The sequence below is a fragment of the Leopardus geoffroyi genome, chromosome C3 (genome assembly GCF_018350155.1).
Source record: "Leopardus geoffroyi isolate Oge1 chromosome C3, O.geoffroyi_Oge1_pat1.0, whole genome shotgun sequence".
In the NCBI taxonomy this organism is placed as follows: Eukaryota; Metazoa; Chordata; class Mammalia; order Carnivora; family Felidae; genus Leopardus; species Leopardus geoffroyi.
The window spans coordinates 78,580,312-78,652,400 of NC_059338.1; positions in this window are offsets into that span (position 1 = coordinate 78,580,312).

Consider the following 72,089-nt stretch of genomic DNA (forward strand, 5'->3'; position numbering starts at 1 on the left):
TAACATAGTTAACAGAGAGTAGAATAACATTCTATATGCCAAATATATGCAATCCCTTTTATTTTGTTTATTACATCACTACCCGGGAAGCATTAGGAAACCTATTTACAGAGACTCAGGAAGTTAATTTGAGACTCATTTGCCTGAAGCCTGACAACTGGTCGTGACACTAAGACTTGAACCTGGGTCTGTGAAGCCCATGTTCCTCCAACTATCCATGATGCCTTTTAAAGAGAGAGCTACATGAGGAGATCTACCATTAACTGATGTGTTATGGTGCCTGTTTATGGCTAACGGAACCGACTACCCCAGATGCTAAGTTCTATTTTGCCCAAGTCACCTGGCACATAGCCCTGCCTCCAGAAGTTGAGCCAAGGCCATCTTATTCCCAGCTCCTCACTATAATCACTCACAGCGCCTCCCACTACAGATTTCTGAAAAACTTCCAACCTTATTACCTCTTAGAGAGCTTTTTGCTGAAATCTCTTGAGGCCAGCTTTTTTTCCCCTCTGCTTTTCTGTGATTAGGGTCTTTCTGACACTTGGCTGCTATTAAGTTTCTATTACTTTGTGGCACGCATCGTCCAGAGGCGAGGCCCCCTTCACTGAGACAGAGTGCTTAGCTTTTGGAACCACAGGTATGCGTTTTAAATGTAGCTGGCTCTGCAGGTCCTGAGGTGGCATTGGATGTAGCCCTGGGATTGTCTTGTAAACCTCTATTCTATTATAGCTAGTGAGGCAGGCCTAGCACGGAATGGCAATGTTGATAGATCAGTGAAGAACAATATATCTGTGATTGCTACAGTAAGCTTTCCAGAGCAAAATATTTGGAAGGAGTTGTTCTTCTGTGTGCCAGGACAGAACTTACTTAAAGGGAATTATGAGCAATGGGGTCTCAGCCAACATAAAAGTTAAAGTATTTACATTTCTGTGGAAGTGCTGGTTGACCACTTTGGGACTCATAGTACAAGCATTTATTAGTTACTCAACCACCTTAGACGTTCACGCAGTATTTTACGTTGGGACACAAGAAGGGAGCAGGCCTTGCAAAAATGTCCACACACACACATGAGCTTATTCATCTTATGCTTTGTTTCTTCTCTTCCCCATGAGAAGAGAAGAGCATTCATTAAACTGTTATGTGATTGGTACTTTACATATAAAACCCTACGTAGACTTCCCAGTGTGGTGAATGTTACCATTCTCATTTAACAGATGGGAAAACTGAGGTTCAACCAAGTGAAGGGACTTGACCATGGCAACAATGCTGGGATCCAAACTCAGGTGTCTCTGATAAAACATATTTTCCACTGAACCATGGGACCACATGGAAGTTCTCCACCTAGCAAGGCCATTCTTGCAAGCTTTTTAAGACTTGTTCTATTTCTCTAGTGTCACAGAGCCCTTCACCCTACAGTGCCCAGGCTTAAAGCTCTGATTCATCCAACCTAGCATTTAGTGGATGACGATGTCAAAGTCACGCTGTAGAGAGAGTAGTCAACGGCCAGCACATTGTCATTCTCCAAGTACTACAGAGGGCTATTCAGTGCCGCTTCCCAATTCTTTGTGGTGATTCTTTATGCTCTATATTGTCCTTCAAAAAATCTCAGTTTTCCTAGGGTGTATGTTTGCATCCTTTCTGATTCAACTGTATGCAACTCAGATGTAGGCAACAGACATATTACTAGAACAGGGGTCAATATTTTTAGGTCTAGTTATGTCACGTACCAGTCGAGATGGCGTATTATGTTGCCTCAGTTCGCTCAGATACAAAATTCAGTTAAATAGAATCTGTCCAACTGACTTCTCAATATTTTTATCAAATACAGGAGGAAAGCAGAGGTCACATGGGTATGTGGCAAATACTGTCAGTACAGACCTTACAGACATCCATTAATCCTAAACGTATCATCTTCAAAAGTCATCAGTTGTCCCCTTACATTTTGCCAATCCACAAACTCAAGATTGGTAGAAAGTGTGTTCTCTGTACTCTCTCCTGTTGATAGCTGTGTAGGTTTCAACTACTTCCTCACAACTGGAAATGCATTGTTATCTCCACTTGCTTTTTCTTGTTTCCCTATTTCCCCCTTATATCTCTCCTCCTCTGTCTCTCTCTGTCTCTCTCACTCTCATGTTGTAGCGGGGAGATGAGACAGATGTGCTCATATGATTACAGAGAGAGAAGAAACGACACACGATCTTTGGGAGGCATAACAAAAGGAAAGGGAACTCTAAGAACGCAATCATTACATTTGGTTCTACTGGAGGCGGAAGAGCATATTCTAATAAAGACAAGACTAGGAAAGACCCCCAAGAGATGATATTCCACCTATCTGAGGAAAACAGGAAAATGTTTCCAGGCATAAAATGGGCTTGGAGAAATAGTTTTCAAGGTAGATGAAACAACATGATGTTGGTTTGTAACCTTGGGCTTCCCCAGGTGGAATCTGAAATTGTCCCTACACACAGAAGTCAAGGAGAGACAGAAGAAAGAGGGAGGCCACTCCAGATTGGTAGGTGGTGGTTTAATAACCAAGGGAAATGACATACAAGGCTTGTTTTGGGTGCTGTAAGATGAATAGATCTTTGCACCCACCTGCCAAATCTTGACAGTTTATACAGAAGCCTTATTGGGGTTCAGTCACATCCACTGTCCAGATGGTCTCAACATCTTACTATCTCAAGGCTGCATCCTAAAAAAATGGCTTCCACTGTGGCAGAATGCACATTCCAAGGACAGGGAGGAGCCTCTGATTGCCCAGGACCAGCTAGCAGGTCAAGCAGAGATCACATCCTCTCAATGACCTCCTCCAACCCATGATCAGAAATCAGAACTACAAAGTGTGAATCCCAGAACTTTAACATACACCTGCTACCCCCATTGCCTTCTGTGGTGAGATGAACTGAGACACCTCCTTGAGCATGCTCTTTACAGCTCTCCCCACCCTACGGACACTGCCCCAAAATGAACAACATCCATCAGGAAAAAGCATTGAAAATCTGATTAACATATTTGGGGATTAATATATTTGGAGATGGTACACATCCAGCCATCCTCAGCTATGTTAACGCCTCTTTGTAATTAATTTAGGTTCTTTGTAATTAATTTAGGCTCAGCAAGGAGTTGGCATTAAGTGATATTAATACAAAGGGTATGTTTTCTCTATATGAAATGAGGTTGTGTTGCTTTTGAAAGGAAATTAAAACTCTGTGATGAGAACTGTTTAATCTTTTTTTAATATGAAATTTATTGTCAAATTGGTTTCCATACAACACCCAGTGCTCATTACAACAGGTGCCCTCCTCAATGCCCATCACCCACTATCCCTTCCCTCCCACCCCCCATCAACCTTCACTTTATTCTCAGTTTGTAAGAGTCTCTTATGGTTTCCCTCCCTCCCTTTCTAACTTTTTTTCCCCTTCCCCTCCCCCATGGTCTTCTGTTGTTTCTCAGGATCCACCTAAGAGTGAAAACATATGGTTTCTGTCCTTCTCTGACTGACTTATTTCACTTAGCATAACACTCTCCAGTTCCATCCACGTTACTACAAAAGGCCACATTTCATTCTTTCTCATTGCCAAGTAGTATTCATTGTATATATAAACCACAACTTCTTTATCAGTTCATCAGTTAATGGACATTGAGGCTCTTTCCATAATTTGGCTATTGTTGAAAGTGCTGCTATAAACATTGGGGTATGTGTGCCCCTATGCATCAGCACTCCTGTATTCCTTGGGTAAATTCCTATCAGTGCTATTTCTGGGTCATAGGGCAGATCTATTTTTAATTTTTTGAGAAACCTCGACACTGTTTTCCAGAGCGGCTGCACCAGTTTGCATTCCCACCAACAGTGCAAGAGGATTCCCGTTTCTCCACATCCTCTCCAGCATCTACAGTCTCCTGATTTGTTCATTTTAGCCACTCTGACTGGCATGAGGTGATATCTCAGTGTGGTTTTGATTTGTATTTCCCTGATGATGAGTGATATTGAACATCTTTTCATGTGCCTGTGGCCATCTGGATGTCTTCTTCAGAGAAGTATGTATTCATGTCTTCTGCCCATTTCTTCACTGGATTATTTGTTTTTTGGGTGTGGAGTTTGGTGAATTCTTTACAGATTTTGGATATGAGCCCTTTGTCCGATATGTCATTTGCAAATATCTTTTCCCATTCCGTCGGTTGCCTTTGAGTTTTGTTGATTGTTTCCTTTGCAGTGCAGAAGCTTTTTATCTTTATGAGGTCCCAGTAGTTCATTTTTGCTTTTAATTCCCTTGCCTTTGGGGATGTGTCAAGTAAGAAATTGCTACAGCTGAGGTCAGAGAGGTTTTTTTCCTGCTTTCTCCTCTAGAGTTTTGATGATTTCCTGTCTCACATTCAGGTCCTTCATCCATTTTGAGTTTATTAAAGTGGTCTAGTTTCATCCTTCTGCATGTTGCTGTCCAGTTCTCCCAGCACCGTTTGTGAAAGAGACTGTCTTTCTTCCATTGGATGTTCTTTCCTGCTTTGTCAAAGATTAGTTGGCCATACTTTTGTGGGTCCAATTCTGGAGTCTCTATTCTATTCCATTGGTCTATGTGTCTGTTTTTGTGCCAATACCATGCTGTCTTGATGATTACAGCTTTGTAGTAGAGGCTAAAGTCTGGGATTGTGATGCCTCCCACTTTGGTCTTCTTCTTCAATATTACTTTGGCTATTTGGGGTCTTTTGTGGCTCTATACAAATTTTAGGATTGCTTGTTCTAGCTTCGAGAAGAATGCTGGTGCAATTTTGATTGGGATTACATTGAATGTGTAGATTGCTTTGGGTAGTATTGACATTTTAACAATATTTATTCCTCCAATCCACGAGCATGGAATGTTTTTCCATTTCTTTGTATCTTCTTCAATTTCCATAATAAGCTTTCTATAGTTTTCAGCATACAGATCTTTTACATCTTTGGTTAGGTTTATTCCTAGGTATTTTATGATTCTTGGTGCAATTGTGAATGGGATCAGTTTCTTAATTTGTCTTTCTGTCGCTTCATTATTAGTGTAGAAGAATGCAACTGATTTCTGTACATTAATTTTGTATTCTGAGACTTTGCTGACTTCATCTTGCCAGTTTTCATGCCTTTGCATTCCTTTTTTTGTCTGATTGCTAATGCTAGAACTTCCAACACTATGTTAAACAACAGCGGTGAGAGTGGGCATCCCTGTCGTGTTCCTGATCTCAGGGGGAAGCTCTCAGTTTTACCCCATTGAGGATGATATTAGCTGTGGGCTTTTCATAAATGGCTTTTATGATGTTTAAGTATGTTCCTTGTAAACCGACTTTCTCGAGGGTTTTTATTAAGAAAGGATGCTGAATTTTGTCAAATGCTTTTTCTGCATCGATTGACAGGATCATATGTTTCTTATCTTTTCTTTTATTAATGTGATGTGTCACATTGATTTATTTGTGAATATTGAACCAGCCCTGAAGCCCAGGAATGAATCCCACTTGATCATGGTGAATAATTCTTTTTATATGCTGTTGAATTCGATTTGCTAGTATCTTGTTGAGAATTTTTACATCCATATTCATCAGGGATATTGGCCTGTAGTTCTCTTTTTTTGCTGGGTCTCTGTCTGGTTTGGGAATCAAAGTAATGCTGGCTTCATAGAATGAGTCTGAAAGTTTTCATTCCTTTCTATTTTTTAGAACAGCTTGAGAAGGATAGGTATTATCTCTGCTTTAAATGCCTGGTAGAATTCCCCAGGGAAGCCATCTGGTCCTGGGCTCTTATTTGTTGGGAGATTTTTGATACCTGATTCAATTTCTTTGCTGGTTATGGGTCTGTTCAAATTTTCAATTTCTTCCTGTTTCAGTTTTGGAAGTGTGTGGGTGCTTAGGAATTTGTCCATTTCTTCCAGGTTGTCCAGTTTGTTGGCATATACTTTTTCATAGTATTCCCTGATAATTGTTTGCATTTCTGAGGGATTGGTTGTAATAATTCCATTTTCATTCACAATTTTATCTATTTGTGTCGTCTCCCTTTTCTTTTTAAGAAGCCTTGCTAGAGGTTTATCAATTTTGTTTATTTTTACAAAAAAACAACTCTTGGTTTCATTGATCTGCTCTACAGTTTTTTTAGATTCTATATTGTTTATTTCTGCTCTGATCTTTATTATTTCTCTTCTGCTGGGTTTGGGGTATCTTTGCTGTTCTGCTTCTATTTCCCTTAGGTGTGCTGTTAGATTTTGTATTTGGGATTTTTCTTGTTTCTTGAGATAGGCCTGGATTGCAATGTATTTTCCTCTCGGGACTGCCTTCACTGCATCCCAAAGTGTTTGGATTGTTGTATTTTCATTTTAATTTGTTTCCATATATTTCTAAATTTCTTCTCTAATTGCCTGGTTGACCCATTCATTCTTTAGTAGGGTGCTCTTTAACCTCCATGCTTTTGGAGGTTTTCCAGACTTTTTCCTGTGGTTGATTTCAAGTTTCATAGCATTGTGGTCTGAAAGTGTGCATGGTATGATCTCAATTCTTTTATATTTATGAAGGGCTGTTTTGTGACCCAGTATGTGATCTATCTTGGAGAATGTTCCATGTGCACTCGAGAAGAAAGTATATTCTGTTGCTTTGGGATGCAGAGTTCTAAATATATCTGTCAAGTCCATCTGATCCAATGTATCATTCAGGGCCCTTGTTTCTTTATTGATTCTGTGTCTAGATGATCTATCCATTGTTGTAAGTGGGGTATTAAGGTCCCCTGCCAATTGCCACATTCTTATCAGTAAGGTTGCTTATGTTTGTAATTAATTGTTTTATATATTTGGGGGCTCCCGTATTCAGCGCATAGACATTTATAACTGTTAGCTCTTCCTGATGGATAGACCCTGTAATTATTATATAATGCCCTTCTTCATCTCTTGTTACAGCCTTTAATTTAAAGTCTAGTTTGTCTGATAGAAGTATGGCTGCTCCAGCTTTCTTTTGACTTCCAGTAGCATGATAGATAGTTCTCCATCCCCTCACTTTCAATCTGAAGGTGTCCCCAGGTCTCAAATGAGTCTCTTGTAGACAGCAAATAGATGGGTCTTGTTTTTTTATACATTCTGATGCCCTGTGTCTTTTTGTTGGAGCATTTAGTCCATTTACATTCAGTGTTATTATTGAAAGATATGGGTTTAGAGTTGTTGTGATGTCTGTAGGTTTCATGCTTGTAGTGATGTCTCTGGTACTTTGTGGTCCTTGCAACCTTTCACTCACAGAATCCCCCTTAGGACCTCTTGTAGGGTTGGTTTAGTGGTGATGAATTCCTTCAGTTTTTCTTTGTTTGGGAAAACCTTTATCTCTCCTTCTATTCTGAATGACAGACTTGTTGGATAAAGGATTCTTGGCTGCCTATGTTTTCTGTTCATCACATTGAAGATTTCCTGCCATTCCTTTCTGGCCTGCCAAGTTTCAGTAGATAGGTCTGCTACTACCCTTATGTGTCTACCTTTGTAAGTTAGGGCCTGTTTATCCCTAGCTGATTTCAGAATTCTCTCTTTATCCTTGTATTTTGCCAGTTTCACTATGATATGTCGTGCAGAGGATCAAATCATGTTATGTCTCAAGGGAGTTCTCTGTGCCTCTTGGATTTCAATGCCTGTTTCCTTCCCCAGGTCAGGGAAGTTCTCAGTTATGATTTGTTCCAGTACACCTTCAGCCCCTTCCTTTCTCTCTTCTTCTGGAATTCCTATGATATAGATATTGTTCTGTTTGATTGCATCACTTAGTTCTCTAATTCTCCCCTCATACTCCTGAATTTTTTTAATCTCTCTTTTTCTCAGCTTCCTCTTTTTCCATAATTTTATCTTCTAATTCACCTATTCTCTCCTCTGCCTCTTCAATCCATGCTATGGCCGCCTCCATTTTATTTTGCACCTCATTTATAGCATTTCTAGCTCCTTACGACTATTTTTTAGTCCCTTGATCTCTGTAGCAATAGATTCTCTGCTGTCGTCTATGGTTTTTTCAAGCCCAGTGATTAATTTTATGACTATTATTCTAAATTCTTGGTCTGTTATATTGCTTAAATCATTTCTGATCAGTTCGTTAGCCGTCGCTACTTTCTGGAGTTTCTTTTGAGGAGAATTCTTCCGTTCTGTCGTTTTGGGTAGTCCCTGCGGTGGCTCCAAACTGCACGGCACTTCCCCTGTGCTGTGGGGAGTAACTTGTGTTGGTGGGCGGGGCCACACTCAGACCCGCTGTCTATCACCAGCCCACCACGGGGGGGGGGGGGTGGGCCACAGTCAGACTGGTATGTACCTTATCTTCCCCTCTCCCAGGGGCAGGACTCACTATTGAGTGGTGTGGCCCCTGCCTGGGCTGCTTGCACCCTGCCAGGCTTGTGGTGCTGCTTTGATGGGATCTGGCATATTAGCCAGGGTGGGTCTGCAAGGTGCACAGGGACAGGAGGGGCAGACTCAGCTCGCTTTGCCTTCGGTGGTCCGCTTCGGGAGGGGCCCTGTGGCACCAGGAGGGAGGCAGACCCGTCCGAGGGATGGATCCACAGAAGCACAGCGTTGGGTGTTTGCACGGTGCAAGCAAGTTCGGTGAACTTGTTCCCTTTGGGGTTTCGGCTGGGGGATGGGAGAGGGAGATGGCACTGACCAGCGCCTTTGTTCCCTGCTGAGCTGAGCTCTGTCTTTCAGGGCTCAACACCTCTCCCTCCCAGTGTCCTCTCGCCCTCCCCGCTCTCAGACAGGAGAGCTGCTGACTTATAACATTCCAGATGTTAAGTCCCGCTGGCTGTCAGAACTCACTCCATCCGGCCCCTCTGCTTTTGCAAGCCAGACTTGGGGGCTCTGCCTTGCAGGGTGGGCTGGCTGCCCCTCCACCCACCCGGCTCCCTCCCGCCAGTCCGTGTAGTGCGCCCGCCTCTCCACCCTTCCTACCCTCTTCCGTGGGCCTCTCATCTACGCTTGGCTCTGGAGAGTCCGTTCTGCTAGTCTTCTGGCAGTTTTCTGGGTTATTTAGGCAGATGTGGGTGGAATCTAAGCAATCAGCAGGACGCGGTGAGCCCAGCGTCTTCCTACACTGCCACCTTCCCCCAAACTCCGAGAACCGTTTATTCTAAAGTGACTTGGGAAAAACACCATGTCAGCACCAATGTCTTCCTTCTGGTCAAGGAGCCAGAGCCCATGGCTGAACCCTACAGCCAAAACTCAAGAAAAAGAGTTTCTCCATTAACCACCAATATTTACAGGACACGAGAAGGGTCCTGGATGGACTCCTTCTCACAGGTGGCGTTTCTCACAGGTGGTGTCATGTGGAGTTTTTCCTGGAAGGTGGGTAGTGTTTACAAAGTGACTTCAGTAGTGGTAACAGGGTTGGTGAACCAGAGAGGACTTCTTTTTCTGACAGCGTGGTGCATCTCAGCCAATCTGTAGATGCTCCTGCTACAAGCACGCATAATTTTTCAATAAAACAATACATTTCAGTAGATGCATCCACAAGCTAATAATAAAGAGCATAAAGTTCATAGGTTCCAGAAAAGAAGCAGGAATTAAAAACCCAGGTGGGACACAACAGTGGATTCTGTAATTGCCCTGAGGTGGGGCATGTTAGAGGGCTTAGTACCTGTGTTAGGATTCAATTAGAGAAGTAGAGCCACTATGAGTGGTAGACAATGAGCTTATCATAAGTATTTGATTTTATGAAAATATGAGGGTTGGTTAAACAGCCTCCACAAGGCGGTGCTTCTGCGTCTGGGTCTGGGCTTGAAGTGAACAAGACAGAGAGTTGGGAAGGGAGGTCGGGAAGTGGGGGACGAGCAAGGACACACTGAGACACTTCAGGATGAGCTGGAGTCATGTGTCTCTCAACACCCCCAAGATTTACTTGTATCAATGCAGGGGGCATCCAGGGGAAGTTGGTGTCCTTTGGCAGGGAGCCACCAGGAAGTGTCAAGGAAGTTGAAGAAAGTTCGGTGAGTTCTAGAGGCTAGGGGTCCACTGCTGATCCCATGCCAATAAGATGAGCCAGGAGGTCATGACAAGGTTGCTGTACCTGGATCTTCTAAGTGTAAACATGGCTTCTGCTACCCTTCCCCCTTCCAAGTCTTGAAAATGTTCCTTGAGGGCATTGTGAACCAAGAACCATGTAGATGAGATTCTGAAAGATGTATTTCTAGCTGAATTAGGTTGACAGAGTACAAAACTGTCACATAACTTGTGGTTGTGTGGGTCTTAAAATTACTAAGGACGTGGGAGGAGGTTCTGGATCTGTGACACATGGAGGTTAGATTCCAGACCTTCCCATAAAGCCCTGAACTCTAAGTAGATGGGCTTTCAGGGCCAACTTTAGGTTTCATATTTTCAAGTGAATCCATTTGTCACCTGCTTTCACTTATAAATATATCTTACAAGGTTAGCTATAATTTTAGCCACTTGCCTCATTTTAAGAATGTCTTTATGGTCTTTTTATAAAGATCAAACTAATTAGGACTACATCAGTGATGTTATAGTGCGAAAATTATAGTGAGTCACTTTATCACCGTGATAGCTGGATAAGATCAACCTTTTAAGACAAACAGTGTTCATAATGTGAGGCGATAAATGCAATGTTATGGAACAAACATTTTAAGAATGTTTGTTATACAGCAAATATAGCCTAGTCTTAAGGTTGCAAGTCAAGAGTTTTGGTAACTGCAGTGTTGTAAATCTTTCAGTATTATAAGAAGGTCCTTTGCTTGTTTTAGCAAAGTTAGTTAGAAAGAAACGCAGCTCTATGGTGATAAGATGAGAAGAAATGCAGATTTAACTTAATTTTTATGCTAACAGGTATGCTTATATTTGCTAATATTTTCCTTCTTTATCTAGGAAGATATATTGGCTAGCTCAGGGATAATCTTCATAAAGTATCTGAGTCAACAGAATCTCAATTTTAAAAAGTTCTTTATTAACTGCTGAGTTTCATTTATATTCTACTTCAAAGTTATCTTTTAGCCAATGATGAAATAAGGAATAAAGGATTTCTGATGCAAAGTTTCTGCAGAACAGAAAAACAAGAAAAATAATCTATAGGAGAGAGTTAGTTTCTTCCTGGGCTCCAGGAAGGAAAACTAGAGCCTTCCTTGTGGATGGAAAACCCAGGACTTTGCATCAAGTGGACCCGGGCCTTGATTTAACCTTACCTGGTGGGCCAAGAAAGTAGCATAAAAGTTGGCCCCAGGCTGAAGATACCCACTGGAGCTCAGGCTTTTCTTAAGGAACAGGAAATATTTTAGGGAAAAACGAAGCAAAGCAGAAAAAAAAAAAAAAAAAAAGAGCGTTTGGTGAGATGAGTTTATACCAAAAAAATAAGCAAACAGATAATAATAACAAAATGGAAAGTACTTGCTGTGTGGGAGAGTCTGTGGACAACACAGACAGCATGATTAGTTGCCTAGAGGCTGAGATAATAGGCAATCTGAACATGGGTACAAAATAAGCGTGTTAGAATGATTAAAGACATAGAAGTAAAAACTAAAAAAAAAAAAAAAAAAAACACTAAAAGACCCTATGGTTAAAGAATGGCCAGATTTGAAAAAGAATCTGTTCAGTGTTCTACATTGAAGAGCAAAACAAAAATATTGCTATTAGGTGGGAAACCCTCAGAGAATGGAGGGATTAAACATAAAATTAATCTCAACTGAAGAAAGAATTAGTGAATGGTAAAACAAGCCTGTGGATCCTTACCCAGACTGTAGTGATCAGTGTGGAGACAGAAAATCTGGAAGACAGATTAGAAGACATAGATGGTAGATTTCAAAGGTCCTGCTTACCTGTTGGGTTCCAGAAGGAAATAGAGATGGGACAAGGTCATATGCAAAGGAGAAACGTCTGAGAATTTTCTGGAATTCATGAAAAGTATGAATCTTTATAGTCAAGTAACCATGATAAATACAGAGCCAAAATATAAAAATAAATTCATTCTTCAGTATGTCATATTGAAAAGAAGACGACAGGGAAAGGGGTTTTTTAAAATAACCAGAGAGAAAACACAGATTTGCTGCAAATAAATATCATGTCTGATGACAGTGATTTAATAATTTTGGAACAGGGACAAATGAGTCCAGAAGACCACGTGATGGCATCTTCAGTGTATCGAGGGAGTGCCTCAACCTAGGATTTTATACTGAGCTAAATTATCACTCGGTAAGACAGGTGAAGGACACTTTCACAACTTTTTCTCTCCAAAGCAAGAAAGAAAACTTCAAGTAGATTGCCATTCATGTACCTTCACTGAAGAAACTACTGAATCTGGATTCTAGAAAAATGGAGGTTGAGCTCTGAGTGCGGTATGAGCAAGTGAAAGCAAGAAAATCAATCCAGACGTGGGAAACCTAAACGAGACCTAGCCTATGGAATAATGCCCATGGTAATGATAGCAACTCATTTTAGATATTAACTACATGTGAAATGAAAGTGTTAAACAGTGTAATTAAGGCAGGGAAGGGATGATCTGAGGGAAAGAGCTCTAAGATCCTTGTGTCATTTGAGAAGAGGAATAGAGATAATAATTAGATTTTGTTAACTCGGTGGTGCTTGTAAAAGCTTAAGGGAATCCACTCAAAGACTAGAAGTAAACTCGGTAGGTTATGGAAACCTTCTTAATGGGGAAGGGTGGGAAAGCAGATTGGAAACACAGAATCTCAGAATCATTTAGGAGAGAGACACATCCTCAGCCAAGTTCTAATTTGTTGATTTTCTCCTTGCTTGTCTGTTTTGTTTCGTTGTTTTGTTTGTTTGTTTCTGGTTTTACTTTTATTATTATTTTAATTATTCCCTCTACTTGAAATTTAATTTGATTTTCTTTTTCTAGCATTTGAAAGTGGGTTTGAATTCCAACTCTGACAATATCAAGGGTGGACCTTAGGCTAGTTACCTACTCTGCCGTGGTTTCTTTATTAAAATGAGGATAATCCTGTCACCTATTACATACGGTTTCTGTGAGAGGTAAACATAATGGTACACAAAAAGTGTTTTCATCCAAATCTAGCATACAGTAAGGACTAAATAAAAGTTAGCAGTTATTAACCAGTAAGTAATAACAGTAGGAATATACGTTTATTGACTGCTTTCGTGAGATAGGCTCACACTAATTTAATAAGATATGCACTTTAATTTTTACCATTTTACATATGAAAAAATATGAGTTTAGACAGATTCCTTGTGCAAGGAAAATAAATGGCAGGATCAGGACTAAAACCTAGGTCCTTTGGGCTCCACGGTCTATGCTCTTAACCACCGTGGATTTCTGCTTCAACAAAGTAGCTGTCCCTTACTGGGTACCCACCTGACACCAGCCCCCGTACCAAATATTGTACATGCATTATTTTAGTTCCTCTCTACACATTGCTACTTGATGTTATTGTCCCTGACTTGCAGATGAGGACTTTGAGGGACAGAGAGCCCAAGGAACCCATCAGATGCCCTGCAGCGACAACATGGGGTGGTGGCCATTCAACCAACCCCTGTTATTTGACCTGATGTTTTCATGCTCTTAACTATACAGCCAGACTACCTCTTCAGCTCTCCACCCAATTATTTTTATTATCCAAGTTATAGCTTGGGGACTGAGCTACTATTTTCCATGAGCCAGTTAACTGTACCACGTAAATGTCTGGCTAGTTTTGACACAGCCTCTATTTCCTCACTTGTATAAAAGAAATACAGGAAACCTCCTGGCGATGGTGATGATGAAGGTGGTGGTAGCTGCTGTCATTTAGCACTTATTATGGGCTAGACACTCTTTGTAAGCACTTTACTTATGTTAATAGGTTATATTAGCCCAAAGAATGAGCTAATCTTCAACTCCACCAGTCCTTAAAAAAAAAAAAAAAAAAAAAAAAAAAAAAAAAAAAAAGTCACCCTTGCCTTTTTCTCTTCTTTGGGGGAATTCACATAATTTCGTAATTTCTCCACTGGCTCTACCTGCCAATCTAAGGCAAAAAAGTGGCCTGTCCCTCCTTTGGGGTGAGTTCCTGAGGCCAGATGAACTCTTTACTAAGAAAACACTCAAAGCAGAGTGTCTCAGGAGGCAATACATAAATAGAGAACAGCATTTATTAGCTATTTTGTATCTCCAGGGCACAGAAGTGACTCAAGCCAGACGCCTGTCTGCTGTGCCCTTTCCAGCTGCCACTTTGTATGTTAATTGCACACCCTTAACATTTATTATCAAATCTGCTGGTTTAAATTTTGAATATGAAGGGTGGAAGGCGGTCTTCGCTCAGGGGACCCATCTTCAGTCATTTTATGGAAATGAAACTTGGAGTTTGTTTACTGCTGGTCTGTGAAATCCCAGGTGGGGAAATGCTAATTGTAGAGGGTGGGAAGAAAGGGAGGCTAAGGCTGAGTCAAACACGACCCGTACAATCAGATGCACAAGAAGCCGGAATTCTGACTCTTCTCGGCTCACCACAACCCGCATGTAAGGTAGAATCTCTCTCCTTTGTGTGCTCTGTATCCTCCTAAAAGACATATGTGACATACAGATTCTAAACATGCATGAGCACCTTATCAGAAGTGCCCCTTTAAATCCACATCCCCTTTTTCCAAGCAGAAGTGGTAAACAGAAGCCGAAATAGGCATCACGGTAGGCTTACACTACCCTCCCATTTACTTTTATCCATAAAAGAACTCTTTCAGTCCTCATATATCCTGTTTACTCCTGCCTATGACAGTAATAACATGTTCAGTTTGATTAAGGCAGACAGACTGTGAGTAGTAAAAACCGATAGCTCATACAATATTTAAGAAGACGCATTCATTATACAGAAAAGACAAGAAAAGTAACCAAACTGTAGAGTAAGTGGGGGACCCTTTAGTTCAGGGACAAATTGTCCTGTTCATCTACATCCTCCATCCACCATTGCCAGGCTCACATTTTCATCTGCCTTAAATTTGGAATGCACCCCTGCACTGTGGCACTATGGTGCACCCACCATGGAGGGGGTGAACCTGAGTTCCACATTCGTAGAAGAGAAAGGAACCTATCAGAGCAGCTGCTGCTGGGAATGCTGTTTTTGTTATTTCTTTATGTTTTCTCTGCGTTTAGCTAAGTTAATCATGCAGTTAGGTTAAAAAGGAAAAGGTCGGGTCACCTGTTGAGGAGAGATCCCCTCAAAAGAGAACAGGGTCTACTTCTCATCTTGTCTCCTATTTTCTTTGGGGGGGTGGGTGGGAAATAAAGCCAGACCCTGGCCATTCCCACTGTGATTATTTTGGAGTAAGATGTCAGTGGCCAGGGAACTGCTGACCTGCTCTTGTATCTGAAACAAAAGGAGGGAATCATTATATTGAATAATTAAAGGGCACTTACTTTACCACCAGGGATTTTGATAATTGCTTTACATTGCTTATTGGTTTTTGATCTTCCCCCAAATTGTAAATGGTAGACTCTATAATCCATCCACTTTGTAGTTGAGGTCACTACCATAGTATTTCAGCTTTGACTGACCTTCTCCCATCACATTCTACCCTACAGTATAGAAGTATGTTCAGCAATTTTATAGGACTGGGAAGAAGAAATGATTAATTCTGCCAGGGTTATTTGGGAAGCTAAATAGATTAAATGACATCTCATCTGTGGCTTGAGAAATTATATATAATTGTTATCAGCTCATTTCTTCCCTTCAAACCTAGGATATGATGGGCTTGAAACTTCATCTGCATTTCGTGGGCTATGTGTATAATATTGGACTCAAGTACCATTGAAGAGAGATAATTCTTTCTTTAATAAATGTGGAAATAAGACCTCTTATCAACTCGATGTTAATGAGATGCAAATTCATGCCAAGGCAAGAGTCTGAAATGTCTATTTTTTATTAGGTCTCTCAGCTAGCTCTTGCTTCTTTTCTTCCTATTATTGCATTCCGTAGCAAAAAGTCTGCAACAGATACAGAAGTCTTTCTATACTACTATACCCTTAATGCATGATTCCTGACATCCTCTGTCTTTGTCTGCAAGACTCTAGAGAAGGTGATGATATCTGGTTACCTCTTGTAAACACCTATGCTTGGTTTAGTTTATCTATATATCATCTATCTTGCCTAAAAACTTCTATCGCTAACTATTTAAAGAAGTTGAGCTTTTAAAGAGCAAAAGAGATTTGCAACTGCTATAAGAGAATAGGAGGTCAATGGTATTTTTTCCTCTTTTGTAAAGTCGGGAGGTATTACACTGGTTTATAAATGACTGGGACCGACTGAGGAGAATGAGGAAAACTTGATGGGGCAGGAAAGGGGAGGATTGGGTGTAAGAACAAAGTCCTCCTGAGTGAGAGGAGATGGGATCCAATGAGATGTGGAGTGGTTAGCTTTAAATAGAGACAGGGTCCATTCATTCATTATAACAAAAGAGAGACAGAGTCCGGGGGCAAATGCACCATTTGGTTGGATGATTTGGTGCAGGAAAGTCTGACTGCTTCTATTTCTGCATCTGAGTGATGGCAGACGTCTTGAGAGGCTGGGGCTTTGGATAATGTGACCAAAGTAAGCACTCCTCTGAACATAGTCCTAGGGATGAGAAGGATAAATAGAGGGTAGACATGATGGGTTCCATCTTGATGCCTCTTGGGGGAAGGTGCACGTTGATTTCCCATTACAGTCTCTCTTCTGGAATAGTTTTCTGGACAGTGTGGAGTGATGAGGCAGGTGTTATTTGGGCTGAGGGTTGTCTCTGAAAGCCTGCTGTTGGTGGTATCACGGTGAATCCCAAGCTGACTGTAGGTTACAGAGGCCCAGCTTCAACTGGCTGATCCAGGAAGGACAGGGTGTAGGTGGAGACACCTGGCACCAGGGTCCTCTCATCTCATCTTTGCTCCTCTTTGCATGTTGCTTTGAATCTGGAACGTTAGAACCATTTTGTCTGAATATCTGGTCAATGACAGCACACACCCTCAGGGTTGACCCGTCAGGGAAGGGAAGACATTTCACTGCCTGGTGCAGGTTGGAAAACCATCCCATAGAAGCGCTCCAGCTGTGCTGACTTGGGCCACGTGTACATCCTTGGTTAAACAAGAAGGCAGGGTTCCCTGGTTAGTCCACAGTCCGCCCCTTGAGCAATTGCTGTAGCTGAGATGTAGGATCACGTACCAAGGTTGCAAGCTTCTTTTAAATCCTGTGGTGAGTAAAGAGAGGGGCGGCTCTTACCCCAAAGCACAAGCATGACCACAGACAAAATTCTACCGATGCGGACAATTATCCCCATTGTCAACCATGATCATCTATTGCCTCCTGGACAGATCCCCTAATTCTCAGCCTGGTACCCTCAGGAGATAGCTCCTAGTTTCTTCTATGACCTCCTCTCCTACTATTCCTTTTCACATACCTCGTACTTCCTGCTTGAGGGTATTTGCTCGTACTGCTCCATTCACTTGGAATACCCTTCCAGCCGCCCAACCTATTAATTAACCATTTATTGAGTTCCACCATGTGGCAAGATCCTTACTGGCACAGGAGCCTCACAGCGGATGAGACATCGTCTATATTATGAAGGATTTACAGCAGGGCGGGTGAGACACACGTGCAAAAAACCCCATTACAAAACAGGGTGAAAATCCAGAGATATGCCTGTTACAGAAGCAGAGTGGAGGTGCCTGGCCATGCCTGGAGGACCGGTGGGGGCTTCCTGGAAGGGATGATGCCTGAACCAGTGCCCAAAGTTAAATACATGAGGAGCCAAGGGAATGAGGATGACAGCAAACAGAACAGGGTGGATACCAGTCAGCTGAGAAAGACGAGTCACCGAGGGGAAGACCACAGCTGGCACATCAGTCAAGGCAAAAGGCAAAGGTGGTCCACTTCACAAATATTTCCCTAACCTGGAGAGTTTCAAAATAATTTATCTTAATCTGTGCCACTCACTGTGCACATTTTAAGACCTTAGTTACTTTGTCTGTGTGTCGAGTGGCTTATCATGTTTTCCCTCCTCTTGCTGTGTGAGCTCTCTGAAGAAATGTAGTGCACTGCTCTATCCCAACATCAAGCAGCAGAGAATCTCCTGTATTGTAAATATTAGTAAATGTCCTATGCAAAAAATTAGAAATGTACCCATTTAGGAAAGGTACTAGTTTTTCCTGAATTCGACACAAAAGCCTGCCAAGGGACTCCCATAGGACGGAGTGCACGTGAAGTGGTTTCCACTGAAAGCTCTATTGATCTTATTAAGAACTGGAAATGCATTTGGGGGGGAAGAAGGGGTGGAAGTATTTTATGTACATCGTAGGTCATCGTAATGGGAAGAATAGCGAAAGGAATTTCACACAGAAACACTCTCCGGCTGCCTGTAACTTCGGCTCAGCAAATGTCACCCCACAACTATTTACTACAATATTTATTGCTCTGTCATTAGCTTATAAATAATGTCAGCCTGGAGACCAAGGCATGAGGCCATGCAGCAGCAGCCGTGATGGGAATGTTCAGGAAGGCGGAGAAGCCCACGCTGACATCTGAGGAGGAGGCGTTAAAAGTAAACTCCAGCAATTACCAAGAATCATAACTTTCCCCATAAAAACAGTCTGAGCAAAGCCTAAATGGTGCTTAAAATAGCATTTCTCGCCAAAACTCCCTCATAAAATCTCAGAACCCAGTTGAGGCAGCTATATCTGTCAGCGCCCTTCAGGCAAATAAACCTCAAATTGATGGGGATGGTGTCAAACGAACTCTTTTGGGTTCTGTACTCATATTGGAGTTCTGATTCCAGGCACCAAATGAGAGCCGGGCCAGTGGTTTATCTGTTGTGTTTTCAAAAGGAGAGGGATGCAGAGAAACTTAGGAGGAAACTCTGATGTCATTACTGTGTGGTATCACTGGAAAACTCTAAATGCTATGCTAATGGTCTGTGGGCAGCATAAGCTAAACCTACATTTCCCCCAGTTTTGCTTCTCTGTTCTACAGGTAGGAAAGTAACTTTCTAGAATGATCTGTAGCCGTGATTCTTGCTGGCCTCCAACCTCTCTGGTGATCTCCAGTCCTCTTGGATTTTTCTTTACCTGCCCACCCTTTAAACATCCGGGTTTCCCATAAGTGGAGTGAAGAGGAGAGCGGAGGGGGGCGGGGGGCTTGGCCAGGGGAAGGGGACAAGCTGTGTCTCTTTCATCTGTGAATCTCCAGGTCTAGCACAGACCCTGCCCAGGGTGGAAATCAGGAAATAGCGGAAGAAGGGGAACAGGTGGATGGAGGAAGCTCCGTGCAAGGCACGCAGGGGGAGGGTCCCGCAGAGGTGCGCCCAGGCGATGCAGCGTGGCCTCGCAGGGCATGGGCTCGGAGCGCAGCTCGGTGCACCTCGGCCACGTGCAAGCTGCAGGACGAGGGAGGAGACTTGAAACCCCTCTGCACCTCAGTCTCCTCGTTTGCCACACGGGGATTATAATACGTCACTTCAAGCTTCGCTGTGCGGATGTCCAAGCACGACGGGGCCTGCACAGTGCCCGGCCCGGTGCCTGGTACCCGGAGTATGTAGCCAGTCGTGTCTCTTGCCGGGAGGTCTGTCCCATCCCTCCCTACTCACCTTCTGTCCCTGTGGTACCATAAAGCATCCTGAAATGATGTCAGTCTTCCAGCCAGAGGAGCGTGGGGTGGGGGCAGCCCACGAGGCGGGACTGTGGGCAGGCGCTGCCATCACAGCCGGGCCGCCCGGCAGCAGGAGGAGAGGCGTGGACAGGCCCAGGCAGCAGGCGGCTCTCAAGTCCCCTGGGAAGAATCAGTATAGCCGGCTACCGCCAGGGGGCGACAGGGGGCGGCCGCTCCGGGATGGGTGGGATCCCCTCCTCGCCCTCAAATCTTTTCCATTCTTCCTCCATTCCCCCCTACCCCTGCCCATAGCTGTACCAATGCCTGCTGTTTGGCCCTTCATCCTTTCTCTACAGAAAACTGCTGAGTTCTCTCTTTTTTGAAGTTTCCTTCTTTTGAGCGAGAGGGGATGGGGGAGGGACAGAGAGAAGGAGAGAGAGAATTCCAAGCAGGTTCGCGCTGTCATCGCGGAGCCTTATGCAGGGCTCCATCTCAGGGACCATGCAGAGATCAGGTTGGTCGCTTGGCCGACTGAGCCACGCAGGTGCCCCTGCTGACTTGTCTCTCATTGCACTCTTCTCTTCCCACGCACCTTCCTCTCTTCTCTGAATGACACCTTCCCCTCAAGACGCCGTGTGCCCTGCCAGAGGTGCCCGTCGCGCATCACAGCCTCCTTCCCTTTCCACCCCTGCTCCCTTCCTCTTGTCCTGCAGGGGCGGGGGGGGGGGGGAGGGCGGAGCATGTGCTACAATGTAACGCCACGGGCCTGGGCTCGACTCCTGGCTTGCCCACTAACTGACTGGCTTTGAAGAAGATGTGTGGCCTTTGTTGCATGTAAATTTTCTCATTTGTAAAATGAGAATAGTAATTATACCTGAATCGTGGTCTAGTGACAATTAGATGTGGTAACCCAAGTTAAACGCTTTTTTTTTAAGATTCCAGGAGGTCAGGAAATATTTTATGGACAACCAGGGACATAGCCATAGAGAGGGAAGCACACAGGACCACAAACTGAACCCAATAGCGAGCATAGGCCCCCTGGGCCAGAAACACTGCATCCTAGGGTCCTTGCACACCAGACTGGGCATCCAGGACAGGAGGTGGTGACAGGGTATGTTGACGCCTGGGAACATCCTGAAACATAGGAAGTAAGGTTAGTTGTAAATGAAACCAAGCCAGAGACAGGAAACCATGCAGAAAATACGAGCTAAGCATTCAGGGGCTAAGGCCACCCGCTTCCCCAAGTGCCCCAGCCAGGTATGTTGTCTCTAGACCTGTTCCCATGTCCCCATCTTCAGGCTACCAGCTTTTTTTTTTTTTAAATTTTTTTAATGTTTATTTATTTTTGAAGGGGAGAGAGAGAGACAGAGAGAGAGAGAGAGAGAGAGAGAGGGAGGGGCAGAGAGAGAGGGAGACACAGAATCCGAAGCAGGCTCCAGGCTCTGAGCTGTTAGCACACAGCCCAACGTGGGGCTCGAACCCATGAGCTATGAGATCATGACCTAAGCCAAAGTTGGACGCTCAACCGACTGAGCCACCCAGGCGCCCCAAGGTTACCAGCTTTTTAGAGCGAGATATAGGAATCTAAGTCTGGAAATTTCACCCTGGTCCATCACATGTGGTCTTACCTCCCTTGGTGCTGCTGCTGAAGCCAGTTCATACCCACAGTCCATCAAGGACTCTGGGGCTTTGACATTCTTCCATAGGATCCCTTCACCTCCGAGGACCCCTCATTCCCAGGAAGAGCACCTTGCCCTCCACGGCTGCATTGTCAGGAGCGATCTGCTCAAGTTTTTCTCATCTTCATCGGACTGTCTCGTAGCTACTGTGATCACCTGTCGTGAGATAGTTTTCATCCGAGGCACCAGGCGCATCTCTGGTGAAAAATACTGCCTTGTGGCTGTTGCCACGTGTCACACAGTGCCCCTGTCAACAGGTGGAGAGTCTTGAGTTCATTCTGCCGAACAGGGAACAGGAACAAGGAACAAAGATGTTTGACCCTCGACCCTGCTTTGCTAGACTTCAGTGAAAACCTATTAAATATGTGAAACCCAGTCCTTGAGGCAGAGGTAGGGAAGGACAAGGTTTGCTTGACCCTTTTACAAGAAGAGTTCAAATTTTCTGATCGCATGAGCCCTAAACCTTAACCTTACCTCTGGCAAACTGCTTTTTTCTCTAGGTACAAGGCAGAGCAAAGAAAAATAATAATAAAATAAAAAGCAAAGGGAAACAGTGTAAGTTAGAGAGAAACTTGGACAATATCTGTAACTTTACAACACATGGGGACAAGTTGTCAGTTTGTGAATTAGAAGTAAGGCAGAAATGGGGTCGATTATATCCCTGAGCCAGTGACCTGGTTGGTCCTGGTGATAATCCCGCCCTGTTCTTCCATGCGTGGCCTCTGGGATTTGGTAGCAAAGGACATCTCTGTTCTCCCGGGAGGAAGGCCCAGCCAGAAAGGCTGTGCCTGGCCCAGTTGAGTATTTTTCTGTGGATCTATATTAATAATTATGAAGCCATTTCGTAGGCTTTGCTAAGAAGTCACACAAGGTTAAAATCTTGTGGGGAGGTCTCTCGGAGAGAATCTGACTGGATGCTGTGGGTGCTCCTGCCACAGCCCCTCCCCCTGACCACTCCAGTGCCCACGGACCCAATTTCGACTGGCAGATGCAGCTCTTCTTTGATGAGACACTTCCTTAGCTGCCAGAGCCCGCTTTGCTGCCTGCACAGCAGGCCAGGATTTACAGGAAATTAACATCTCTTTCAGGCTCTCTCGACTATTGACTGATGAATCGCGTGTATTCATGCCCAGTCTCCCTCGCTACATGGGTGGTGCTCTGAGATCACCCCCAAGATAAACTACTTGCCCTCAAGTCCTTGTCTCAATGTTGTCTCCTGGAGGAAGCCAAAGCAAGGCCAAGAAGTGCTTAGTTCTCATGACAATTGATGTCAGGAGTAGGATTTTGTACTGTTTTTTTTTTTTTTGGAAAGCAAGGTGGGATTAAGAATAGAGCGTTCCTTGGGGCGCCTGGGTGGCTCAGTCGGTTGAGCGTCCGACTTCGGCTCAGGTCATGATCTCGTGGTCCGTGAGTTCAAGCCCTGCGTCGGGCTCTGGGCTGATGGCTCAGAGCCTGGAGCCTGCATCCGATTCTGTGTCTCCCTCTCTCTCTGCCCCTCCCCCGTTCATGCTCTGTCTCTCTCTCTCTCAAAAATAAATAAATGTTAAAAAAAAAAAAATTAAAAAAAAATTAAAAAAAAAAAAAAAAAAAGAATAGAGCATTCCAGCGACGTCTGGGTGGCTCATTCATTTGAACATCCAACCCTTGATTTCGGCTCCTTGATTTCGGCTCAGGTCATGATCCCAGGGTCGGGGAGTTGAGACTCCCATCAGACTCTGCACTGAGTTTGGAGCCTACTTGAGTTTCTCTCTCTCTCTCTCTGTCTCTCTCTCTCTCTCTCTCTCTCTCCCCTCCCCTCTGCCCCTCTCCCCCACTCGCACTCTCTTTCTCTAAAATGAAATTAAAAAAAAAATAGAGCAATCCCAAGAACTTGGATGAGAAATAGACAATAATGGAAATTGATGGCAGTAGCCATTTGCAGAATCACCAGAAAATTGAGTCAATGGGCTAGTGACAATAGTGCCCCAAGCTAGGTGAGGATGGAGCATTGGAAAATAGCTATGTGCATCAATTAGCAGCATAAAAATTTGAGGATTCTTTGGATGAGCTTGATTTTAGGCTTTTCCTGACTGTGAGGGAAAAAAAGTATATATATGTATGTGTGTGTATATGTATATATACACGTGTATATATACACATGTATATATATATATATTTATACACACACACACACACACACACACACACACACATACATACACAAAGAAAGGGCATGATAAATTTTTGGATTCTAAACCAGCCTCACAATCTTGGGATGCAACCCTCTTAATCATGGAGTATTATCCTTTTTACATATTGCTGGATTTGATTGCTAATATTTGTTAAGAATTTTTGTGTTTTGTGCCTGTAAAAGAAATACTTTTTACTTACAATATCTTGGACTGGTTTTATTATCAGGTTAATCCTGGTCTTGTAAAAATTCTGTATCCATTTTCTGAAAGAGTTTGTGTAACATAGTTGCAATTTCTTCCTTAAATTGTTGTTAAATTTCTCCAGCAAAACTGTCTGGGTTTGCAGTTTTCTTTGTGGAAAAGTACTATATGTATGTATGTATGTATGTATGTATGTATATGTATGAATGTATATATAATTGACAAATACTATTATATTAATTTCAGGTGTGCAACATAGTGATTTGACTTTTGTCTACATTGTGAAATGATCACCATAACAGTCTAGTTACCATCTGTCACCTTACAGAGTTAATACGGTACTATTGACTATATTCTCCAAGCTCTACATTACATCCCCACGACTTACTTATCTTATAACTGGTAGTGTGTACTTTTTTTAATCCGTCAACCCTCTTCCCCTCTGGCAACTACCAATCTGTTCTCTGTATCTATGATTCTGGGTTTTGTTTTGTTTGCTTGTTTGTTTTGTTTTAAATTGCAAATGCATTTTCTTGGCCTGATAGAAGATCATCCCTATTTTGTATTTCTTTTGTTTTCTTTAGAATTCTTATTTTTATTGAGGTTTTTTTTTTCATTTATTATAGTGCCATAATTTACATACAGTAAAATTCACTCTTTTTATTAAACAGTTCTGCAGGTCTTGGCCAACATATAGTCATGTAACCAGCAGCAGATTTGAGATACTGGATAGTTACACACCCCTTCCCCCCCACCCCCTCCAAGTTCCCCTATACTATTCTGTAGTCCACCACTCTCCCCAACCCTAGCTCCTGGTCACTACTGATCTGTTCTCCAGCTGATAATCTTGCCTTCTCCAGAAGCCATATTAATTCAGTCATGTGGTATGTGGTCTTTTGAGTCTTGCTTCTTTCATTTAGCATAATGCATTTGAGATTCATCTGTGTCATTGCACAAATTGATTGTTCTTTTTTACTGCTTAATAACATTTCTCTGTATGAATGTGTCCCATTTTGTTTACGCATTCTTCAGTTGAAGGACATTTAGATTGTTTCCAGTTTGAGGCAGTTTTGAGTACTGCTGCTATAAGGTTTTGTATGGACACTTCGTGATAATACAGGCTTTCCATTCACTTGGGTAAATACTTAGGTTTGGGATAGGGATTCCTCCGTGTTTAACTATGTAAGAAACTGCCAAATAATTTACCAAGGTGGATGTACCAATTCCCATCACTGGCATATGAGAAGCCCAGTATCTTTACCTCCTTAACAGTACGTGGCATTACCAATTTTGATATTTGAGACAGTTTAATAGATAGGTAGTACTATCTCATTGTGGTTTTATCTGCATTTCTATAATGTTGCACATCTTTTCATGTGCTTATTTGCCATCTCTATGTTTTCTTTGGTGAAGTACGTATTCAAACTTTTTGCTCATTTTTGATTAATTTTGTCTCTTATTATTATGGAGTTTTGAGAGTTCATTTTACATTTTGGGCACAAGTCCTTTATCAGATATGTAATTTGCAATAATTTGCAAACATTTTCTCTCTGGCTTATCATTTCATTACCTTTTCTTTTTTAAATATTTATTTATTTTTGAGAAAGACAGAGTGCAAGCTGGGGAGGGGCAGAGAGAGGGAGACACAGAATCTGAAGCAGGCTCCAGGCTCTGAGCTGTCAGCACAGAGCCCGACACGGGGCTTGAACTCACCAACCATGAGATCATGACCCGAGCTGAAGTCAGATGCTTAACCAACTGAGCCACCCAGGCACCCCATCATTTCATTATCTTAACAATGTCTTTCAAAAAACAGACGTTCTAAATTTTTATGAAATCCAATTTTAATAGTTTTTGTTAATAGGTTATGCTCTTTGTAATGTATCTAAGAAATCTTTGTGTAATCCTGTGTTTCAAAGATTTTCTCCTTTGTTTCCTTCCAGAATTTCTATTGTTTTAGGTTTACCATTTAGGACTGTTGTCATTTTAGTTAGTTTGTTAAAGAAAATACAAGATGTGGATTGTGATTCATTATTTTGCATATGGACATCTAATTGTTCCAACACCATTTGTAAGCCTATCCTTCTTCATTGATTTGTCTTTGTGTTCTTATTGAAAATTAGTTGACAAAATACTTGTGAATCTCTTTCTGTGCTTTTAATTTGATTCTTTGGTCTATATGTCTTTTTTTTTTAATGTTTATTTTATTTTTGAGAGAGAGAGAGAGAGAGAGAGACAGATCGTGAGTGGGGGAGGGGCAGAGAGAGGAGACACAATCCAAAGCAGGCCTAACCAACAGAACTGGATGTGAGGCTCGAACCCACAAACCGTGAGATCATGATCTAAGCCGAAGTCGGTGCTTAACCAGCTGAGCTACCCAGGCGCCCTGGTCTATATGTCTATACTTTTCTCCAGTATTGCACTGTCTCTACTACTGTAGTTTTATAATAAGCCTGGAAAACATTTAATGTAAATACTCTAACATTGTTCTATTTCAAAATTGTTTTGAATGTTCTTTCCTTTTCCTTTCCATATAAACTTTATAAATCAACTAGTTGATTTTCACCAAAAACTCTACTGGGATTGGTTTGGAATTGCATTGTATTTATAGATCAGCTCAGATCAATGTGTGTGTGTGTGTGTGTGTGTGTGTGTGTGTGTGTATATATATGTATATATATTGATTATATATATTGATTGTATTGATTATATATATTGATTATATATATATTTATTATATATTTATTTATTAATGTCTTAACAATATTGATTCTTTCAACTCATGAACATAGTTTATCTCTCCATTTATTTCGGGTCTTCATTGATTTATTTAATTACGGCATTCTAGTTTTCAACACAAATATCTTTCAGCTATTTCATAAGAGTTATCCATAAGTATTTCATATGCTTTTGTTCTATTGTAAATGGTAATGGTTCATTTCCAATTTCAGTTATTCATTGCTAGGATATAAAAACATATTTAAAAACATAAATATCTAATAATCTGTGGACTTGCCAACCTTACTTATTAGTTTGATGAGGTTATCCTGAAGATTCTTTGGGATCTTCTACATGGAAAATGTCATGTTGCAGTATGAGGAGACAGTTTTGGGGCACTTGGGTGGCTCAGTCACTTGAGCGTCCAACTCTTAATTTTGGCTCAGGTCATGATCTCATGGTAATGGGATTGAGACCCACTTCAAGCTCTGCACTGACAGCATGGAACCTGCTTGGGATTCTCTCTCTCTCTCTCTCTCTCTCTCTCTCTCTCTCTTTCTCTGTCCCTCCTGCCCCCCAAAATGAGTAAATAAATGAAAGCTTAAAAAAAGAGAGACAGTTTTATTTCTTCCTTTCCAATCTCTATGCCTTTTCTATCTTTTTTTCTGTCATTTCAGTGGTTAAGACCTCTAGTGTGATTTTAAATAAGAGTCATGAGTAGCCCTGTTCTAAGATTGAAAAGATTCAATCTTTCACCTTTAGGTATGATGTTAATTGTGGATTTTTTATGTGTATGGCCTTTATCAGGTTGAGGAGCTCATTACATTCGCATTTTGCTGGGAGATGTGTGTTTTTTTTTTTTAATTTTAATTTATTTAATGTATTTTTAAAAATTCCATTATAATGAACTTACAACATTATAATAGCTTCCAGTGTAAAATATAGTGACTCAACAATTCTATACGTGACCCTGCTTATCAGGACAAATGCACGCTTGAATCTCTTCACCCATTCCCTGCACCCCCACCTACCTTTCCTCTGGAAAGCAGTTAGTGTGTTCTCCATGAGTAGGCATCTGGTTTTTTGTCTCTTTTTCTCTTTGCTTGTTTGTTTTTTAAATTCCACAGCTGAGAGGCATTTTTTTTAAATCACGAATGGTGTGGAATTTTGTCAAAGGCTTTTTTTGCATCTTTTGAATGACCAGTTTTTTCTTCTTTAGTCTGTTGATATGGTGAGTTTTATTGATTGATATTCAGATGTTTACCTAGGCTTACATTCCCAGAGTAAACCCTACTTTGCCAAAATTCATTATCCATTTTATATACTGTTGAGATCAATTTACTAGATTTTTTTAAAGTGATTTTCCCACCTGCATGCATAAGGGGTTATTGCCTACAGTTTTCTTTTTGGAATTTCTTCCTTCCTTCCTTCCTTCCTTCCTTCCTTCCTTCCTTTCTTTCTCTTTCTTTCTTTCTTTCTTTTGTAATTTGTTGGTAGTTTTTATCTTTAAAGGAATTTATTCATTTTGACTAATTTGTTATATTTCTTGTTGTGTTTTTCCTAATATTTCCTTCCTACAATTTTAATGTCTTAGTATCTAAGGTAATATTCCCTCTTTCAAACCGGATGTAGATCTTCTCTGTATTTTTCTGATAAGTGTGACTAAAGGCTTATCAAATGTATTGATCTTTCCAAAGAACTATCTTTTGATTTCACTGATCTTCCGTTTGTCAGTGTTTTTATTTTATTGATTTACATTTGTATACTTTTTATTTATTTATTTGTTGTTTCTACTTCTTTCTGTTTAATTTTTTCCCCCTCTAGGTTCTTTGGGTGGAAGCCAATCCACAATGCAAAATTATTCACTTAGCCGATGGCACAGCAGTAATGTTTCATGTGTCATTAGCACTTTAGACCCTAGACCCTGCCCTACAGACCTGGCAGGATTTTACCCTAGGCTGCTAATCAGCCACTTCGTGTGACTAGCGGGTGTGACAAAGGGTACAAGGAAAGAATATCAGGGATTTAGAGGACCTCATATGCAGCACTAAGTAATTACACTTTGCTGAAGGCTATTGACAGATTTGAGTTGCAGAAACACAGCTCGGCTTCCGGGAGGAGACCAGATGAGAATTGGCCTGAGTCGAGAGGAACTTTGCAGGTGGCTCGTGCAGCGATACAAGGATGTGATAACACGTGCTTTAAGGGGAGGACAGCTGTGGGGATGGAGGAAAACCTCAGGCTCAGAGGGTCGGAGGGATGGACTTGGTGGCATGTGCAGGGCTGGTGCAAGAAGGCTGACGCCTGGTGACTGGCTCCGGCAGTGGTCAGGGAGACAACAGACTGAGAATTCAGGAAGCAATGGATATAATGTGATGTGGGACATGTCAGTTGTAGGTGCCGGTGGAATGTCCAGTTTGAGACGTGCAGGGACCATTGGATGAGCCAATTTTGCTGTCAGGAGAGGAGGGATCTTGGCAGAGATATGGAATGTAGATTTGATAGGTTCTGTATCAATAATTTATAAAATTCATAGAAATCGGGCACCTGGGTGGCTCAGTCAGTTAAGCGTTCGACTTTGGCTCAGGTCATGATCTCATAGCTCGTGGGTTTGAGCCCCACATCGGGCTCTGTGCTGACAGCTCAGAGCCTGGAGCCTGCTTCAGATTCTGTGTCTCCCTCGCTCTCTCTGCCCCTCACCCGCTCATGCTCTGTCTTTCTCTCAAAAATAAATATTTTTTAAAAATTTATAAAATTCATAGAAAATTGAGCATTACCGGTCACGGAGGGTTTTCCAGGAATAAAATGTCCTCAGATACTGGACTCCATTCTTGGATATGGGGAATACCTTGGAAAAATGTCACATGTTTCCACAGGGGAAAAAAAAATAATTTTCAGACGAACGTAATTTCATGATGAGAGGATTCATTTCATGATTCTCTCTGCTTTGAAAGCTGGTTTGGCCACCTGGAAGGAAAGCCTATTAGGAACAGCACATTTTCCTGCAACAGAATGCACTTTTATGGTTGATTTTTTATTACTTCCAAAATAACACATGCACGTAGTTTGGTTGTGTTGCAGGCAAATGGAGCTGGATGTGTTCATATCCCATGCCTCACCCACTTCACCTAGGACTTGCCACACCCCTGTTCCCCAGAGACAGCCACTTCTCACACTGCCAACATTTAAGTTTGTCTACACAAATAACATGCTTATACAACTACATCGTGTTTTATACATCTACAAAATGTATTGTCTTCCATTTATGGTAGAGAATTTAATGTTCATCTCTCTCTCTCTCTCTCTCTCTCTCGGGCACAATTCTTCTTTTTACCTGAAATTCTCAAGATAATAGTAATACCATTATTTTCGTTAAGTGATTATTTAGTGTTTAAATTAATATAACCATGTAAATAGTGTTCTCTGCTGAGTCATGTAGTAAACTACAATTATGTTTCTTCTTGCATAACTTTCTGTTTTACAAAGAAGTTAGTGATTTTCGCATTTTAGGTGATTAGTTTTCTATGTACCTATCACTAATTCTGGTCCTAAACCCCAGCAGATCTATAAACTTCTCTCAATACTATTTCCTATTTGGTAATCGGCTGCATTTACCTACTCACTTCCTATTCCAAAATTTCTTCTCGAAAACCCCTAGCTGTTCCCATCCATACTGGGGAATGTGGGTTAGGTTTACAGGTTCAGATGGCCTCTTATTAACTGTGTCTGTAAGCTGAGATTGCTCAGTGAGGGTGTAATAAGTGAGAGGTAAGACAAAAGGAGCAAACTAAAATAGACGTTCCTATTTAATCATCCTGGACACAGAAGGGGAGAAGAAGGCAACTTCTTCCCAGGTCTGGTTATTCTCCTATTTGGGCTCAACTTCCATAGTTGCAAATTGCTATGATCACCTTAATTTCCCCTTCATCTTTCTTTCCTAGACTTATTTTCTTGTCTGTTGCAATCTCCCTGCAATCATTTTTCCATAGACTTCACATTGAGTGTAATCTATGATAACCTGCTCTTCTCCTTCTGCCCTGCAATTGGTTTATTCATTCTTTAATTCATTATGTTTACCCTGCTTACTTCCAGACAACCCTCGAAATGAAACATCTTTTTATCTGCTGCCGCCATCTGCTCAGGCTGCTTTCTACTGAGCCCCTGATGCTCGATCACTGAGCATCTCCGTCCATCAGTCCTTCCACCGTCCCTGCCCTCCTCCCCTGCCTGGGGGAAGTGCTCACCCCTCTGCCCTGCACCACGGTCCTCAGACCCCATGCTTCTGGCACAGCTATCTGTTGAGTCTGTTCCCAGCTGACTGACTCCTGGGTATAGAGGGTCTGTTTACATCTTGCCCTATCATTTGGGAAAGGAAAAGACTGAACTGTCACCTAGAGAATGGTCCCTCCTTGGTAGAAACCGCAAAGCCCATCTCTTGTCACTCCTAGATGGGAAGGCACCATAGAGCCTGCCCATCACTGCTCACCAGGTTCAGTACACCTGTCACTCTACGTCGCCTGTAGGCTTCTGTCTTAGTAAATGCTTCCTTTATACACGCTGGGTGCTCCTCAAGGGAGTGGAAGAATATGATCGATTCGTTCCTGCCATGGGTGCTAGAGTCTCAAACAATTCCCTGCTTCTCCAGCGTGAAGTAGACGTGGGTCCCGATAACTCCATCAAGGGTTGTCAGCCTCCATGGTGGCTACAGGAGGAGACTGGCCCCCACCCTGTGCTCTCGAGGGAGTGGTCTCTGCCCAAAGTTTCCTCTGCCTTGCTGAGAAACAGGTGCTGGAGAAAACATAAGAAAGCCCTTCGACAAAAATAAAATAAAATAAAATGCTGTCACTTATCCTTTCAGCGAAGCAGCAAGGACCTGACGTGTTTGCCTTAAATCACCTCCCCGGCAATGTGACCCGGGTCTCTAGAACAACTGCAGGATTAAAGCAATAAAATTCAGTCTCCAGCTCTAATTAGCACGAGGCACAATAAGAAGGTGGATTTCGTGGTCACGGTCAAAGCCTGAGGCTTAATCAGTCTCTCTAAATGTGAGCTGAATCTCAAGCAAACAGCTTTTCATATTTTAAAATTCCAAAGTCTTTTGTAAGATTTTTTTTTTTTTTTTTAATTCAGGAAAGAACACATCACATGGCAACTGTAAACATCACAGTTCTGGTCCTTTTGTTAAGAGAAAATTTAACGCTTGTCTTAATAATCAACCGCGGCAGACATGGCGACCAGCCCCCTGGGCAACCTTCTCTTCCTCTCCCATTTATAGGATTTAATTTGCTTTGTTATTCTTTGGTTAGAGGTGTCTGGTCTAGTCTCCCTTCATATCTCCCTGATTCTGCTCTTCTTCCTTGACTCTGTCACATGGAGTTTCCTAGAGCTTCTTCTTTTTTTTTTTTTTTTTAATTTTTTTTTTGACATTTATTTATTTTTGATAGAGAGAGACAGAGCATAAGTGGGGGGGGGGCAGAGATAGAAGGAGACACAGAATCCGACGGCAGGCTTCAGGCTCCGAGCTGTCAGCACAGAGCCCGACACAGGGCTCGAACTCACCAACCGTGAGATCATGACCTGAGCCGAAGCCGGACGCTTACCGGACTGAGCCACCCAGGCGCCCCTCCTAGAGCTTATTCTTGAAGGAATACAAGCACATGGCCTGACCAGGATACTAATTAGTCATCTTATTCTGGCTAGCAACCTGGAGTTAACTGGTGCTGTTCCCTTCAGGTGCCCTGAGATACTTACTGAGTTTCAGCTTGGCGTGACTCTTACCTCCTATTGCAACAACCCAAATGATTTTCTTCTCGACCCTTGTAATGAACGGGGAAACATTTGTATTCTTTGCCGGACCAGAAGCCCCACCTGGCTTGTCCATCACCGTATCCATAACGTCGTTAGGTAAACATTTGTTGAAGGAATAAGGGAATGCATACGTGGTTTCCACATGGACTGAGAGACATCCTCCCCAGTTCTTCTTTTTGGTTCTTCCAATAAAACGCTCTTGGGCCATGTGGTACAGTGGAAAGAATGGAGAGAACACATTGTGTGTATGTGTGTGTGGGCGTGTGTGGGGTTTACAGTCAGACAAACCCATATCCGAGCGTAGCTCTAGAAATAGAATGCCCAATCAGTGTTGGCCATTGGTAGTTTTTTTTTTTAATTTTTTTTCAACGTTTATTTATTTTTTTGGGGACAGAGAGAGAGCATGAACGGGGGAGGGGCAGAGAGAGAGGGAGACACAGAATCGGAAACAGGCTCCAGGCTCTGAGCCATCAGCCCAGAGCCTGATGCGGGGCTCGAACTCACGGACCACGAGATCGTGACCTGGCTGAAGTCGGACGCTTAACCAACTGCGCCACCCAGGCGCCCCGGCCATTGGTAGTTTTATTCACTTGTTCATGCACTTGTTAACTCATTTATTAGCATTATGCTTACTAATTCATCCACTCATTCGTAATTTATACGTTCTTTAAAAAGACTGGTTACTAAGTCTTACTATGTCTCAGTCTCTGCACTGGGTCTGGAGACAGGTGATGAACCAAACAGAAAAACTCCTCATGGAGTTTGCATTTGATGGGGAAAGTGGGAGAAGTAGATTGTCAAATGATGATGTCATACACACGTAAAATCCCTAATATCTAATACGGTGATGGGGATATAGCCTTGAGCAAGGCAGCCAGTCTAGGCTCTCGTGGAGCTCATATTCCCAAGGCCAAAGAGACAAAAGAAACCAGTCGATAAAACAGAACAACAGGCCATCGTGGTTAGTGCTGTTGGTGGTTAGTGGGCTGGAACAGAGAGTCAGGGGTGTGCGTGGGGTGCTTACTTAGGGAAGAATGGGGAGGAGAAGTCTCTTCAAGCAGAGAACCGTCCTCTTCCTCCCGCCCCTCCTCTTCCTGCCCTATCATATAACTGAACACGGTCCATGGGAGGGTACGGCGGGCCATTCTGTAAACTGAGATATGGCATAAGCGCCCTGGGCCTGACCCATGGAGTGGGTGTCTGTGAGGATTACATGAAGTGACACAGGGAAGAGTGCTCAACAGGACTGGCACATGGTTCATGTTCATTCAGAAGCAGGTGCTGACATGGAGATACGGGAGCAGATTTATGGGGTGTGCTCTCTGGAACAACCCCGATGAGGGAGTGAAGGAAGCAGGTTGGACAGAGCGAACTTGATGCATTCTCAAGAGGGGCCCAACCCACCCCGAAGGGAGGCTGGGAGCTGGGATGACTCTCCCGAGTTGGGACAAAAGGGTTGGGCTTCTGGTGCCCTTGCTGACCAGGCACTGGGTGCTTTGGGGGAGGGGGGTTCGTCTTTAGCAGAAAGCAGTGCTGGAACAGGCAATTAATGGTGGTTCTGGAGTCGGCATTCAACCTGCTCCGTCTCACTCGGGCTCCTTTCATGACTTCTCACTGCCTCTCCCCCATACAGTGCCTTTGTCTTATACAGATTGGGCAATTCAAATCAGAGATAGAACATCCCAGAACGTTGGCCATCTTTTGGCAAACCTAGGCAGGCACGTTCAGAAATCCAGCTCCTGGAGGGGCGCCTGGGTGGATCAGTCAGTGAAGTATCTGACTCTCAATTTTGGCTCAGGTCATGATCTCATGGTTTATGGGTTTGAGCCCCACACCGGGCTCTGTGCTGACAGCGCGGAGCCTGCTTGGGAATCTCTTTCTCTCCCTCCCTCTCTTCCTCTCCCCCATGCATACACTCTCTCTCTGTCTCTCTCTGTCTCTCAAAATAAATAAATAAATTTTTGGAAAGAAAAAAAAAATCCAGCTCCTGGAGCTCAGAACACCCACGCCTTGTAGCAGATGGACATCCAAGCAGCATTGCTCACTGGGGACTGAACTCTGGGTGCATTCTCTTGCTGTGTCCTTCCTGCTTTCAATGCTGCCTTCACCTCCCGTCGGCCGAGGTGAAGAGAACAGCTGGAAACTCACCAACTTATCACCCTTTTTGCATAACGTTGATGTATGATTGGCAACTTATACCTTCCTGATTCCAGAGGGGATATTGCAGTTCCCCAAGGCAAGACGGCAAGAGGGATCTGCCTCCTCACCTTAGGCAGCCTGCAGGATGGAAGGCAGGGCTGCGCGAGAGTTGAGGGTCGAGAACGCAGGTGCGGTCCGTGGCTTCCGGGGGAGAATGAAGACAGCGTTAGTCTAAGGCTTTGTAAGAATGTCCCATGGAACATGTTCCACCAGATCGTTGTTTTGTGGATGTTAACAATAGTGTCTTTCGGGAAAAGCGTTCTGTGGCAAAATAAGGGGGGAAGATACCAGCTCGACAAGCATTATTTGGGGATTATTTATATAGGACCATATGTAAAATACTCTCCAAACATACTACAAAAATCATTCTGCAAAGCCTATTTTGGGGAATACATTTTGTTCTCTAGTACTCATTTCTTTGTTTCTATCACATACTATCTGCAATAGTTTTCACAACAGTGCTGTGACTCAGTTCTGTTTTTAAGTCCCATTTTAAAGGGGAGGAAAACTGAGGCTCGGGAAAATACTGTGATTGTTCCAGGGCCTTGTGTTTTACAAGTAGCAGAACCTGGTCCGGGGCTTGTCTGTTGACTCCAGGATCAGTCTGCATGTACTTTGAGGTCGCCCTCAGAGAAACTACCCTTTCCATCTTCACACTGCAGAATATCATTACTTAACTCTCGCAGGGGTGCAGTGGGTGTTAAATACAAACGTAGCATAAAAAACAACATTCTCTAGCAATGCTAATTACAATTTATAGGAAATCCTCTAGGCCTGACATCCTCATTTGTAAATCCAGACCTTTGGCCCACATGATGTTTGAGTCTCTCCCAGCCCAACAGATCTCTGATTTTGGTAAAATGAGAGCCAGGTGAGGGGTGGGATGTGAGCTAAGGTGACCGTGTGGCACCTCAGACACATTGTGTCCCTCCTCTGAGTTTCAGATCCGACATTTTTTTTTTTTTTTTAATTTTTTTTTTTAACGTTTATTTATTTTTGGGACAGAGAGAGACAGAGCATGAACGGGGGAGGGGCAGAGAGAGAGGGAGACACAGAATCGGAAACAGGCTCCAGGCTCTGAGCCATCAGCCCAGAGCCCGACGCGGGGCTCGAACTCACGGACCGCGAGATCGTGACCTGGCTGAAGTCGGACGCTTAACCGACTGCGCCACCCAGGCGCCCCGAGTTTTTTTTTTAATTATCATTCTCAAACGGTGCATGATATTGTTTTCTCTCTGTTACAGAGCGTTTTAAAACTCTGTTGTGAGAATAAACATGTAAAGCCTTGCATGAGAATACACTGAATTGTGTGTTATCAGCTACTAAAGGTCTTCTCTTCATTGGGACAGCCAATTAAGAGTAATTTAGGTCTGAGCCCTCTGTCCAGAGAAAGGGACAAGCAGACAGTAGGGGAAAACACAAGTGGTAAACAGACAGGGATGGAATAAGTCTTTCATGAAAATGAAGAAGGGTCTTCAAGACAGAACCCCAGTCGCCTGGCCGGCCAACTAACTTCCTGGACAGGGTGCCTCCACCCTGAGAACAAGCAATGCATTGTGACAGAAATGAGAATCCTTTCCTTCCGCAGGAATGCTGTTCGGGCAAAAAGGTCAGGCAGCCGAGGGGAAGAGTACAAAGCACAGAGTAAAAATATGAGAACAGAGTTGAAAGGAGGGCTGAGGGGTACTTTAAAAAGCCAAAGCAGGCTGTGACTTATTAAAGGAAAAAAGCATCCTCGAAATCTATACCTACAGGGTGATCAAAACTGGATATAAAGAAAGCAATGCATAGAGGGAAAAAGCCCATGAGCAAATTCACCACGTATGAGTGAGGATGGATGGTGGAATTATGGCTAAATGCAATGACCAAAATTTACCAAGATTTTATCTATTCGAGACGCGTTTCACATATTATCGCGTGCATTCCTCCAAACAGTCCAGCTGAGTCAATTTCATATTCTGGATTATAGATGAGGAGGCTAACATTTGGAAAGATTTTTATTGTTCTTGTTGTCTGTGTCTTTACACTTTCATTTTGTGGAAGATATTTTTTGTTTCGGCTTTTGAAAAAAGTTTTAAACTTTTAACTGAAGCCTCGTTGGCATATAATCCTAAATTAGTTTCGGGTATACAACACAATGATTCAGCAATTACATACTTCACCAAACGCTCACCAAGGTGAGTGTATCATAATATCATTGACTCTATTCCCTGTGCTATACTTTTCATCCCCGTGACTTATTTATTTTATAACTGGAGGTTGGTAGCTCTTAATCCCCTTTAGTTTTTTTTTTTTTATTATTTTTTTTAACTTTTATTTATTTTTGAGACAGAGAGAGAAGAGCATGAACGGGGGAGGGTCAGAGAGAGAGGGAGACACAGAATCTGAAACAGACTCCAGGCTCTGAGCTGTCAGCACAGAGCCCGACGCGGGGCTCGAATTCACGGACCGCGAGATCATGACCTGAGCTGAAGTCGGACGCTTAACCGACTGAGCCACCCAGGCACCCTCCCTTTAGTTTTTAAAACTTGACTAACAAATGTATGATAAATCGTAATTATTTCAGCTCGCCATAAAGTTTAGAATGAACATATTATGCAGAACAGATTTTTCCCACTTTGCTTCCCATCACTGACTTCCTCCGCGATGACATGTAGATTTGTCTCTCCACGTTGCCTCGGTGCACTAGGTCCACGTTGCATTTCAACTCTTGCACTTTGTGTGAGTGGATCCGTTCCTCTGTTCACCTGGCCTCGTCTTCACACGCCCGCATTCCATGACTTACAATCATAAGCAGTGGGTACCAGTCCTTGAGTAACGCTACACGTTGCCTGCAGACTCTGTTTCTATGAAAGGGCTCGTGAGTGTGGGCGACCTCATCCCAACGGCCGTCCCTCATCCCAACATGGAGCTCTGTCTAGGCATGTCCTCTGCTTGCCTTTGTGAAGCCCTCTCCTCCAGAATCTCCCCCGGTTCAGACCGGAGAGTATGTACCACCTCTGTCCCTTGGCCTCTTTCTCTCCCCAACCCAGAACCTCCCCCTCTTCTTCTCCAGAGGCTGCCGGCCATTCTCACCAGAATCTGACTACATGAAAGGAGAATCAATCAATGTGTGACTGCAACTTTAAACTAGTAACATAATAGTCAATATTTTTAAATTAGTGACAAATGCTAGTCTGAGGAATTTATACATATTATCTAATTTAATCTTTCTAATGATCCTAAGAGCTAGGCACTGTTATCACTCCTGTTTCGCAAAGGAGGAAACTTGGTGGAGAGAATTTAATTAACTCACCCAAGGTAACACAGCTGGAAGGTGGTGATGCTTTTACATGTAATCAAATATCTGCAGTTTGAGGGGCGCCCGGGTGGCTCAGTTGGCTAAGCATCCGACTCCGGCTCAGGTCATGATCTCGCAGTTTGTGAGGTTGAGCCCCACCTTGGGCTCTGTGCTGACAGCTCGGAGCCTGGAGCCTGCTTCGGATTCCGTGTGTCCCCCCCACCCCCCACCTCTGCCCCTCCCCCACTTGCACTCTGTCTTTCTTTCTCTCTCTCAAAAATAAAAACATTTTTAAAAATTAAAAAAAATATATATGTAATTTGATTACTATCTCAACATTTTCTTAACCAATACAGCAGTGAGAGGAAGTTACCTGGGAAGGAAGAAACAAAAGTCAAGTCCCACTCCCCCAGTACCAAATATCAAGGCCAGGCTTGGTGAGCCTGGGTGACAACAGTACATCCTGAACATTAGACGGCCATGTGCCAACAGCCAGAACTTTGATGTGAGACATTAACAATACTGATGTTCCCGAAATTGCAATCACTAAGGTGTACTTTCTTTGTTGTTGATTTCTAACTTCACTGTACTGAGGTCAGAGAAAATGCTTTTTTAAAAATTCTTTGGCCGACGGTCACTTAAAAAAATTTCTAACGTTTATTCATTTTTGAGAGAGAGACAGAGCATGAGCAGGGGAGGGACAGAAAGGAGGGGAGACCCAGAAACTGAAGCAGACTCCAGGCTTTGAACTGTCAGCGCAGAGCCCGATGCGGGGCTCGAACTCCTGGACTGCGAGATCATGACCTGAGCTGAAGTCACATGCTCAACCGACTGAGCCACCCCGGCGCCCCTGGCCAGTGTCCAAGTGTGCTAGTGAAGAATGTTTGATCTCTTTGTGGTGCCAGGCCCTCTGCCTGTCCTATAAAACTAGTCTGTGTGTGTACATTAAATCAAGTAACTGATCTCTGCTTGGGATTCGATGTGATTCCTGAATGATGTATCCTTGTCTCTCATCAACTTGCGAATCCACAGCTGTGGTTAGGATCTCACCCTCTCTCTAATCCTTCCCTCTTTGTCCCTCCTTGGACTTCTGTTTGGAGTGTATTGGGCTTGCTCATCGTAGTTTCTCCTGACCTCTCTTTTTTATTTTCTCCATGTTGTTTTGCTGTGTTGCATTCTAGGGAAATGTATGCAATTCTGTCTCTCAGTTTCCTAGTTATTTCTTCAGTTGTGTACATTGGGGGTACTTTGTCCATTGTGACTCAAATGGCAGGGACTATATTTTTAATTTCTGCAAATGCTATTTCTGCAAATGTTTTTCTACAAAAACATCTGGCTACTTTTGATAGGCTCTCAACTCTGTCCCACTTGTTCAGACATTTGTAGTTAAAAATGTTTTTAATATATTTATTTTTAATCTATGTCAGTAACGTTATTAACTTAAGTTCTGGGGAGTCTAAATACCCTGTTGGTTTGCCTGCTGTATTCTACTCTCCCTCTCAATGGCTGTGTCCTCACACGTCTTATAATTTTTAATGTTGAGTTTATCCACTCTGGTTGTATCTCTGTGAATCCTGGAACCACTGGATTGAGAGTGTCCCTTCTAGAGAAGATTTGAGGATATGTTTGTCATGTGCCTCTGGGACCTGCTACTGTTTCTTGTGTTAATGTTTGAAGTTTGGAAATCGTGGACAAAGTAGGCAACTGGAAACTTGAACCCCATTGTGTCAGGGCTGTGCCACCAGCTGTGTGCGTTTTTATTGAGTATAAGAAGGAGTGAGGAAAAAAGAATGAGCCAATGCATTATGTTCATGCTGTCTTTGAAAATAAATTGCGAAAATTAAGCAAAAAAATTTTTTTAATCAAAAGTAATCCTGGCTCTTCGAGGAGGCATGTTCTCTATAAGACTTTAAATGCTGAAGTTTTATTTTTTTAAATTTTTTTCCTTAATATTTATTTTTGGGAGAGAGAGAGAGACAAAGGGCACATATCCGAGCGGGGGAGGGGCAGAGAGAGAAGGGGACAGAGGATCCTAAGCGGGCTCTGCACGGACAGCAGATGTGGGGCTCGAACTCATGAACTGTGAGATCATGACCTGAGCCGAAGTCAGATGCTTAACCAACTGAGCCTCCCAGGTGCCCCTAAATGCTGACGCTTATAATTCCTAAATCGGTATTGACTAAATCAGAATTTATATATCCCCCTAATTAATCACAAAACACTGGAATTAAATGGGAGCTCAGAAGTCAATGCAGGCCGCCTCTCACCCTGCACGAGTAAGGGTCACACTGATTCTATGAGGCCCAGCATCTGCCAGCTCGCTCCCAGGAAAAGATTTTAAATTGTTCATATTGTATAGCCAATTGGAAACAGAAAAATGTGAACGTGAATAAAGCTTGAAGCTCACATTTACCTTACCCAGTGAGACTTTGTGTCTCAGATCACTGATAAAACCATCCTGACAACATATTTTCTCCCCACAGGCCTCGCACTGTGGATGGCCTCTTCCCCACCAAAATGTAGGGATAATTCTAAAGTAACACATAATGTGATTGAATAGCCCACCAGCCTCAGGCTTAAGGATTTCAAAGGATTCAGCTCCAATTCAGCATACAAGCAGGGCATTTCAATGACTCTGGAAATTTTATTTGATCTCCTTAATGTTTGCTGATTCCAGAGGTGCAGACCATTTTTATTAGTCTTGTCTCATCTTAGAAGCACAAAAACCAATCCCAGAGCACAAAGTGACTTCTGTTTTCACCGATCTGTTATCGAGAGCACTTCTCTTCAGGCAAGTCCCAGAAGCGTTGGGTAAAGGGCAACACTGGAAATCTGCTAATGAATGTGTCCCCCATCTGACTCTCCCAGCTTCAACCTGCTCCTGATTCTTGGTTTGGAAACCTCATTTCCCTAAACAAGTCACTTTCTGGGGCCACGTGGCTCAGCCACCACAAAGCATTAGGTTTCCATTTGCAGCCATCGGTTTCTCCTAGCTTGAGTAATTATTTCTGTGATTGTGTGCAGGATGGGCGTCTGCCCAGTCCTCGTTGGCGAGGGAGCCACTGCCCAGCAGCCTCACGGGGTAAGGGCATGAGGAAGCTTGCTGCGGGGCACGCCAGACTCTCCAGTTAACCACAGAGGGACGGGAGGCCACGCCGTGCTGAGAATAGCACCCCAGCCACTGAGGCCGACACCTGCTCTGTGGGCCTCAGGCTTGTTCTGCTGGGACAGAAAGTCTTTTGAACGTCGCCTCCAGGAGCTGAGATGGAACAAAAACTGCCCTTGGGTTGTCAGGGATCTGGGATCATGCCCCGTGATCTCCCATGAGTTTTGTGACCTGGAAGAGACAACCTGGCATTTCTGGGCTTCAATTTCTTTACCTGGGAAATGCGGCTACTTATACCTGATGTCTCAGAAACGCGCTCCAAGGCTCAAGCTCAGTGACTCTGGTTTCATCAGTTGGTAATTGGAAAGACTGAGCCTCGGGGACTAACATGTCTTGTCTAAAGTGACAGGGCCTGTACGTGACAGAACTGAGGCCAGGGGCCCGGTTCTGACCCCTCACCTCCCCTGACCCCCATTTCCAGGCCCCTCCTGTCACACCCCACTGCCCTGCAAACACAGGAGGGTGTCTGTCACCTTCTGCGGCAAAAGGGAGGAGTTTGGGTTTTTTTGTTTTTGTTTTTGTTTTTGTTTACAAAATGTTAAAAATCTACACAATTTTATTTATTTATTTTTCAATATATGAAATTTATTGTCAAATTGGTTTCCATACAACACCCAGGGCTCATCCCAAAAGGTGCCCTCCTCAATACCCATCACCCACCCTCCCCTCCCTCCCACTCCCCATCAACCCTCAGTTTGTTCTCAGTTTTTAAGAGTCTCTTATGCTTTGTCTCTCTCCCACTCTAACCTCTTTTTTTTTTCTTCTTCCTTCCCCTCCCCCATGGGTTTCTGTTAAGTTTCTCAGGATCCACATAAGAGTGAAACCATATGGTATCTGTCTTTCTCTGTATGGCTTATTTCACTTAGCATAACACTTTCCAGTTCCATCCACGTTGCTACAAAAGGCCAGATTTCATTCTTTCTCATTGGCACGTAGTACTCCATTGTGTATATAAACCACAATTTCTTTATCCATTCATCAGTTGATGGACATTTAGGCTCTTTCCATAATTTGGCTATTGTTGAGAGTGCTGCTATAAACTTTGGGGTACAAGTGCCCCTATGCATCACCACTCCTGTATCCTTTGGGTAAATTCCTAGCAGTGCTATTGCTGGGTCATAGGGTAGGTCTATTTTTAATTTTTTGAGGAACCTCCACACTGTTTTCCAGAGTGGCTGCACCAATTTGCATTCCCACCAACAATGCAAGAGGGTTCCCATTTCTCCACATCCTCTCCAGCATCTATAGTCTCCTGATTTGTTCATTTTTGGCCACTCTGACTGGCATGAGGTGATATCTGAGTGTGGTTTTGATTTATATTTCCCTGATGAGGAGCGACATTGAGCATCTTTTCATGTGCCTGTTGGCCATCCGGATGTCTTCTTTAGAGAAGTGTCTATTCATGTTTTCTGCCCATTTCTTCACTGGGTTATTTGTTTTTCGGGTGTGGAGTTTGGTGAGCTCTTTATAGATTTTGGATACTAGCCCTTTGTCCCATATGTCATTTGCAAATATCTTTTCCCATTCCGTTGGTTGCCTTTTAGTTTTGTTGGTTGTTTCCTTTGCTGTGCAGAAGCTTTTTATCTTCATAAGGTCCCAGTAGTTCATTTTTGCTTTTAATTCCCTTGCCTTTGGGGATGTGTCAAGTAAGAAATTGCTACAACTGAGGTCAGAGAAGTCTTTCCCTGCTTTCTCCTCTAGGGTTTTGATGGTATGGAACCACAAAAGGCCCCAAATAGCCAAAGTAATTTTGAAGAAGACCAAAGCAGGAGGCATCACAATCCCAGACTTTAGCCTCTACTACAAAGCTGTAATCATCAAGACAGCATGGTATTGGCACAAAAACAGACACAGAGACCGATGGAATAGAATAGAAACCCCAGAACTAGACCCACAAACGTATGGCCAACTAATCTTTGACAAAGCAGGAAAGAACATCCAATGGAAAAAAGACAGTCTCTTTCACAAATGGTGCTGGGAGAACTGGACAGCAACATGCAGAAGATTGAAATTAGACCACTTTCTCACACCATTCACAAAAATAAACTCAAAATGGATAAAGGAACTGAATAAAAGGGAGGAGTTTGGAGCTGCGGGCCCTTCAGAGGTCCCAGTCCTCATTTTCACATATTTATCTTTTTCTCCCACTGCTTATGTTGGTTTAATTGTCTAAAAAATGTTCACGCCTTGGACCAGCCCTTTGTCTCCTGAAGGAAAAGAATGGAATTACTCATCTTTTCTTCATAATTCAACTATGTCAGTGTCATCGATTGGTCACCATACATCGCTTCCCCTGGTCAGCTCCATTTGGGGTTCCAGGGATGTCACTCTTGGATGGAGATAAGCTCAGACATTCCCACCTGTGCAATCAGCTCTGAGAAAACCATTCGCCTCCCCGTGTTGGGATTCAGGGCCGATAGGAGTAAAATGCATTGGCCATTTAACTCAAAACCTGCAAGAGGTCTGGTGCATTGGGAGAAAACTCTGGTCTGGAATTCTGGGTTCCAGCCCCCTTTGCTACTGACCAGCCGGCCATGTGCAAATAGCTTCACATCGTTGACTTTACAAGTCAGATCTATAAAGTTAGAAATTTGCAATGAACAATCTCAAAGTTCTTTCATGGTCTAAACTCAGGTTTCTTAACCTTGGCAGTACTGATAATTTTTTGGCTGGAAAATTCTCTTTTGCAAGCACTGCTCTGTGCATTGCACAGTGTTTAGCAGAACCCCTGGCTTCTGCCCACTTAATGCCAGCAGCACTGACACATCCACTCCCCCAATGTTTTGATAACCAAAAAAAAAAAAAAAAGTCCCTAGACATTGTCAAATGTCCCTTGGGGGACAAAACCTGTCCCATTGCAAATCGTGAGTCTGAATTATGTAGAGCTATAATTTGTGCATTTTCTCAGGGACCCTGTTATTTGGAAGCCTATAAATGAAAAGAAAATCGGTCCCCAAATCTCTCTTTCATTAATTTTGCCACATTTTTATGTGGAGGGTTGGAAGGACTTTCAGAGATTTATTGCCTGAAATCTAGAAAATATTAAGCCATTATCTACTTTAGATAATACGCAGATTAATTTTATATTGATTAGTTCAAACTAATCTCATCAGAGGTTAAGCTAAAGGGGCAGAATGTAGAAGAGATTGATCAGAAGAGGCACAGGATGGAGGGGACAGGCCTGGGAAGTACACTTCTCTGCGCGTCCTGTCCGGGGCTCCCCACTGGGGCTGCGGCTCACCTTCTGGATGCCTCTTCCAAAAGCCATCTGCGGAAGTGCTGCGTGCTCTTGAAGGCGCATCTCACATACCGCTAGCTCCACGCAGACTCCCGTGTTGCCTGCTTGCAGAAAAGTTGTATTTACTCCCGGAGACCCATGTACACGTGTTTGCTTTTGTTCCATAGTCCGTGCTTGTCATGATCTCACCCGAGGACTAGGCTGTCTCAGTCCACTGCTGTGTCCTGCCCTGGCCCAGACGACCTTGCCTCGCCTTCCCTAAACACGCAGCAGTCGGGACCGAATTTTCTGCCCATCCAGAGAATCTCCTCCCCTCCATTCTGGCTGTGATGTAGTCAGTGCCATAGCTCTGATGCAAGTGGTCTTCTTGACCCGGACCCGAATCCTCCCGACACAGCCCCCCGGTTCCAGACCATTCCTCTTCCTCCCTCTCACCCACCGAGGCTTCAGCTTTGTACCTGCAGCTGCCTTTCTTCCATGGACATTCTTAACTCATTTCTTTGGAGAACAGCTTCTACCCTTCACAGTTGAGCTCAACATCACCTCCTCTGTGAAGCCTTCTGGGATCACACCATATCCCCAAACCCAGACATTTCCCCAAACTTGGCCCTTCCCTTCCCTGTGTCTCCCAGAGCAGCTCTCCCAAAGTGCCGGCCCTGTGTCATCCTGCCAGCGGGTCTCTCCTTCCCCGTTGGTGCCCTCAGTCTGGGTTGCAGGCCCTCCTTCTACCTCTAGTTTGGTTAATGTCTCTGCCCCAGTTTTACTCCCCAGGGAAGCCAGCCCTGATACGTGCACCCACCGTGGGCCGTAAGTGCCACTGTGATGCACTGCATGGATTCTAAGTACAATCTGTCTCCTCTGCTTGACTCTGTGACGGCAAGGACGTACCTGTTTTGATCACGAGAATAATTCTTATAGTAACTTATCGATGCATAATAGATGCTCAATAAACCGTCACTGAACGAACACGTTGACGGAGATATTTTTTGCGTCTCTTCGTCCTGGGGGACTCTCTGGGGCAGGGGCTGTGCTTAGTCATCCCGTAGCCTCGGCATCTACAACGATGCCCGGCCATCAGCGACTGCTTAGTCGCCTGTCGACATTACTATTTTCATTCCCACCTTTACAGTGGAGGCAGCTGGGCCTGGGAGGGTTCAAATAGCATGCCCTACTTACATCCCAAAGTCCTGTTCCCATCTACTGTTTCGTGAAGTCTCCGAGGGTAATACCATAAATCAGGGAAACGCCCAGAACCCTCTGATGCAAGTAGCTGGAAACGGGGCTCATTGGTTAAAGGGAAACATTAAAGTGGGAAACAATAAAAATATTCATACATAGCTGAAACACTTTATTTGAAATGTAAGCATGTGAATGTAATATGAATGTAAATATATATTTATTCACCAACTGTGATGCAGACCAAGGCTGCTGCTTTGATGTTTCTCTGCTGGAGCTCTGCCTTGTCTTTCTTGCATAAACAACACACATAAAGGATCCTCTACTGTTTCTAGTTTTTCTTTCTCTAGAGTGGAGAGAGAACTTAAGACCCTCGAGCTGCAGTCTCAATGCAGACATCTAGATTTTTATGACTCTGCCCCCCATTTTTGTCTAGTTATAATGACCACATGTAATATTCCAGCAATTTTTATAGCAATAGATATTATTTTTTGAAGTCTTTGCAGGGCGCAAAGATTTTCATCATAATTTTCTTAGAAGCATTATATCTTTCTGCCTTAATAGATCTCTGGCTTATGAAACAGTTTTCAGAAAAACATGAGGATTCTTAGCACACGGCCGATCGGTTGGGAGTAGTAAAGCATCCTAGATGAAAGCCCTCTGTGGGCGAGCCCTCATCCTGCTGGAAGCTTGAGTTTAGAATGTTTTACAGAGGCCAGGATTCTATTGGTTAACCAGACAGCCATTTTAATAGACCAAGTTCAGGAGAGCCGTTGCTGTAAATGTTTCCAAGATTCAATTAAATAGTGCTGAGAAGTGTAAACATTTCTGCGTGGTGACAAACCCTGAGCATCGCAGCTCAAAGGTGCCATCAGAAGACGTTTAAACAGAAAATAGAACAAAAACATGATATAATGCGACTCCTCCCCTCCCCTTCTGGGTCTGGCAGTCTTTATTGTTCATCGTGGTGATTCTCCTCTCTGCGCAGAATGTCTCCTTCATCTCAGCCTGCAGTGCCGAGTGAAGACCTATGCTTTATCTGTGGTCCTCTTCGTGCGGCCAGTTGGCAGTTTCCAGTGATGACAGGGAAGGGAGATGTAGTCAGGGTATTGCATTAACATCTTGTCTCAGATTGATAGGGGAAGACATCATCTTTGGTCAAGCACGCTGCTTTGGGTCTGAGTACAGGGGCCAGTGAGGAGAGAAATGGACACCAGCCCATAAAGCCCCAAATGCTGAATCACTACTAGCCAGGGACAGCCCTGATGTGGAAAAAGCTGACTCACAAAATAAACCATGGGGGGTGGGAAAGGGCATTATTCCTCTGTTACCCAAGAAGCCAGCTGCCTCCAGCACACCCGTGGCGCTTGGAAATTCTGTGAGTCTCCACAGCTCCAGCCCAGGAGACAGCTTTGAAGCTGTTCAGAGCTGGCCCCATATTGGTGTGGAACTGGATGGACATCGTTTCCCAGCCCTTCCTGGAATGATCTCTGATGAGGTAACTTGCCAGGTTTTAAAAGCCTAGGTAGGAAACCACATCCAGAGAGCCAAGACGGGAACGGGGGAATGCCAGAGGACTGAGGGAGTCTGGGGGAACTGTGTATCCAAGCACAGCTGTGAGTGGCAATCCCCGCCCCCAAGGTGGGTGGAGTCAGATCTAGATCAATATAGCTATTGATTGTGACTATTACTGGGCCCTGTAGTTTATACCTGGAAATTTGCATCCTACAAAACAGGGTTAACACAGTAAGAAAAACGTAGCAGCAGATGCTTTATGAGGTGATTAACCTGTTTACAATTGTCCCCCTTCTCTGAAAACTGCTGCCTGCCTGGGAGAGTGAACGTCTAGGCCATTCAAGGCTGGCGTCTTCAGCGGTTGGTGGTTAGACCTGATGTGGACCTCTGATCGAAGTGCAGTAACTCACTGCCCCCCTTGACAATTTAGAATTGGGTGAGTGAGGCGGGTGGTCAGCACAGAGGAGATGGTGTCATGGGCACTGGGGAGTGGTCATCGTTGTCCTTTATGAACCCAGAAGGGTGGGGGAAAACCAGTCTACAGAAGTGGTGAGAAGGAGAGATGGTGAGAGGCGGAAAGTGACTTCTGAGTTCTTGATGCATTTCAGTTTCTGATTTCCAGAAACTTCTTCAAACCTAATTTCATACTGACCTTGATTTAAAAGACAATGTTGTGGTTTTTTTGTAGTTCACCTGATTCCTGTTTACAATCGAAGTGTTAACAAAAATAAGTAATAAAATTGTAAGCACTTATATATTCTAAATGTTTACTGTGTTCCAGATAACTACTCTAACTGTATTATTAGGGACTGAAATATGCCCCCCTCAAATTCGTATATTGAAGCCCTAACCCCCAGTGTGACTGTATTTGGATATAGGGACTTTAGGAATTAATCAAGGCTAAATGAGGTATTAGGGATGGGGTCTTAATCCCATAGAATTAGTGTTCTTATAAGAAGGGGCTCCATGAGCACCAACTAAAGAAAATCCAGATGAGAACACAGTGACAAGTGGCCATCTGCAAGTGAGGAAGAGTCCTCACCAGGAACAAATCAACCAGCACCTTGATCTTGGACTTGATCAGCTCTCAGAACTGTGAGAAAATACATTTCTGTTGTTTAAGCCACCCGGATATTCTGTTAAGGAAGCCTGAGCTAATCCATTGACCATATTCATTATGTCGTCTAACACTCTCAATCACTTGTTCAAATCAGTACCATCGTGCCTCGCAGTTGGGAGACAGAGGTTCTGAGGGGTCAACTAACTTGTTTGAGCTCATCCTGCAGAAACAGGAGTTGAGTCAGGTTTTTATACCCCAAAGGCTGGGCTTATTTATACCGCCATTCCTCTAAGGAACTGGATCCCCAAACACCTAGCTCCGGACTCAGACTGTTTCTCAGAAATAACAGTAGTCACAGAGAGAGAAGAGAGTTGAACCCCAGTGGAGAAATGCGAGGGATCCGGCTTGGCCTTCACGATTGAAGGCCATGGGTAAACAGGACATGCCATTGCTCTTTCTGAGTGGGAGAGACATTTCTGGTCAGTTTCCTCACTAGTGCGAAGGAAGCTCCTGCAGGTGCAATGGTCAAGGACATGCGGCAGCCCCACGGTCCTGCGATGCAGTGGCTTTGCCTTCATCCGTGTGCACCGTGGCCCTCGGCCAGAAGTCTGGCTGCGGGGAAATGGCCCTGCGGGAGACTCAGCTTCAGGGCCTGCCATCTCTGCCTCAGGCTGAACATGTCCATGGCCCTAGTGTTTCCCAGGAACAGCAGGAGGCAGATGTGCTCACAGGCAGAGGATGACAGCCTCATAAATAAGCTCAAAATGTCAGCTCAGGACAGGCACCCACTTAAGCTGAGACAGTCCTGTTGCTTTTCCTCAAAGGAGCTTTGGGCTCTTTGTTTGTTTGTTTATTAAGTATGCTCTATGCCCCACGTGGGGCTTGAACTCACCGCTCTAAGATCAAGAGTCACGTGCTCTTCCAACTGAGCCAGGTAGGCGCCCTTCCTCAAAGATGTTTTTGATTTAACTTTTTTCAAGCTTTGAGATAATTGTAGATTTACATTCAGTCTTAAGAAATAGTGCAGAGAGATCCCAGGGCCCCTTTACCCATTTTCCCTTCAGTGGTAACGTCTTGCAAAATTGTTGTGCAATATCATAACCAGGACATTGACATCGATACGATCCTGTTCTTACTCAGGTTTCCCCAGTTTTCCTTCTACTCACATCATTGCTTAGTTCTGTCTAATTGTATTTTTTAAGCTTATTTATTTATTTTTGAGACAGAGAAAGAGAGTGTGAGCACAAGCAGGGGAGGGGCAGAGAGAGAGAGAGAGAGAGAGCGGGAGACACAGAATATGAAGCCAGCTCCAGACTCTGAGCTGTCAGTGCAGAACCCGCTGCAGGGCTCAAACCCATGAACCATGAGATCATGACCTGAGCCAAAGTCTGATGCTTAATTGACTGGGCCACTCAGGTGCCCCTCCTGCTGCCCTTTTATAACCACACACACTTCCATTACCCCTGGTCCCTACAACCAATCACTAATCAGATCTCCATTTCTGTAACTTAGTCATTTCAAAATTTTCTATAAGTGGAATCATAGAGTATGCAGCCTTTTGAAACTGGCTATTTTTCAGCCGGCGTAATTCTCCAGAGTTCCAACAAGGGTGTTGTGCATATCAGTTGTTCATTCCTTTGCATTTATGAGTAGTGTCTCATGCTACGGATGGACCACAGTTTGTTCAAACCCTTCTTTCATTCAAGGACATCAGAGTTGTTTCCAGTTTTGCAATATTATAAATAGAGCTGATAATACATTCCTGTATAGGCTTCTTGTGAACATATGTCTTTCGTTCTGTGGGATACACTTTCGGGAGTACAAGTGATTGATTGTAGCCTGCAAGCCCATGATGATGGGGACTGTGTCTTTGTCATTAACAGATATATGCCCAGGGCCTACCTTCATGTCCAACATAGAACCAATAATCAACAAATTTTAAAGATCAATAAATACATGTTAGATAAAGAAATAGACTAACTTTCAGTCATGTTTGATGATTCATTTTAGGCTTCATCTCCTCCAGAAAGTCTTCTGCCCATCCCAGGAAACACCTTCCTCTCTCTGTGGAAATATGGATGCTGTGTGAAATTATCTGTTCATGTGCCTGTCTTCTCCTCCAATGACCTCATCGAGGAACAGGGATGTTTTGTTTATCTTTGTAGCTGTAACATTTAGCACATTGCCTGTCCCATAAGATATGATCAATAAGTAAATGCTGAAGGAGAAAAAAAAAACCTAGATTATCTGTCTCTGCCTCAGACACATTGCTCCCCCTGGAGCCATCAGGGGCTCTTCTCTTTCTGTAATTTTATAACCTGGGAAGAAAGAACACAGACACTTCATAGAAGAGCCAAACACTTGAATGGCAGGAGGCTGCTTCTGCCTTCTAGGGGTGGTATGATTCATATCACTGGTGCATTTTTCTCTGCATGGCTCTCTGTCACTTCCAAATAATGGCGGTGAGGGAAAAAGAAAACGATGTTAAAATCTGTTGCCTATTCTTCAGGGCTATGGAAAGATTAAATAGATGGAGGTTATGGGTGTCAGTCACCTCTCCTGATGGTTTCTAGAACATGAAGTATAAATTGGTGAAAGACAACTTGAGCCAAATAGGTAATGCCACACGTATTACTTTGTTACCCAAAGTTCATGAGTCCTTTCCAAGTGTGTGGAGAATGAAACTGAGCTGGGGACTAGGTAGTGGAAAACAAATATTCGTAGCCTACCAAACTCAGGGTGATAGACCCCCAGGAAAAGACTGATCTGGCCTTTTTGCCTGGTGGCAGTCGGAGAAACAGGAAAAGAGGGAACAGAGCCCAAGCCAGGCCTGCCAGGGAAAGGCCCCAGGTAGTCTGCCTTGCACAAGAAGGCTGGACGTATAAAGGGAGTGGGCAATGCCTAAGTGATGATAGAGGCAGCGAGAGAGAGAGAGAAGACAAGCGAGGGTTCAAAATTGGAACTGGGAGCTCCTGAATGAGGCCTGACCGTCCAGGAGTTTCTAGAGAAAATAATTCTGCTCACCAGCAGCAAACAAAAAGAACAAGGAAGGTTATCTATGGGAGAAGAGAAGACTTCCAAAGTCCTGATTCACATATGTTTTAGATTTCAATTTATCTTTTGTTTGTGTGGTCTGGGGGACAGAAGCGAAGAAATCAAGGTATATCTTAGGTTGATAGTGCTTTGGGGTACATGACAGAAACACACGGAAACCCCCATGGTGGCAGACATCTAGACCTTCGAGCATTCTTAAAGCCTCTCAGAAGATAAGCTCACAATCTCAAACTGCCAGACACAGGAGGATCTGCATTACCAAGAGTGTGAGTCAGCAGAAATGATATCAGAATTAGATTCCATAGAGCCACAGACTTAGGATTGTTAGATGTTTGATTTAAATGCCTTGGAAATGTTGGAAGAAATAAAAAGTGAAAAACATGAGAAAGAAATAACATACTACAGATAAAGTTTCAGGCATGTTGAAAAAGAACAGAACCGGGGCGCCTGGGTGGCGCAGTCGGTTAAGCGTCCGACTTCAGCCAGGTCACGATCTCGCGGTCCGTGAGTTCGAGCCCCGCGTCAGGCTCTGGGCTGATGGCTCAGAGCCTGGAGCCTGTTTCCGATTCTGTGTCTCCCTCTCTCTCTGCCCCTCCCCCGTTCGTGCTCTGTCTCTCTCTGTCCCAAAAATAAATAAATGTTGAAAAAAAAAATTAAAAAAAAAAAAAAAGAAAAAGAACAGAACCTCTAGAGAAGAAAACATGATCACTGAAATTTAAAAACTATTTTAGACAACGTGAAGAGCAGTAGAATGGATATAACTTTGGGAATTCGTACGGGAATTTTACACATAGAGCTGAAGAAATTAACCAGTGTGTAGAACAGAGAGTCGGAGATGTCAAATATGAAGGAAGGTGGAAGAAAAGCAGAGCAGAATGGGAAAGTCTAGCCTAATCTGATTGTTCCAGGAAAAGAATAACAGAGGACATTGGAGGAAAACATTCTGTAAGAAGAATTGATGATGAAATTCACAAATCACCAAGTGTAGGGAGCCAACCTGATGGGAGAGGAATCCACACTTAGGCTCTTTATAGTCAAACCACTGTACGTCAAGGATAAAGATAAACATCTTAAAGATAACCTGAAAGAAATGTCAGATTACTAAAAAAGGATAGCAGTTCGACTCATAGTTTTCTCCATGGGAGCCGGAAGACAGTGGAAAAAAATCTCTTCAAAGTGCTGAGGGGAAAAACTACTGTAACATTTCATGCCCGGCATTATTATTATTCCAGAGTGAAGGTGAAATGAACCAACTGTCACCAAAAGAACTGTGAAAATTATAGCTCATGAAGAAAAAAACCTGACCTGAGAGAGAGAAGCAACAAAGAAGTGATAAAAGGAAATTATATGTGGACAAATCTATGTCAACATTGATTACCTAAAACAACTATAACATTAGTTAAAATTGGCTTAGGAAAAACCAGGTGAGACTAAAATACCCAACATTAAAATAAAATATATTCTCTATATATTTATGTATGTTTGTATATATATATATGGAGACAAACTGATTTTTGCATTGTATGCTAGAATAATGGAGATATAATTGCTTTTACATTTTATTAATTCATTATGTAAGTCAACCATTTAAGAGAATGACTAAAAGAAAATGTATACAGTATATATATATATATATGTGTGTGTGTGTGTGTGTGTGTGTGTGTGTGTGTGTGTGTGTATACACACACACATATATATATACAGGAGAAAGAATGATAACTAATAATAAAAATGTTATTTTAATGGAAAATAAAGCAAGAAATAGGGAGACAGAATCATAGAAAAACAAGTTAAGTGTAAAGCAAAGCACAATAGTAAAAATAAATCCAACTACTTATATACATATATCTGTATTCTTTATATACATAAGAGCAATAAATAAAATAATAGAAATAAATTCAAATATACCAGTAATCATAGAAACGTATTCAATTATTCACTCATTTCTTCCCTCTTTTCTTCTTTCTTTCATTCTTTCTGTTTTGTTTTTGTTTTGGTTTTTTTTTGTTTGTTTGTTTTTGTTTTTGTAGAGAAAGAGAATAGGAGAGAGGGGCAGAGTAGGGAGAGAGAGAGAATGTTAAGCAGGCTCCCCGCCCAGCCTGGAGCCCAATGCAGGGCTTGATCCCATGACCGTGGGATAATGATCTGAGCCAAAATCAAGAGTTGGACACTCAACTGACTGAGCCACCGAGGCACCCCTCATTTATTCTTTCAAACAACTTTTTATTAACAGTCTACTATGTGATTGATCTGTTCTAGTAATTGACAAAATTTATCGGTTATTAAATGTTTCCAGATAGAATAAAAAGGCTAATCTAACAATATATAACAGAGACTGATCTAAAAGATGCATGAACTCAAAAAGGAGAGGGATGAACAAAAAGTATAAAGGCAAACAAAATGCAAACGAAAGATGTTGTTGCTATAATGCCATCAGACAAAACAGACAGAAAACAAAAGTATTAGCAGAGAGAGACAATGCTATAACATAGCAATAAAATGTTCAATTTCGCAGCATATTCACAATTTTAAATTTGTATGCACTCGATAATGGAACTCAAAATGTGTTTTAAAAATTGATAGAATTTACAAAAACACATGTGTAAGTCCAGATTAATAGTGGGAAATGTGAGTATCACTTTTTAAATAAATTATATTCAAAGTGAAAAAATTCTGTAAGAATTTAGAAGCTTTAAACAACACAATGATCTACTAAACATATAAAGAAACCTTGTATCTCCCAAATTAGAGAATACACATTATTCTCAATATACAGGAAACACTTATGAATTTTCACAACCCATCAGGCTGTAAAGGAAAATCGTAACGAATTTCAAACGTTCTTCAGCAAACACATCATTTTTATATTTTTGATTTAATTAATGTGTAAATACAAATAATTACACATTTGAGAATTTAATACAATTTCTAAATAACTAACAGGTCAAAGAATAAAATCTAAGAAAAAAAGAAAACATGACCAAAATGTGACTTAAATACTGCAAAAAAAAAAAAAAAAAAAACCTGATATGAATATAAAATTGTGCCTAGGAGAAAATTCATTTATTCTTCCATTCCATAAATTTTTATGATGCATCCATGCTTTCTGTGAGTCTGTTCAAAGCAGTTAAGATACATCAGTGAACTAAATAGACAAAAATCCTACCATCATAGAGTTTATATTTTAGCAGATGGACAATTATCATGGAAGGGCATTCATCATGAATGTTGCAAGTCATTAATTATAGATTAAAAAGTCTCCATTTCAAAAGCCTACATGAGATTACTTGTATGTTTATCCACGATATTATCTAATTGTTTAGTTGCTTTAAAATATTTGCTGTCAGTCTAAGTGGTCCGTATCTGCAGAGTGCCTCTCTGTGCCCCTTCCTGAGGAAGGAGATTTCAACCCTGCTGCCATTAGTCTGTCCTTATGACTTGGTGCTTCCAATTGGATTGTGTATTGAACTGGGAATCACATCTACTGTGTCCAAGCAGAACTTTCGAGGAGCATCACTTGTTTCTATGACTGGTGTTTCATTTTTGCCATAGCTCACCATATCTCTGACCAAAGCTGCCTCTTCAGCCTGGAGCCTGGAGTGGAAAGGATGTGGAGCAAAGCCACATCTTTCTTACACGGACATGAATAGGACCAAATCTTTTTTTTTTTTTTTTTTTTTTTTTTTTAAGCTGCCAGGACTATTGTGATCATCTGTTGCCAATGCCTACCCGATTGAAAACTGCTGCAAGATACATCAAAACGTTTCAGCTGTTTTGCTATGATAAACTTATAGATTACGTCCCTTTGCTGCACTTCAAACATTGTGGCTTTTTAAAATACAAATATTCTTATGTATGGTTCTTTTTGGACTCATTTTAGGAACATCCTTCTTGTAGTTGCAGTTGTAGTAAAAGGCTGGACTCGAAGTGAGAATTCCAGCTCTCCCAACTTCTTGCTGTGTGACATTTAAGATTCTAGGCAAATAGAAAAGATGCTTGTCTTCTCTGACCCCTCAGTCTTCTCCTTGTAAAATTGAAATGGGGATGATAGTAACAATAACAATAATGATAACAGTAATACCTCTTTCCTAAAGAGACTATGGAGTTAAGAGACTATACAATCAAAACCAATTGAAAATAGTGATGTGGATGCGTCACTTATCAGAGCTTCTTTTCTGAGTCACTCTGTTAAGCGGTGCTCTGTAAATGCTGGATGAATGGCAATGTCTTCTACATAAACCTTCCTGTGAAATCACGATGCTTATAATAAAGGTGATGTTTCTTTCCATCACAGTCAAGGGCTAAGTTATCTGGGGAACTTGAGAAGCTGGTTAATTCCTCTGCATCCCTATGAGTCATTCTGCTGGTTGACACCAGGGGATTAGTGGCTCCTGATGAGGATAATATAGGCAAAGCATCTGGGTTTATTTCAAGCACGGGTAACAGGCGGAAGCTGCGAGAGATCACTCAATAATTCATCTGTGTTTTTCATGAAGAATTTAGAAAAGCACAGAAGTTATTTAGCTACACTTGTTAATGATAAAACATAAAGTAATTCAGACACAGAAGTATTAAGGAAAAACAATCAGCTACGGAGAAAATGTGTGCCTTTCTAGTAATCATAAGTTTTATTGTAGTCAGGTTTCTAAGCAAGAATTTTTTTTAATCTTATTATATATAAGTGGTTAAAATTAACTGGCATGACAGACATATACTTTATCAGTGTTTAAGAGGATAGATGTGGAATACCACGTTATTGCAAATGTTTGTGCATGCATGTATGTGTGGTGGGGACTGGAAGCCATCATCACCAATGTCTAGAATATCCAAGAGATTTCTGCTACCTTTCAAATTGTCTCTCACTCTCCATTCCAAAAAGAGGGTAATGATGTCCCTATGATGTATTTGGCTAATGCCTTATCTACTCGAGTTTTGCATTAGTGACAAACAAATGTTCAATCTAAGATCGGTGTGTGTGTGTGTGTGTGTGTGTGTGTGTGTGTGTGTGAGTGACGGTTCACATCATCGTGGCAAACTTTTTACATATCTCTTTTTTTCCACTTTTCAAAAGTATTGCATATTTAGGGTTTTTTTTTCTTTTCTAATTTTTCATACACCTGACTTTCTAAAGATGCAGGTATATTGGTAGAGGGCAGAAAATTGGTGGTCACCAGAGGAAACAGATCTTAGAGGAGCATTGGAAGCGTTTTGTGTCTTATCCACATAAATGTGGGTAACTTCCAACACTTGTGGGAGCAAGGGCTCACCATTACAGTCCACCCTGTCCTTCCATAGGTCTCAAGGGTCTTCCTGACACATGGCATGGAGAGAGAATATTGCTGTGTCTCAGATGGCAACTGAAATTATGCCTTTACCACTTGTCCCCTGGCCTGCTGACCACTTGATAACTGTCCTCCATGTAAGGGAAGAGGCTTTACTTAAGATTAAATGTCTTCTTACCCTCTACATTTCTGCCAAAGATAATTAGTCCCCTGGCCTACACCTACATGTACCCTCATGCCTTCTTATCTTGGTGAATTCAACTTGCTCTCAGTCTGGTTTTTCACCATTGCTCCAAGACCCATGACCTCTCTCTCTCTTCTAGAAATTCTTCATTTCTTGAGATCTTTTTCTTTAAAGTCTTACCCAACGCTGTTATCTCAGCAAATCCCTCCCTAGTCTGACGTGATGCAAGATAAGACAGAGGTCCAAAAATTTTATCGGCCATACATCCTATCTATTAAAAAATTTCTAGAAATTCCCTCAATGGATGCATATTTACTTCTTTCAAATCATGTGCAGCAACATTATGTATACATTGAACAATATGAAATTGTCAACAATCAGCCTTCTAAATAGGAGAAGTGGCCATTGCATATAATTTAACCTAATGTGTTATAACACTGCCCCAAAATGTAAATGGATAAGGGATAATATAAAGATGGAATAACTGATGTTTTTAAAACCATGCAAATCTGGCCTATTTTTCCTAGTACCGGGAGCCTCTTTCTTCACTGAAGCACATTATTATTAATACCGTTCTGCACACTTACATGTTTAAATGTCTTTCTCATTGTAATGGCTCTCGTTACCCTCCTTAGCCAATATCTCAAGGCTCACTCTATACTTGAAGCAAGATTAATCATTGAGAATAGTGGCTCTTAGGGGCGCCTGGGTGGCTCAGTCGTTTGAGCATCCGACTCTTGATTTCAGCTCAGGTCACGATCCCAGGGTTATGGGATCCAGCCCCACGTTGGACTCCCTGCTGAGCATGAAGCCTGGTTAAAATTCCCCTCCCTCCCTACCGCTCTCTCTCTCTCTTTCTCCCCTCCCACCTCATGTGCTCCTCTCTCTCTCTAAAAAAAAAAAAAAAAAAAAAAAAAAAATAGTGGCTCTTAAATACATATTTCAAATAACTGTGCCATTTTCTCATTGGCCCCCTTTTTGGCATTGTTATTATTATGTGGCGCTGTGGTTTCTTTGCAGGAATTTTTTAAGATCACTTATTCATGTTGTGGTAGTTAAGTCAGCCAAAACTATAAAGTGATCCGTGAATCCTCCTGAGTAAGCACACAAAAATTGCCATAGAGTTGTACAAGCTATAAGTAAACCACTGTGTAGGTGCATTTTAATCTCTCCGTTCAAAGAACTGCCCCCTGTCCCTATAACACGTTATCATTTGACATATGAACCAAGTCAAAGGTTCTGTGTCAATCTGCACATGAAATATGTGTAAATTTAATCTACTTTTTACTTACACTTTAAAAACAGAGGAGACAGATGTCTAACATTTCTTCTTAAATCCAATGGACTTTATCACGTACCCCACTTTGAAAACCACTGACTTAATAAGAATCACAAGCTCTACAGTCAGACATACCAGAGATCAAATTTGTACCCTCACCAACTGGGTGACTTGAACAACTTGCTTAAATTTCCTGGCCTTCAGTTTCCTCTTTAGTAAAGGGGGGTGATACTTGTGAAGTAGACCTCTTTGGGAAATCCGTGCGGCCCCCCACGTTTTACCCAACAGCCATTTCTTCTGCCCACTTCGCAGGAGGCATATCTGTGCTCCATAAGCTTTCCTCCCTACGCACAACTGACCGAACTGTACTTCTGGCCACAGCGGGCTTATTTAAGATTCTCTTGCCCTGGATTTTAGGATTGGAACACTGCGTTGGGAAACCACGTAGTTGGGTCCAGTGCCTCACTAAGAGTGGAGGCTGTGTCACGTCTGAGCCAAGAAGCCATTCGCTTGCCGTGTACACAGAGACAAGAAAAGCTGGCTTGCAAAGAGACGTGAGCAAAGCAGATTGGGAGGAAGCGTGAGAAGCACAGCGAAACAAAGCTGCCTACACCAAGTTGAAGGACAGGTCTACGGCTCTCTTACCTTAATACTCACCTGCTTAGCTTCTCAAGGGGAAATGATAATTTCTCTAAATGGACTTACTAGATAAGTGTCAGAAATGAAAGACTAAAACGCTTTCATGGAAAGAGGCAGAGAACACAAAATGATATTTTGGTGATGTCCAAATCTAATCATAAGGTGCTTCCCCGGCAAGACTGTAATTACAGCAGAGTTTACCCTGAGTTACGGCAAGGCATTAAAAAAGCAATTATTGCCAGCAGCCCTTGTTCTCTGGCTGAAAGTTGAATGGGAAATGTAATGGTATTATGAGAATTTTTTTCCCTACTAAACTAATTCTAAGAAATGGTATAAATTGAATGTGTGTTTATTTTAAGAGAAGCTTATCTTAATTGAGTTTTTCATAATTGTGTTTTCCACCGGTTACATATGAAATGGAAATTGGGGGGGAATGAGTTGAGAAGCAAGTGCTAGTGTGTCTAAATTATTTGTCTCTATACTTTGCCCAGGGGCTTCTCTCATCATCGTGAGACGCCCATGGCACTCAGCATTGCACACAGGGGTTGCATAGGTTTGTTGGTGATTAGTCCCAAGATAGTTATAAAATTCAGAATAATGAACGAGAGAGTATTGTGGAAAGGAATATTTCCCACTCTGGGTGACTGCTAATACACATGGGAACTTCTGAATGTGTGTGTAACATCCAGAAAAATGCCTGAGATTATCAATGAATACCATTTATTGATTGTGAACTAGTGTGCAATAGTAAAGCTAAGAGTATTGTTTATGTTACAATTAATCCTTCCAATATTGATAGTATCACGCTAATTTTTATTTATTTATTTATTTTAACATTCATTTTTGAGAGATAGAGACAAAGCGTGAGTGGGGGAGGTGCAGAGACAGAGGGAGACGCAGAATCTGAAGCAGGCTCCAGGCTCTGAGCTGTTAGCACAGAGCCCGACGTGAGGCTCAAACTCACAGACCGCGAGATCATGACTGGAGCTGAAGTCAGGTGCTTAACCTGCTGAGCCACCCAGGTGCCTCAATCATGCTAATTTTAAAGTTGAGAATAATTAAGCTGGGATAGGATAATTAAGTTGTCCAAAGCCAAGACATAAATAGATGATGGAGTAGGGGTCCTAATGTTTGTGACGATAATAAATGTTTAAGGTAGACAACTATTAATAATGATTTATATAAAGACTCCCTTTTATGGTGCTTCCCTCTTAGCTAACAGTGTTCAGTGGGTTATAGATTTGGATCAAATTTTTCCATAGGTTCAAAAAATCCAGTTACAATCATATTACGCTATTTCTATGTTGCACTGAAGTTCAATGACAAAGGAAAAGATGAGTGTACCTTTCAAGACTCCTTCATTAGAAGTGACAAAAACATATTAAAAAAAACCTCTTTACTTAAATTGAGCAATGATTGGCATTAGCTTATATAGTTTCAGATGTACAATGTAATGGGTTGATATTTGTGTATATTGGAAAATAATCTCCACAATAAGTCCACCGAACGTTTGTCATCATGTATAGTTACAAAACGTTTTTCCTTGTGAGGAGAACTTTCGAGAGCCACTCTGCTAGCTACTTTCCAATACGTAATACAGTAGCACTAAGTAGAGTCACCACATGAGAATCGCATCCCCATGACTTACTCATTGTCTTGAGTTTTCTTGGGCTGTAACTGACATACGTAGCTGTGTAAGTTTAAGGTGTATTGCATAATGGTTTGACTCACACAGACTGTGAGATTATCCCCACAATGAGTTGAGTTAGAATCCATCATCCTATAAGATACAATAAAGAAAGAAAGCACAGAAAGAACAAAAGAATATTTTCCTCATGGTGAGAGCTCTGAAGATTTACTCTCTACAACCTTCCTATATGCCATCCAGTAGTGTCATTGGGCTGGACATTGCATTCCTAGGACTTCTTTATCTTGTAACTGGAAAGAAACCTGGGTCTAATCAGCTTAATGAAAACAGGAATTGATTGGGAAACTACTGGCTTGGTTCACATAATTGTAAGATGAGCCACAAGAGCTGATAAAGTGCTGAGAACATCCAGGACCAGAATCAGGGACTCTGTTGGACTCGTCTTGTCTCTTCTATGGTCTTGATTCTGTCTTTCCCTAAGAAGTTGGCCACCAAATGGTCCAGGGATCTATCCGTGAAGCTCCAATACTCTTCTTGAGAGCAGAGGAGAACTTTTCTCAATGGTTGTAGTCAAAAAATCCCAAATAAGGACTCAGATTAGTCCTGAAACAATCCCAGAGGGATAGTATAATATGGGAGGTCTATCCTTGAATTTGTGCCCATATCTGTGGTGGTCAAAGGAAGTGATTTCTAGTCACTACCAGAAAAAAGAAGTCTGTGTACTGTGTATAGTCCAGTCTTTGATTCCCCAACATATTTACAAATACTTCTTGGTACACATTACATTCCCAAAACGTTCCCAACTAATACAGTGCAGTTACCCTCTGTACAGAAAAATGACTGCTTTCAAAATCATGTCCAGATGGTGTCTTCATCCCCAAAGCTAGGATCTTTAAATGTTAAGTCTTTCTCTCTCTCTGAAAAGTAGTTAGAGCTTAGAAAGATTCTACAAACTTTGGGCTTTGATCATGATAAATATAACTGTTGGCTGCTTTTAATAACCAGTCCCGAGGTAAAACAGAATAGTCAAAATAACAATCCCACAGATAAAAGAGAGAAAGAGGCAGTGATATTCAGTGGCCACAATACTTTGACGGGTAGGGATAGAAATACGCATTCATTTGTTGTCTGGCTTGTCAACAATAGACCGAGTTCTTTGTTCAACCAGCATGGTTACCACAGAATCTGCCTGCTAGTGAATTTGCTCATCTGGTATCATGCCTGGCCATTTCTAACAGGGGTAATGCAGCCAGGAGAATTCCCATTCTGGGGCTGAGGCTTTTCCAAATATGCTTTAATGAGCCTGGGGTTTATCGTAGGGAATAAGCAACCAGACCTCCTTGTATGACATTTGTTGTTTCTCTAGCCATAAGCACCCCTTAAGACCCCAGTCAGCTATCTGACAGTTTTATTTTCTAAAGGCCACAGGACAGAGTGGTCATTATCTTTGAAGCAGGACCCAACCCTTTTGATTGCTTATCAATAGACCTGGAGTTCTGACCAACCTCCTTGGGCTCTGATTAATGGCTTCTGTCTTGACTCCTGCCTCTGGGAAAAGTGAAAGACAGGATAAGATAATAAGGGAAAGTTCATCCTCTTCCCTCCCCACAACTGCATCCAAGATGCTCACGCTGTAGGGAATTATTACCTTTGTCAGACAGAGGACAAACAGATCTCTGGCCACATTTCTCACTGTCCTGTTTTTACTCACATTGACTTTATCATGGGGTAGAAAATTTAGTTTTGCAATTCTACAGGATACTTTCTGTCTGACCTTTATACTTTAGCATTGCTGAGGTTATCTAGAAAGCACTTCTTTTATGAAGGCGTGTAAGGTTTTCTTTTTGCTTTCAGATGGACCAGTTTGGCTCCTTGTTGTAGAAGTTCAGTGAAGACTAAAGGACAGAGCCTACAATCCTGATTTTTTTTTTTACCCCATCCCTAAAAGTCCAGTTGTGTTGGGCATGAGGTTGAAGGCTCAAGATTCTGCAAGAAGCTTGTAACCTGATGTTATGCCACATTGCAGCAAGCATTCCCAGCACCCTGGCTGAAGATGGAGGGGTGAACATCCCCTCCCCTATCTTGAGAAAGCCAGTTCTAGCCTTCAGTTCCCAAAGCATCCATCCCCCCCCCCCCTACTTCTGGTACAATCCCTGTATTAGTCAGGGTTCTTTCAGCTTGATGTCTAAAAAACCCAACCTGATCTAACTTAGCCAAAATAACAACAACAGCAAACCATCACCTGCCCCCCACCCCCCAAAAAAAAATCAAAGCAAGAACTTATTGTAAGGATAGTGAGTAGAGAATCCCAAGTGTATCAATCAGGGATGGAGACAATTGACTTCATATTGTTGCCCTCTTTCTGTCTGGTGCTCATCACTGTTTTCTCCAGAGATCATCTTTATCCTCATGGGTTTATCCAGGTGGCAGAAAATGTGCTGTCTAGCGGAGTCACATCCTTGTCGCTCTACCACAGGCCAAGGGAGAGGTGCACTGGGATGCTTGTTGTAACGAAATCACGTGGGAGGCACCATAGCAGCACAGAGAAGAGAGTGGGTGAAAACTTCCCTTTTGCTTCTCCGCTAGACTGTGAGATGCTTGAGATCAGAGACAGGGTCTCGTTTGCCTTAGCATTCACATAACTTAGCACAGAGTACTTACGGTTAAGTATTTAACAAATTATTCCATGTGAAAAGCCAACAGGCAGGAAGGAAGCGGGGAATGAGATTCCATTCTGGGAGCTGTTTAGGTCTCCCTTAGGAGGAGAAGTGGATGAACTTAAATTATTGGTCAGCAGAATCTGCAATGAGAGGAGAAAGAGGTGGCAAATGATCCATGTCAAATCACAGTGTTTTAATAATTCCCCTTAATACCAGGTGTGCGTCTGGCTGTTTTCAGCGGCCAGTTATACTGCAGTGTGTCGTCCACAAAACGCTCCCTGAACTCTTCCTGCAGTGGACTCCTGGCTTAACAAATACTCAGCTTGTGTTTTTCAAAGTTGCTGCTTGTGTCAAGGCCATTTAAAAATTGAAGGCCATCTGGTAGCCATTTCATACCTCCAGTGCGTGGTTCTACCCCTATTATTTATGATTTCTCCAAATTTTAGGAAGTGCCGATTGGGTGGATGTTGGAACAGGAAAATCTAGACCTGTAGGAATTAAGCAGAATTGCTGTGGAACTTTGTGATACCAGCTATGCCCTGTTTATAAAGTTAATTAATTGGGGAGTGTAAAAGGAGACCACAATTCTTGTCATGAGAGAGGGTAACTGATCTTTCTTTCTCCTACAACAACTGGAGAGTGATAGAGAGAAGTCCTTTCCTGACAGGTAACATAATACTTTTTCCCCCCCACCGAGGTAAGTGCAGGCACTTTTATAACAGGGACCATGGACTGTCATGACTGTCTCCTAAATGCCTGTCATGGAGTGGGAAGTCAATAACAATTTTTAAAGTATGTATGTATGTATGTATGTATTTTTGAGAGAGAGGGAGAGAGAGCATGACAGGGACAGGGGAAGAGAGAGAGGGGGACAGAGGATCCGAGGTAGGCTCTTCACTGACAACAGAGAGCCCAATGTGGGGCTCAAACTCGCAAACTGTGAGATCATGACCTGAGCTGAAGCCAGATGCTAAACCGACTGAGCCACCCCAGCGGCCCAATAACAATTTTTTTTTTAAATAAAAAGGCAAAAAGTCAGTAGGTAAATGGATTTAAAGGTAGAAAAGTGTTATAAATACTAAGTTAGATTTCTACAGTTGTCATAACCAAGTACCACTAATTGGGCAGAACTTCATTGTCTCACGATTCTAGAAGCCAGAAGTCTGAGGTCCAGGTGCTAGGAGAGCTGTTTCCTTCTGGGCTGTGGGAGAACGGTCTGTTCAAGGTCTCTCTTCTTCCTTCTGGTGGTTCTTTGCTTGTAGGGCATGACTCCTCTTTCCTATGACCTTCTCCCCATGTGTTCACCTGTTTCCAAACTTCCCCTTTTATAAGGATATCAGTCCTCATTGGATTAGGGCTCAAGCTAAGGACCTCATTTTAACCTGATGACCTCTGCGAAGACCCTGTCTCCAAACACAGTCACATTTTCAGTACTGAGGCTTAAGTCTCCAACATCTGAATTTTAGGGAAACACAGTTCAACCATCTAAAATTCAGAGATAAAGAAAATAAATTTCCCACTCTCAAGAATGTTTTCTAGAGACAGTAAGTAAATAGCTATCCATATTTCAGTGGGTTGGGGTTGAAAGTTTTGATGGCAGGTGTCAGAAGTCTGATTGCACAGAGAAAGAGACCTTTACACGCAAAGGATTGGCCTCATGATGGAAATGACATTTGAGAGATTCCAAAACAGTGTACATCGCATTATAGACACTTAATGAGTATTTGTTGATTGAATGAACAAACATTTAAAGATGAGTTTAAATTTTCTAGGAAAAAAAAAATGGAGGGAGGTGTGGTAGGTGAGGCGTAAGGAACAGCACGTGCAAAGACTTGGTGGCATGAAATACAGGCATGAGCAGGGAAAGAACCAACACTAAAACCACTGCCTCTGAGGCAGCCACGTCCTCCCATTGCCAGATCTAAGGGTCATGTTTCTGTGTCCCTCCTGGGACTTTAGATATTGCTGACCACGCTCTCCCATAAAATCTTACTTCCCTGGCTTCCAACACCGTGCCCCCTCTTGGTTTTACTCCTGTTGCCTTGGAATCCACTGTTTGGTCTTCTCCAGGGGACCCTCACCCCCTCTTCTTCCTGTAACCATCAGTCTTCCTGAGGACTTTCTCCACTTTACACACATAACCTGGATAATTTCAGCCGTTTCTTTGGCTTCAATCATCATCTCAATACAGATAACTCCAAGCTTTTCTCTAAAGCTGAGCCCTTTTCTTATTGTCAGACTTCTATCTCCATTTACCGTGGGTTTTTTTTTGTGGGGGGGGGGAGTGAGGGGGGCTGCCATTTAAAACAATACCATGGAGTTGGTAGCTTAAAATACAGAAGATTTTCTGCCAGTTCTGGAGGCTCGAAGTTCAAGATCAAGGTGCTGACAGACTTGGTTTCTCCTCAAGTCCTTCTCCTAGACTTACAGTTGGCCACCTTCTCACTGTATCCTCACAGGAGCTTCTTCTTTGTGTGCATGTATCCTTGATAGCTCTCCCTCTTCTTGTAAGGACAGCAGTCACGTCAAATTAGGCCCCCACCCTTACAAACTCATTTAACCTTAGTTACCTCCCTGAAAGCCCTATCTCTAGATACAGTCACATTTGGGTTAGGGCTTTGACATATGAATTTTGGGCTGAAGGGAAGACACACAGTTCAGTCCATAACACCTACCGATCATTTCCCTATTGTTTTTAAGTTTTAAAAAAATGATGTTGACCTTCCACGCTGTGACAGGCTTTGGGAGGCACTGATAGCAGTCCCTAATCCCTTTTATAAAACAAGTTACGGTTGCCCTAGTTGGAAAAAATAAACTGCTTATGTTGGGATAGGGTTCTGATGATCAAGAAGGCATATATAGGGCCCTGACCAAGTCTTAAGGAGAGATGGGAGAAGAAGGAGACAGCTTCCTGAGGAAACCACATCTAAGCTGAGCCCTGAAGGAGCGTTCACCGAGGGAGATGGAGGTTTCAGCACACAAGAAGGGCAAGGGCTGTGTGTACAGGACCTGAATGTACAGTGTGGCTGGAGTTGGCAAGAGTGCACAGGGGAGGGGAGCATGTGTGAATGGTACAGCTGTTCTGCCCATCACAGTCCAGATCTGAGGGGACCCTATTCTGAACAATGAGGAGCCATGATCCATTTGGGGCTAGGGAAAAATCACGACCATATTTGCCTTTTAGAAGGCCCATCTTGTGTTTAGAATGAAAGGGTAAATTAGACACAACAAGATCTGTTTGATATGGGCTTTCCACATTTGGAGTTGGAAGTGTTTGTAGAACGTGCAGATGGAAATGTCCACAGAAGGGCACGGATGCCTCAGTAAGGGTGAGGGGAAGGGAGAAGAGTAGGAAAGAGAACGGGAGAGAGAGGAGGGGGGAGAGGATAGGAGAAGGCTTAGGACAAAACCCCAGGATGACGGTCAAAGGCAGCAGATGGTGATCCATGGACATGAAATCTAATGGCCATCAATAACAAACAAGCTAAGTGTGGTTCAGGCAACTGAAAGGGAAATGGGATTTCAGTAGAGGGATGAGGGCACAAGCCGGGGTGCATTCAGTTGAGGAGAGCATAGGGGGTGGTTCAGTGAAGAGCAAAAGCATACTTAACTTTTGCAGAAGTCCCATGATGAAGGGGATCTGAGCTAGAGCAGTAAATGGAAGGACAAGGGCATGGCTGTCCATCAGACAGCAGAATATACCTCGAGTGCCCACTTGGACCTCACACTTCTCCTTGTTCTTCCCAGAGAATTGCCCCACCAACCCCAGGACCCTGTGAGGTATCCTGGACTCTTCACTCCCACTCACTTAGCCACATCCAATCAGTGGCAAAGTCCCAAAGCGGGGAGCATTAGATAATGGGGCCCAGAGCAGGGAGAATGATTTTGGACTAGGGTTCAAATCTTGGCCATACCACTTACTGTGAGGTATTGGCGACTGTTTGTCCCTTTCTGATTCTCAGTCTCTATTCGTCTATAAAACAAAGCTCAAGATATATTTAGCTTAGGAACAGGGATTATTGTAAGTGATAAATGGGAGGCAGTAGGCTAATTGCTGGGCTCACTTACTTGGATGCTATTCTTTCTTTGCTTTCCGCTTCTTTCTTACTTCCAGTGCCACTGCTACTTTGGATTTTGGACTCATCTTAGACTCGGAGAGGTCAAGTGATTTGTACAAGGTCACACAGCCAGTAGGGAGTAGACAGGGATTAAAAGGCACCTCTGTCATCTCAAGGTCCACTGGGGTACCACTTTTCCCAATGCAGGTGGTGGCCCATTAAAGGGTCAGAGAGATGACCATACATGAGCATTCTGGCTGTTCTGGGGAAGGGGACAGCCCGCCTTCCTCCAGGGACCTAAGAACTCAGTGCTTTCCAACTTATTTATGGGCTCTTTCCAAAAGATCTTGCTGAGATAAAACACTGTTTGAATTCACAGCTGGTAGAATGTCAACCGTTTTCCTTGGAACTTCCGGAGCTTTACATTCTCCACTTAGCATCTAATCCATTATTAAAAGCAAACAAGTGTGTTGACCATCCTGTGTGCACTTCCTCGAGTGGCAAATGAATCTTGGCTTTCCATCGTCTTAACTGTTACTGATACAGCTGTGTGGGTGCCAGAAAAGAAATTGGGTCTTTTTCTTATAAAAGTCGTGTTCACTTGCTTCTGACGACTACTACCTCTCTCTGGAGGCAGATGCTCAGTGCTCAGCGGCAGCTCTCGGGAGGAGGAAGTCTGTCCTCCCCTGTCTCAAGCATGTTCTCATCTCAAGTTCATCCTTGTCTATGCCAGGCTCTGCTTCTAACATGCCACTGCCTCCCGTCTTCAAGCCCAGTTCGCAGAGAGGTTTTTGAAAGCTCTCTAAAAACCAAGCAAAGTAGGGACGTTACATTTAAGAATTTTGCCCCACCTGATGTTACTTAGTGAGCCATACTGAGATAGACTTTTGATCATGAGGCTGTGTCTTTGTTGCTGGACCCAAAATGAAAAGTTAAGAGAATGAGAACCACCCCGACTTAAGAGGCGTGTCTGAGATGTAACACTGTGCTAGGTGGGTGTCTGAAAATAACCAGATTTTGTCTTTCTCCTCTCTGTGTCTTCTCTCCATCTCTCATCAACCCCGCCTTTCTCCCCTCTTCTCTTCTTTCCCTTCCTTCTTTTTGACCCTTTGTACAATCCTCATCATCCCCTCTTCTTCTTCTTCTTTGCCATCATCAGGGAAGGGTACCCTAAGCATCTACTCTAATAATCTATTCACTGTGTCTCTCCCTCCACTAAACCAGAAGCTCCTTAAGGGCGAAGGGCAAAGCTGTCTCATTCATCCACATCCACGTATTTCTTGCACAAATGATAGAAACGGAATGACTATTTGTTAAGTGAATTAACAAATGGGCCTTTGAAAGTCAATGAGATTAAATCAATTAAGATAACTGAATTAACCTTTGTAAACCGGTCTTTGTGTCATGGCTCCATTGTACGCCTGTGAAGAGAAAGCCTCTGTGTAATGTAAAGCAGGTACACACTACCATCAGAATTCTCTTCTCTCAAATCAGGCTCTTCCTTCACTGCTGTTCTGACTTAGGATAAATTGTCCATCTTCTTTTTTAAAATATGGGACTGATGAGATGATTGCCTAAAGTAATCAGTTTCTGGCATGTAGTAGTTTTTCCATCAAAGCAATTTCCTCTTGCCAGGCATAATGGTTACGTTTCCCTGTAATTGACAGTTTCCCCCATCCTCCTCACGCAGGTGTTTCCAGAGGGCTCAGGTCTAAGACTCACATTCCACTGGCCTCTGTTTCTAAAGCTGGTCCACTATTTGCTAGTGTTCATTTTCATCTCATTTTTATAGATTTATTGTAGCTGGGATGTTTAGCATAAGCAGCTTCTCACTGCTTTTGAGAGTGAGCGTCATATAAAATAACGTTCAGGAATATAAGTGCTTATGATTACTAAGCCCTATTTGTGCAATTTTAATGTTACCTTAACAATATTTAATGACCTGGCCAAAAGAGCATCGCCATCATCTCATTGCTTCAACAAGGGGAGGAGCTGGAATGCGGGCTCATGGTTGTGCTGGTCACCTTGCCATTAGCTGATGGGCACCAGGTGTGACAAATCCCATCCTATGAGCTGGAAAACCTGACGCTGGTCCTTTGCAGCAAACGGTCTTGGATGGCAAGGCCACAGCTTCAGCCAAGCTGGAATTTGGTTGGATTCTCCCCATTTCCACCCCCGCCCCCCATTTCTTCATGCTGCTTTTTACCACACCAGCTCTAGCTCAGCTTGGCTCCTTGTGTCTTCTGTCCTGACACATGGCAATGAACTTTGGCTTAGCCCCTGAACCTTTGTTTTACTTCCTGGATTGGAATTAACAGTTGGCCTCTGGTGCAAATCCTTGAGTGCAGTAATGGCATCCACTTCATGATTTCATTGCAGAATGGTTACCGCTGATATGCAGGGCCCAGGCAGGAGCGTGGAGTGGGCAGGTGGAGGACGGTCACAGCCCCCAAATATCCCAGGGGACCAGGAGTCACAGCAGCAATAGCCTGGTAGATCACAGGATGCTATTAGTAACAGAAGGCCGGGGTGTCCTGGAAGGAGAGACGTATTCTGAAACTTGGAAGGTCTCTGTGAGCCAGAGGAAGGCAAGTTGGGGTCATAAGGAAGAAGGACAGCTTGAAATACAAAAATTGGTATCACGTGCAAAAACATGGGGTCAAAGACTGAGCCCCACTCAGAACTCTATTAACCACCACAGGCTGGGCTTTATGATTGCTGAGCATTCCGTGTTTCCTGTCTTGTTGCTGCTGTGTAGACAATGTGTATGACTTCCACATCAGACCCTGAGATGAGAGGCCTCTGGATCGATTTTGGTGTCTGAACATGCAATCGTAAAGACTGTTTCCTCTTTCTCTGTTTAGTAACACCTGTATTTAAAAGGTGTATATCTGTGTTACATTCAACCCAAGAAATCCAAGTTGGTAGCATTTCAGATGGTTTTTTTTTTTTTCTTTTCTAACAGTGCAGATTATCAACCACTATACATACAAGGATAATGCTAAAATCCCCCTTTCCTGACACGTATCTCCTCTCTCTCCCCCCTTATGCATATAATGGGAAGCATTATCAAAGTCATCGTATTTCTGATACTGTAACCTATTTCCTTCCTTAGAACTTTTCATAGTATGACATTGTTCCTCTTTAAGACTGAGATTCCATTGTCCTATGATGCTGCCCCATTTTAGGAGAGGCTTTGCCCTTTGGTTTTAATGGGTCTTCATATGAGAAAAAGGGAGGGGATTGGGCTGTGTAATCTTAATCTTAGGTCAAGATGGTAACTTTGTCAAGTGACCTTGGCCAATTCACTTCACCTCTCTCACCTCCAGTTTTTACCTGCTAAACTAGAGATAGTATTATCTTCATAGGGAGTTCAAAGAGGATTAGATAACACAAATAAATACTGTGATGTCTGAATCACTAGAAATCAGGGGCGATCGTTAGTCTTCGATGATGAACACTATTTGTGTTGGGGTAACTGAGAAATTATATTTGAGTATACAGTAGGATGTTCAGCTAGTGCAGTGTGGAGCAAGCTGAAGCCTTGAATGATTGAGATTTTTTGACTGGTCTCATTTTATTCATAACCTTAGCAGTATTTTCTGTCTCCTGATTTTTCTTTTTTCCTCTCAGTTTGGATAAATGAAATGAGGCTTGATCTCACCATATTAAAGACTGATTTCCCGATCAAGGCCAGTGGAAAGGGGAGTGTCCTCTGTGTAATAAGCTCTGTGCCAGGCATTATCAACCATGACATATCTTCGGTCCTACTGTCTAGAATACCATACTGCATTCATTCTGTTACATGCCTGAGGTGCTCTCAGAGGACTCTGGGTCTCTCGAGGTCCGGAAGGTATGGCCCTGTCCCATTAATTGCTATATTTCTAGCACCTATACCTATGCTCATTCAAGCTAATGCTGTATTCAGCTCAAGTTTACCTATAGTTTTTTGGTTGTGTTTTTGTTGTTGTTTTGTTTTGTTTTAATTTTGTTTTGTTTTTATTTTTTATAATTTTTTTGTAATGTTTATTTTTGAGATAGAGACAGAGACAGAGTGTGAGGAGGGAGGGGCAGAGAGAGAGAGGGAGACACAGGATCCGAAACAGGCTCCAGGCTCCCAGCTGTCAGCCCAGGGCCCCACAGGGGCTTGAACCCACGAATTATAGAGTTCATGAACTGAGCCAAAGCCGGACACTTAACCGACTGAGCCACCCAGGCACCCTAATTGTGTTTTGTGTTTTTTTTTTTTTTTTTTTTTCAACATTTATTTTTGGGACAGAGAGAGACAGAGCATGAACGGGGGAGGGGCAGAGAGAGAGGGAGACACAGAATCAGAAACAGGCTCCAGGCTCTGAGCCATCAGCCCAGAGCCTGATGCGGGGCTCGAACTCACGGACCGCGAGATCGTGACCTGGCTGAAGTCGGACGCTTAACCGACTGCGCCACCCAGGCGCCCGTGTTTTGTGTTTTAATGGGCAGCATCTCTTTTGATTGGGCAGTGACCGTAGTTGGCTACTTCGCAAATATTGTAAATACTGGCACTGGTTAGGTGTTCAGAGGGTGTTGAATGGATACGTTTGATTTTCACAGTACACATGAAGCTAGTGTTTATAACTGCAATCTGCAGACAGGGCAACTGAGGCTCAGGGAGGGTTTATACAACTTCCACATTCCCTCAGAGCATGGGAGAGAGCCGGGATTTGAAATCTGTTCTGTCTATTCCAAAGTCCAAATGCTTTCTCTATTTTGTGTTGGCTGTTATGAGTCTTTTTTAAACAGTCCAGTATTGAATACTTAGGGCATTTGATAACTCGGTTTTTATTTTTTTAACTCTACATCATACAGGAAGGAAAACAACAAATGAATTTGTGCACAGAGCTGGTTTCATAGCTTGCTGTCTGCCAGGCAGGCATGAGCAAGACTTCCAAGGCGTAGTTAGACACAACACACCCTAATCCTTCAAGTTTAAGGCGTTCATATGCAAGTGGAAAATCCCGTGATAAATAATCAAAACGGAGTTAACTCTCACCTCCTTTTAAAATCCTCCCTTAAAGATTCGCATGCATCACAATGAAAAACACAAGCTGGAACTACGAGAACATTTCTGTTCCTTACGCCGCCCAATTTGTGGTGTTGTTATGTCAGCCCAGGCTGACTAATACTCAGTGGAAACGGCTTTTTCTGAGGGAAGTCTGGCTGAACCAAGACCACACTAGGCTTAGTTGACCTGTCGTCCAGATACTGGCTAAAAACAGGTAGTTACCAGGTTTCGTATTCTCATGCTCTAAAATAAATGTTGTGAGTCAGTAAACCCTCAGGGGGCCCCAGTCTGTATCACCAATTCTGTAAGAAGAGAAAACAAAAAATGGTTTTGAGAACATGCCAGCTTTGATGGAAATTCTTGGTATTTTATGAGCAAGTAAATTCTCTTTAGTCTTTATCTTCTTTGTAAAATCATGGGAGCGGATAAGAAGATAAGAAGGCTTTTAACATTCAATTCATATTTCAGACTTTTGTGAGAAGGTTCTTCATTTTACAAGGAATTGATATACTCAATATTTATT